This window comes from Microcebus murinus, chromosome 21, assembly GCF_040939455.1.
Source record: "Microcebus murinus isolate Inina chromosome 21, M.murinus_Inina_mat1.0, whole genome shotgun sequence".
NCBI lineage: Eukaryota > Metazoa > Chordata > Mammalia > Primates > Cheirogaleidae > Microcebus > Microcebus murinus.
This window is the reverse complement of record NC_134124.1, coordinates 3389491-3458715: the sequence shown is the minus strand read 5'-3', so window position 1 is coordinate 3458715 and position 69225 is coordinate 3389491. Positions and strand designations below refer to the sequence as shown.

Genomic DNA, 69225 nt, shown 5'->3' with positions numbered 1-69225 from the left:
TTAAGAACCACCGATTTTAAATGTGCTCTTAAGAGAACTGTTTTATACAACCTCCCAGTGCTAAATTTGACTGGCTTAAAAAAAAGAAAAGAGAAAGACTTGTTCTTAGTAAAGTACTTCTTATATTCTTTCAGACAACATGTCTTGCAAATTACAGTTGTCCCTCAGTATCCATGGGGGATTGGTTTCAGGACTGCCTCCACCCCCCTGGTGGTGAATACCAAAATCCAGGTATGCTCAAGTCCCTTATATAAAATGCAAATAATATTTGCATATCTCCTGTGTACATCCTTTCATACTTTAAATCATTTCTAGGTTACTTATGTAAATGGTATGTAAATAGTTGTCATACTGTATTAGAGAATAATGAAAAAAGTCTACATGTTTGGTACAGATGCAGCCATCTTTTTTTTTTTTTTTCCCATTCCTTGGTTGAACCTATGGATGCAGAACCTGTGGATACAGAAGGCCAACTGTACTTTTTTGAGAGATAGCCTCATTGGTGTATTATAATGGAAGTAGGAAATAATGGTAACTTTGTTTTGGTTTTTTTAGATTTGGGAATGGATGATGAAGGAGATGATGACCCAGTTCCTCTACCAAATGTTAATGCAGCAATATTAAAAAAGGTAAGGTCTTTAGGGTTTCCTTTTTAAGAGTGGGGACACTTAGACTTCTTAATGATCTTAGCTTTTAAGTTTTTATATACTTTTGTTGTTCCTCCGTGTAGATGAGCAGGTTCTGAATCTAGCATGTGACATTTCCAATCGTGATGAAATAGGAAAATGTAAATAACGTTTTTAAGACCAGAAATTCTTTTTTTGTTTGTTTATTAAGACTAGAAATTCTTTTTTTTTTTTTTTTTTTTTTGAGACAGAGTCTCTGTTGCCAGGGCTAGAGTGCTGTGGCATCAGCATAGCTCACAGCAACCTCAAACTCCTGGACTCAAGCAATCTTTCTGCCTCAGCCTTCCAAGTAGCTGGGACTATAGGCATGTGCCCTATGCCTGACTAATTTTTTCTACATGTTTTTAGTTGTCCAGCTGATTTCTTTCTATTTTTAGTAGAGACAAAGTCTCGCTGTTGCTCAGGCTAGTGTCAAACTCCTGAGCTCAAACAATCCTCCTGCCTTGGCCTCCCAGAGTGCTAGGATTACAGGCATGAGTCACCATGCCTGGCCAAGACCAGAAATTCTTGAAAGTAGATTCAGACCACATTTGAACTTACTCTGGTATAAATGTTATTTGGGTATATATACTAGTATTTCAACTGATATCATGTAAGTACATTTTGCTTCAAGTATAATAACAATGGTTGATACAAGTAATTCAGTAGTTTATATTTTATTAGAACTTACTGCTTAAAATTACTTTAAAATTTTAATGTTTTTAAATACTTGAATGATACCTAAATGTTCTTAAACAATATAGTAATGCTGGGTGTGGTGGCTCACACCTGTAATCCCAGCACTTTGGGACACTATAGCATGAGGATTGCTTGAGGCCAGGTGTGTGAGCTGGGCCAACATAAGTGAGACTGTTTTTTTTTTTTTTTTTTTAAGACAGAGTCTTGCTTTGTTGCCCAGGCTAGAGTGAGTGCTGTGGCGTCAGCCTAGCTCACAGCAACCTCAAACTCCTGGGCTCAAGCAATCCTGCTGCCTAACCCCCCAAGTAGCTGGGACTACAGGCATGCACCACCATGCCTGGCTAATTTTTTCTATATATATATTAGTTGGCCAATTAATTTCTTTCTAATTTTATAGTAGAGACAGGGTCTCGCTCTTGCTCAGGCTGGTTTCGAACTCCTGACCTTGAGCAATCCTCCTGCCTCGGCCTCCCAGAGTTGCTAGGATTACAGGCATGAGCCACCGCCCCAGCCCATAGTGAGACTTTGTCTCTACAAAAAATTAAGGCAGGTGTGGTGGCACATGTCTATAGTCCCAGATACTTGGGAGGCTAAGGTGGGAGGATTGCTTGAGCTCAGGACTGAGGTCAGGGTTGCAGTGAGCTATGATGACACACTATATCTAGCCTGGCTGACAGAGCAAGGCCTTGTCTCTGAAAAAAAGAAAAAAGAAACCAAACAAAAAATCCCATAATAATACAGTAGTATACAGAAAAAAGTTCTGTCTGCTCTCTTGCCACAGTTGACCATTGTCATTTATTTGGTCTCTACACTTGGTATACCTATGCAAGTAATTCTCTGGGATATATGATCTAGATGTAGATTATCTGGATCACAGGATGGCTTATACACCTACATTTTGATAGATATTGCTAAATAGCTTTCCATAAAGACACCACTTTTCAGAGCTTGGCGGAAATGAATCATGACTACCTTTGTTAGATTTATATTTTTGAAATGGCTAAAGTCAAGATAAAGGAATATAACACTTTGTTCCCATTTCTGTCCCCATCTACTGTGATCCCCCTGTGTCAGGTAACATTTGTCCTTTCAGTATTTTGTAATGTGGATGTTAACAAATAAGTTCCCTCCCCATTCTTTTTTTTTTTTTTTTTTTTCCCCCATTCTTACTATACACCTGTATGTTTTCTTTTTTCTTCTTTATTTTTTCGTGTAAGAAAATGGTGATCATTCCATGTTAATACATAGCATCCTCTTTTTTTAAACTCTGTGGTATGCTTATGACTCTGTAAATATTTGTTGTAGTTTCTTGAACCAGGCCCTGTGAATATTTTAATTGTCTAGTCTTTTGCATTAGTACATTTAAGTTACTGAAATACAATAATAGATGCTTAGTAAAAAGGAAAGTTTTTGTATTTGTCCTCTGAATCAGTGTGCCCCGAGGGGAGCTTGAGAATAAGAGAGGTTTCTGTGGTTTTTTTGTTTTGTTTTGTTTTGTTTTTTAGTTGATCACCTTACCTTGTGTCTAAACAAACAGTTCCCACATTAAATAGGATTTTAGTGTTTTGGGGCACATGCTCCTTAACACAGTGAGCTATTCAATTGGATGTTCATTCTAAAGAAACAGCAACTTTTTTCCACACTGGGGTAAAAACTGGCTAGACTTAGAGATGAGGATGTTCAGCTCTGGTTGGCTTCTTCCTGTGAGATTTTTAAAAGGTCACTGACAATATGCAGTTTCATTTTACACTTTCTCTTGAGATCTTGACTCCTGCATGGGATGCAGCTTCACTGCATATTTTTCCATACTCTAACCACATTGGCTATTATCAGTCTTTTTAAATCTCCCTAAACTGTGTAAAAAGTGAATCTAAGACCAAACTTTTTATGTGCATGACTGGCCATTTATATTTTCCACATTATCTGTTTTTCATTTCCTCATTTTTCTAATGGGCTTAAGAAAATAGTGGTGAAATGTGTGTACATATTATAAAACTTATTTTAACTTTTGTTAAGTGTATCTTTTCAGTGACATTTAGTACATTCATAGCAACCATCACCACTAACCATCTTCAGAACTTTTTCATCATCTCACACTAAAACTCTTTGCCCATGAAATGATAAATCCCCATTCCCACACCCTTCCTCCGCAGCAGCCCCTGGTAACCACTATTCTACTTTCTGTCTCTATGAATTTGGCTATTCTGGGTATATCATACATGGAATTGTATAATATTTGTCCTTTGTGCAAATATTATTGTGCTTATTTCACTTTGCATAAGATTTTCAAGGTTCATCCATGTAGTCTAAAGGGCCTTTTAAAAAAACTTGTGGTAAAATACACATAACATAAAATTTGTCATCTTCATCATTTTTAAGTGTACAGTTCAGTTTCAGTGGTATTGTCTAATAGGCTTTTTATAAGAGTTGCTTAGACCAGGCATGGTGGCTCACGCCTGTAATCCTAGCACTTTGGGAGGCCGAGGTGGGAGGTTTGCTTGAGGTTGGGAGTTTGAGACCAGCCTGAACAAGAGAGAGACCCCATCTTTACTAAAAATAGAAAAATTAGTCAGGTGGTGGTGCACGCCTGTAGTCCCAGCTACTTGGGAGGCTGAAGCAGGAGGATTGCTGGAGCCCAGGAGTTTGAGGTTGCTATGAGCTAGGCTGACGCCACAGCAACAGAGCAAGACTGTCTCAGGGGAAAAAAAAGTGTTGTTTAAAGTTTTTACCAGTTTGCTTATATTATGTCAGTTTATGTTATGATTTAGAAGTTTATTTTATCTGGTTAGATGTCATTCTTTCTGACTTCTGAGTATTGTCTTGCAATTAATATTCTCTTTTATACTAATGTGAAATGTTTTTAAAAGGACTTTTGCTTACATTCATTCAAAGCCAGGTACTTTATAGGTGCTGGGGTTATATCTGCCCTTATGGAGTTTACATTGTAAAGAGTTAGGGAAACACAGCATAAGAAAGATGTCAAATGGAAAAGCTGTGGAGAATAAAGAAGGGAACAGAGAATATAAGGGGATTGGTAGGTGGAGAGTTAGCTATTTTTAAAATAAACGTGATCAGGAGATTCCTTACTGAGAAGATGTTCTTTAAACAAAGACATATGGAGTAAAAGAATTCTGGGATTTAGGAGCAAGTGCAGTGACCCTAAGAGAAGAGCATGCCCTGCCTTTTGAGGAAAGGCAGGGAGGAGGTTAATGTGGGAGCTACAGCAAGTGACCATGCAAGAAGGGAGTAGAAAGGTCGGAGTTAATGTGCTGGGTGATGCAGGGCCACTTCCAAGAATAAGGCTTTTTTAAATCCTATTTTGCATCAAATATATATCATATTCTGCATAATAATCACATGATCCCCAAACTATGAAAGTATATAGTATAATTTCCCATCCTTGTCTCTCATCTGAGCGGAAACTGCCCCTGCCACCAAGTAATAATTGGAGTTAGTTTTTTACATATCCTTTTTAGAGTTTTAAAAATGCCTTTATAGTAAAATACTACTAATTGCTGTTTCTTTTCTTTTGTAATTGGAATACTTTTATTTTCAGACAGAGTTTTGCTCTGTCTCCTGGGCTAGGGTACAGTGGCATCATCATAGCTCACCACAACCTCAAACTCCTGGGCTCAAGCAATCCTCCTGCCTCAGCCTCCCAAGTACAAGTGTGCGCCACCACACCTGGCTAATTTTTCTATTTCATTTGTAAAGACAAGGTTTTGCTCTTGTTCAGGTTGGTCTCAAACTCCTGGCCTCAAGCAATCCTCCCACCTTGGCTTCCCAAAGTGCTAGGATTATAGGCATGAGCCACTGCGCCCAGCCTGAAATACTTTTTAAAAAGCTCTTTTATTAAAACTCCTTTTGCTTGACTTTTCCTTCTTGAAATAGTTCTTTATGTGTTTTTGGTTTTTTTTTTTTTTTGAGACAGAGTCTCATTCTGTTATCTGGGCTAGAGTGCCATGGCATCAGCCTAGTTCACAGCAACCTCAAACTCCTGGGCTCAAGGGATTCTCCTGCCTCAGCCTCCAAATTAGCTGGGAGTATAGGCGAGAGCTACCACGCCTGGCTAATTTTTTCTATTTTTAGTAGAGGTCTCACTCTTTTTTTTTTTTTTATTTCGGCATATTATGGGGGTACAGATTTTAAGGTTTGAATAAATGCCCATTTCCCCCCCCTCCCCCCAAAAGTCTGAGTCTCCATCATGACCATCCCCCAGATGGTGCTGCACATCTCACTCATTATGTATGTATATACTCGCCCCCCTCCCGAGGTCTCACTCTTTAGGGGTCTCACTCTTGTTCAGGCTGGTCTCGAACTCTTGAGCTAGAGTGATTCTCCTGCCTTGACCTCCCATAGTGCTAGGATTACAGGTGTGAGGTTCTGTGTCCTGCCGTGCATCCTGGCAATATGATTTCTTGGCTTTTCTATTTTCTGTCAATATTGTTTATTCCCCCTGCATTTTACTATGAAAAAATTTTAAACTTTACAGAAAAATTGAAAGAATTGTGCACTTATGTGCTCACCATCTAGATTTTGCAACTTAACACTTTCAGTATTGACTTTGGTCTTTATGTTAATACATATAGTCAGTCAGCTTCCTGGAACTTTAACTATGATGTACATATTCATTTTCCTACTAAGGGAACTTTAAGGTTTTTCCTGCCTTGTTGCTATGCAGAATAGTCTTATGCAAGTGTCTAGGGTAGTTTTCACTTTTCACCCTCCTCTTCAGACTGATTTGATAACCCAGCTCGGAAGGGGAAACGGCTCTGGCAGACAAATCTTACGCTGGGGCATGGCCACCTGGGTTTTTCGAGGAGTTGCCAGCACCAGTGTTGAAAAAATCATTTCTTTGTGTTATTTCACCATTATTTCACCATCTTCAAAGACACCAGGCATGTCACCAGCATTTTTAGAGGAGTGGTTTCATGGGCTCATAGCCTGAGATGATTCTCGCAGAGATTTCTAGGTTGATGAAATTTCTTGGTTATAATATATGTACATATACAGCTTTACTAGGTAGTGCTAATATAGTTTTCAAAGTATTTATATACCAATTTACACTCTCCAGTAGAAGAGCTTGTGTTTCATTCCCACTATTGCCAACATTTAGTATTAACACATTCTTTTTTGTTTATTTTTTTGCAATCTAGAGTAGGATTTCGGACTATAGTGTTTTGCATCTAGTGACGTTGAGCATTTCTTCATGTTTATACAGCTTTCTTTTGTTAATTGTACATATTATTAACCCATTTCTCTGTAGCGAATTTTAAGATTTTATATCGTATAGACTAATCCATTGTTGTACATGTTGTAGGTATCTTCTAGTCATTGTCTTGTCTAACTTTGTGTTTGCACAGAAGCTTTTTATGTGATCAGATACAGTTCTCTGTGTTCATGGTTTGCTTTTATCTAATGAAATCTTCTGCCCTCTAGGGCTGTAGAGATTCTTTAAGCTTCACTTTTTTTTTTTTGGTCTAGTCAAATTTAGCAGTGAGGGGTTGAATATTAGCTTCACTTTTATTTTTCAAGTTTGGCTATTAACTTGCTCAAGTCAGTGTCTAGCTAGTTCTTATCCCAGTGTAGGAATAATGTTGCCCCAGTAGTGGAATGAGTACCTTGTGACAAAATGCCACAGAAGAGTGAACTTTTATTGTTGTAGGTCATTCAGTGGTGCACCCACCACAAGGATGATCCTCCTCCTCCTGAGGATGATGAGAACAAAGAAAAGCGAACAGATGATATCCCTGTTTGGGACCAAGAATTCCTGAAAGTTGACCAAGGAACACTTTTTGAACTTATTCTGGTATGTTTTTAATGTGTAAGTGGTTTTATTCCAATGCCTTTTGCACTTCCAATGCCTTTTGCACTTCTTGTAGAGTTAAATTTGCCAAATTCATTGATACTGAATTTTTAATACTCTGAACTCATATGTAATGCTATATGTTAATCCACATAGCAGTAATCATAATAAATGTAAATAGTCTAAACACCATAGTTAAAAGGCAAAGATTGTCAGATCATTTAAAAAAGACTCGGCTATGTTGTCTGTCAGAAACCTACTTTAAATATAAAGACACAACTAGGTTTAAAGGATGGAGGAAGATACACAATGCTAATGCTGATGAAAAGAAAGCTGAAGTGACTATGTTAAAGTAGATTTTGGAGCAAAGAATATTACCTGCGTTAAAGAGGGCTGTTTTATAATGATAAAGGGGTCAATTCATTAAGAAGACATAACAATCATAAATATTCATCTGTCTCAAAGCAGAACTTCCAAAAAGTGAAACAAAACCCAGTAGAATTCAAAGGGGAAAGAAATCCACAGATTCACAGTTATAGTTAGATTTCAACACCTGCCTCTCAATAATCAGTAGAAGAAGTAGTTAGAAAATCAGTAAGTATATAGAAGACTTGAATAACACTGTCAACCAGCTTGTCTAAATGGACATTATAGAACATTACATGTAATGACAGTGGAATACACATTCTTTTCACATGTCCTGGCCTGTAAAAACAAATCTCAAATTTAAAAGGATTCAAATTACACAAAGTGTGTTCTCTAACTGCAATGGAATTAAGTTAGAAATCACTAACAGAAATGTACCTGAAAAAAATCTGAAAATACTTGAAAACTAACACATTTCCAAATAACTTATGGATCAATGAAGAAATCAAAAAAAATTAGAAAAGTATTTTGAACTGAATAGAAATAAAACATATGAAAAGTCTGTGGGATACAGCTAAAGCAATACTTGGAGGGAAATTGATAGCACTAAACACCTATATTAGGAAAGAAGAAAAGTTTCAAACCAATAAATTTCCATCTTAAACTAGTGAAAGATGAAATTAAACTCAAAGTAAGCAGAAGAATGAGAATGTTAGAGCAGAAATCAATAAAATAGAAAATAACAGAGAAAATTAATGGAACCAAAGCTGCATTTTTGAGATTAATAACTGGTTATGTTTGAACTCTTTAAGCATGGATAAATATTTTTGCCAAGAACTGACATGTAGTGCTTGCATACACACACAAAAACAGCCCCTAGTAGAAGCTGTGTTAGATATTAGATATTAAGTTTAATTGGATATAGATTTAATTTAAAACATCAAGTATACTTTAATGAAAACAGCTGTCACTTTGCAGGCTGCAAACTACTTAGACATCAAAGGTTTGCTTGATGTTACGTGCAAGACTGTTGCTAATATGATCAAGGGGAAAACTCCTGAGGAGATTCGTAAGACCTTCAATATCAAAAATGACTTTACTGAAGAGGAGGAAGCCCAGGTATGTAAACACACAATTTGTTCCTTGATCACATGCTTCTTAAGAGACTGAAACCTATAACATGCCAGAAAAAGAGGTGCCTATATCAGTAAGTCTTGATACTTGAGGGATAATATCTGTGTCTCAGACATACTCTGATTGGCCTGTCTCTAAGTCTAAACACTTAGATGATTCTGCTTTTTTATAAGCATAAGAACAATTAATTTTCAACCAAAGGAACTCTTTTATATTAATTTATTAGTAGTTACTAGTTTTGGCACCTGGGACATTTTGTGTAGATCATAGCTATTTGACCTCAGAAACGCGGTTCTATGGAGAAGTGTATACTAGGATACGTCAGAGGAACTTAGTGAATGGGGAGGAAATGAACGAACAGATCAGAATGATTTTGTTGACATGGCTACAAACTGAAATCCTGTGAATGAACTAATTGAATTTGCTCTGCCAACTTTGGCAAATTGCTATTGCCTTTACTTTTTTTGGTCCTTTCAGCAGGGCAAAACAAAAATCTGGGAAGGGAAAGGAGGGAAATCAGGAAGTTTATTCTTGTTTTTCCAGTTTTCCTTCTGACCCACCTCACTGGCTATTGATGAATTGGTAGTATTGACAAGTCTTAAAGACTCAAGGTACTTCCTTATAGCTGTCTCTTCTTCTAGGTACGCAAAGAGAACCAGTGGTGTGAAGAGAAGTGAAATGTTGTGCCTGACACTGTAACACTGTAAGGATTGTTTCAAATACTAGTTGCACTGCTCTGTTTATAATTGTTAATATTAGACAAACAGTAGACAAATGCAGCAGCAAATCCATTGTATTAGCCAGAATATTGTCCTCATCGCATGTGTAGTTTGAGTACAGATTCCAAACCTATGGTTGACTTTCTTCTAGTATGATCGAAAGTTTCTTTTTGCTCTGAATAAAACTGAACTGTGGGTTCTCTATATAGAAAGTGGCATTTTGGGCTTTCCCTCTTTTTTTGTAAAGTGATTTCTGCCTAGTTTATTGTCCAGTTAACTTTAGTGACCTTTTAAAAGTTGGCATTGTACATAAAATAACTTGCAAAGAATTTTCTGAAATAGAATTAAGAAAATACTATCTTAATGCATGAATTGGAAACTGGAGTAAGGCTACTTGAAGGAAATGTTCTGAGTAGGGTTATTAGGATGCCTTCCAGCCTCCTAGAGTCAAGGAATACCACTGGTATTGATTAGCCTCCAAGTAGCAGGGCTTCTTTAATTGAATCTGAGGACTTGCTTTTTTTTATTTTTAATTCTCTTAGCTTTGAATATATTGCCTAGAGTCCTAGTTACCTACCCAGTTTGTGGTTTTCTTTTGGAGAAATGTAACTGGACAGTTTGTTAGCTTTTCAATTAAAAACGACACTTAACCCATGTGGTATGTCATCTTTTTATCATTGTTCCTATGTGGGGAAAACACACACTATTGCATGTAAAAAAGTAACCTTTAACATTAAAATATGTGGCAAAATTCAGAAAATATCCATCATGAATGCAAGATTCTTTCAATAAAAAGTAAGTTATATAGTAGGTAGTTAACAGTTTGCTTTTGTGGACTTAAATGTGTCTCTTCACTTAATAAATGGGTTAAATTTGCGTACATTTGTTTAGCTTGAAAAGTCTTTTAGGCAGTTCATATCCTGGTTCACTGGAGGCTGCTAGCATAACCAACTGATAGACTTCTGTCTCTTCTAATTGTTCATGTGGTTAACTGGAGCCAGTGCTTCAGTTCTTAACACAGAACTTCACCGTTATTGTTTGTTTCTAGCTTCCTCCCTGTAATAGAATGAAGTTTTTTCCCAGTGCTTAAGATGGCTCATACATTTTCTTTTTCCCTCCTTGTGCTCTTTTTTTTTCTCCTTCCTTTCTCAGTTAATGTCATCTGCATTCACATGTAATCTTACCTATATTCTCTTCACGTATGCTGTGAGCTGTTCACGCTCAGATTATCACTTGACAGTAGTTTGCCTTTACTTCCCCTCTCATTTGTCCCAAATTCACCTTATTTAATAAAGTCTCACACATCATTTCACATAATTCCCATTTGTTGTCTGTACCAGAGGTACTAAACTACAACATTTGTGTGAGTCTAGTCAGGCCTGTAGCATGTTTAAAAAAATGATTTTTACGTTTTAAAGGGTTGTTTTTTTTTTTTTTTTTTTTTTTTAAATAAGATGGAATCTTGCTGGTTGCCCAGGATGGATCTTGAACTCCTGGGCTTACTCCATCTTCCTACCTCAGCCTCCTGAGTAGCTGAGATTATAGGCATGTGCCGCTGCCTGGCTACATTAAAGGGTTGTTTAAAAAAAAATGTATATAGCAGAGACTGTATTTGATCCAAAAGCCTAAAATATTTACTATCTGACATTTTATAGAAAGAGTTTACCAACCCTTGTGACCACTTGTGGATCTTTGATTCCCTTTACTCTCAGGAAATAAGCTTGTTTTCCATTTGTCCTGGTTTTAGTTGAGGAAGATAACAGAGTCCAGTCTAGCTGAATGTCTCACCTACCAATTCCTGCTATAATTAATGATTAACTTCTGCAGAAAACTTGTCCATTTCAAGTAACCCTAGCAATATGATAAACACAAATTTTCACTGTAGGTCCAGGATCACTAGCATATGCCATGTTTAATTTGTAAAGGAAGTATCAGCTTCTAGGAAGCTGATACTTCTAGGAGCCTGTTATTATCTCTTGATCTGTATAACACTCAACAGTAGTTAGAATTATAGGAGTAAATAACATCACTACCCATATTTAAAGGATACTGTGATCTTTCAGAAAGATTGAATGGACAGACAATAGTAGTTTAAATTTTGTTCTCTTCTTGACTTTCTATAGACCCTAGTCTTTAAACAACAAAACAAACAAAGAATCCTGGTAATCTTAAACTCTAGTGGAGATCTGACAGCTCATCCATGAGAAAATAGTCCATTTGTGGCCATTGCGTACCCAAATAAATCGTAGGAATGGTGTTGAGCCCTTTTCAAGCCGGCTGCAACATTCTTTCCCCACCCTTCTTTTCCCTGTTCCCTATTACATGTCTACTATTTCTTTAGGAATCTCAAGAGTTTTCCAGGCTCTCATCTGTAGTGAGTGGTCATCTCTCATAATCCATAGCAGCCAAACCTTAATCTTCAGTGGTAAGTTCATTCCTGCCTGCCCTCTTCCTAGCTATTCTTCTAAACTAATATTGTGGCACGAAGTCGTACCTTGAGGTTGGAGTTTTAGTGCCTGCATGGCCTTGGGCAAGTTGGAAATAGTAGCTACCATGGTTTCACAGATCTAGTGCAGTCTGCTTTATAGCTGTGCCAAGACTTAGAGGCCACTTATGGCAGGACTTGTATTTAGCAGCACTGCTCCATAAATTTCTGCATAAGAAGCATGAGTGAAAGATTCTTGTGAAATGCAGGTACAAGGCATAATAAAAATAGGAGCCGTGGTTTTGTTTTGTTTTGGAGGCAGTCTTTGCTGTGTTGTCACCCTGGGTAGAGTGCAGTGGTGTCGTCATAGCTCACTGCAACCTCAAACTCCTGGGCTCAGTTGATCTTCCTGCCTCAGCCTCCTGAGTAGCTGGGACTACAGGTGCATGCCCCGGTGCCTGGCTAATGTTTCTATTTTTAGTAGAGATGGGGTCTTTCTCTTGTTCAGGCTGGTCTGGAGCTTCTGAGCCCCAGCAGTCTTCCCACCTCAGACTCCCAGAGTGCTAGGATTATAGGTGTTGAGCCACCGTACCTGGCCCAAGAAGAGTAGTTTTAATGCATGGGACGAGAGAAGTAGTGATACTCTTGGTTTGGAAAAGTGGTTACTCATGATGAATTACAAGACTTACTTTAATAACTATATATATAGGAGAGGGAAGGAAACCCTTCTTGATTAACCTCAGGGCTTAATTAGGAAATGCCCTTTATTTCACCAGGAAATGAGAGGAAGAAGGGATTAGGCAGATTTGGGAAGATTGCCAGCTAGAACTGAAGGACTTCTGTCAATTTCTTCTGTATGCATGGAAAATGCACAGCTGTTGCCTGCAGTGTGTTGCTTTTTAGTGACAAAGACTCCTGTGACAATCCTTTGGTTTCTCAGCTTTTCATTGGCTTGTTATCTAAAAGTAAACCAAACCCTTTCTGAATGTCAGCCTTTCTTCCTCCATCTCTCCCTTTTTTTTTTTTTTTTTTTTTTTTGAGATAGGGTCTTACTCTGTTGCCTGGGCTAGAGTGCCATGGCATCATTGTAGCTCACTGCAACTTCAAACTCCTGGGCTCTAGCAATCCACCTGGCTCAGCCTCCCAAGTAGCTGGGATTATAGGTGCATGCCACCATGCCTAGCTAACTTTTTTTTTTGTAGAGATGGAGGTCTTGCTTAAGCTGGTCTCAAACTCCCAGCTTCAAGCCAGTTCTCCCGCCTCGGCTCCCCAAAGTGCTAGGATTACAGGTGTGAGCCACTGCACCTGGCCAGCTTATTACTTTCTCCCTAATGTCCTTACGGGCTAAGGATGTTCCCCTCAAACAAATTCTGATTCTTACATTGTGGCAGCAAGTTATCTCTTTTGAAGTGCCTGTTTTATTTTATTAGCTCACCTTTATAAATCTCTTAATATGCAAAGTAGGTATTGCTTTGCAATTTTTATATTTTTCCAAGTATTCACAGAATCATCTCTTTAAGCTGCAGCTCCCTAAGTGGCGTTATAACTCTGATTTGTTTACAGCTGTCACAACACACTAGCTCCTGGAGTGAAGCAAGAACTATAATGTGACTTGGTGGATGGATAGATAACTGCAGTCTTGTAATATGTTGTCACTATAATGCTGAGCTTATGCTAGAACTAGCTAGAGAGGGAGGAGAGTAACAATGAGTCACCATGGGCATCTGACTTAGGGCAGGCAGATATTCCAAACCACATAATCTTTTAGTTTACTTAAAAATCGGCCAATCCTATGTTTTGTTTTCTGATCCCAATATAAATTTCTACAATTTATGTAAGTTGCCTAGGCTCTCAATAAGGCAGTTTGGGGATATGAAGTGGTTTCCACCAGGAAGGAGAAAGGATTGAGAGAGAAGCAAACCTCTTGTTCTGAGCATCCTTTACCTACCTAATCCATGGCTTTTGGAATCTTGTTCATCTTTGGAAGCTTAACTTTTGCATGCCACCATTTCCATTTGAAGATCTTTTTGATTTTTCTCTTTCTAAAGCTCAGTATAGCCAGGTATGGTGGGTCATACCTCTAATCCTGGCACTTTGGAAGTCTGAGTCTGGAGGATTTCTTGAGCCCAGGAGTTTGAGGTTGCAGTGAGCTATGATGACACCATTGCAATCTAGCCTGGGTGACAGAGCTAGACGCTGTGTCCAAAAAAAAAGAACAACCCCAACTCGATATGTATTCAGGTAGGAAAGAATCAACCAAATAAATATTCTCCCTACAAAGTTGTTTTGAGTGTTTAAAAAAATAATCTTCAGTTATGTGGATTTGTGTAACTGATTTCCAACAAAGAAAGTAGAGAAAAAGAAGATTTCAAGTAAAGGGAAAGCTTGTGAAATGGCTGAATCCCTAATGTATGGGCCTGGCTTCTCTTTGTAGGAAACAGAAGACATGGTTTTCCCTCTTTGTAGCTTTTGGTGTAGTTCAGGAGACAAGGCATAAATAATGCTGGGAAGGAGTGAATAATTTTAATAAAAATATTCCTAGACAGAGCAAGGTAAATGAGCAAATGGGGGTACCGGGCTGGAAGAGTCTAGGAAAGAGTCTGTGAAATGAAACTAATTTGGTTTCACAAGTTCAGCTGGATTTTGTTGAGGGTGGAGGGAATGCCAAGGTGAGGAGGAAAGGCGTGCTAGGTCTAGAACTAGCAGCAGAGAAGGCTGGGTATTGGTAGATTTCCCAGAGAATGTAGACTAGAAAGAGAAATTAGGGCCAGATCAGCAATAGTACTTTGACACTTTAGGAACTGGAGTATTTCGTTAGCATATTCATCAGACCCGCATCAGGAAGGGCAGTTTTTGAGCATTTGAACTAAACCTTTTTGGTGTTGAACTGATTTCTTCTGAATGTTGGGGATTTTAAAACTAGAGTCCTCACGACTTCTTCTTGTTTACCATTAAACGTCACTGCCTTCAATGGGTAAAGAGAATGAGTAAGAACTAGATGTGTGTAGTGGGATGAAGTATGGTGTAAGACGTAGTTTAGAACATGTCCCTTGGCCCAAGATTGAGCTGTTTGGTCATACAAGCAGGATTTGGTGAATGTTACCTTTCCTGCTGAGCTGTCAGTGGAGAAGAGCATTGTTGGTGGTGTAAAGTTGTTGAAGGGCCTCTTGCTTGATATATTTCCAATGTGGGATTTAGTTTGAGTGACAGTTGGTTAATTCACAGGTGACATACTTATTGCCTTGCAGGTACTATACACTGTTGGCCACCTCTGGTCTGTGCACCACTATTGAGAGGCATTTTGAGGGAGAAATGTAGTTGCTTTTGACAGTATCTGCTTCCACATCTGTACTTTTTGTGACCTCCTAACATCTCTCAGCTTTAAATTTTCAGTAAGTATGTACTGAACACGTAACTTGCTATCCTCTGGTTTTTTTTTTTTTTTTTTTTTTTTTTTTTTTGAGACAGAGTCTCGCTTTGTTGTCCAGGCTAGAGTGAGTGCCGTGGCGTCAGCCTAGCTCACAGCAACCTCAAACTCCTGGGCTCGAGTGATCCTTCTGCCTCAGCCTCCCGAGTAGCTGGGACTACAGGCATGCGCCACTATGCCCGGCTAATTTTATATATATATATCAGTTGGCCAATTAATTTCTTTCTATTTATAGTAGAGACGGGGTCTCGCTCTTGCTCAGGCTGGTTTTGAACTCCTGACCTTGAGCAATCCGCCCGCCTCGGCCTCCCAAGAGCTAGGATTACAGGCGTGAGCCACAGCGCCCGGCCTTATCCTCTGGTTTTGTACTGAGGGTCAGCTTATTTCATAAAAGTGCTTTCACTTTTAATACCTCCCACCCATTTGGTGAAAATTTATTTGTCCTTTCTGTCCTGAGTATGCCACTTCACAACCTCTAACCTGCTTTCATCACTTTGCAAATTTTTCTGTCCCAGGAAGCTTACTGAAAAGGGGTGGGAATGCAGAGGTTTCCCCGAGTGGCTTTTTTTTTTTAGGGGGGGGTGGGGGAGGTAGAACCTAGCTCTTCCTACTCCTTCCTATTCCCCACTCCACCCTGTGCATCCTGACATTGCCTGCACATGCTTGAAAGAAAAAGGCTTCAGATGAAAGAATGAGGGAACACCTCAATGAAAAAGGAAGATCTGGTCCAGAGCCTCTGTTGAATGTGATAGAAGTGTGGACCTAGACTAGCAGCTGTCTCCCATATGCACAGCCACTGTCTCATCTTCAGAAGTGAAACGTCTCTTACCTAGTATTGCTAGTGATCTGCTTCATGAAGACTGCTAGGGATAGGGTGGTTCCTACCCCCAGGACAGAGTTTGCCTTTTCCAGTTAACTCTGCGTCCAATCCGGTGCTATCTTTAACAGTTTGAAAATGCTCCCTTGACCTGAGCTAGGCTTTTATTTATGGGCCTGACTATGGGAACATCCCCACCACCTACGTTATTCTGTTTCAAAACTCCTTGGCATTTGAGTAAATTAAGTTAGGGCTTTTTTCAGATGCCCACTGCCAGTTGTGGACAAGTAGACCAGTAAAGTTCTGTTAGCTGCTCTGGACCATTAGAAAGCTCAAAAGCTTGAGTTTAAAAGAAAGAAAAAAAGCCTACAGGGTAATTTGAGATTTGGAACAAAAAGGTGATTGTAATAGTTGTGATTAGGGGAGTTAATAACAACCAGGGTCTGCTTGGGTGGGCAGCTGTTTCAGAGACCCTTGGTGAACTCTTAAAGCCCTAAAGAGCTTTAAGAAAGCTCTAAAGAGACCTGAAAAAGTCATTGCTAAAGCTGCCTTCCTAACTTCAAAGAAAAGCCAACTGAGCTTTTAATGTAATTAGTTTTGGGTCTTAAATTCTTCTACTTTGACATATAAGCCTGGCAAGTAGGAGTTTGACATGGCCTTGTTACCCTCGCCCCTTCTGTGTTTTCCTAGAAATGATGTAAACAACCAGAATGTAACATGGATGTAAACAATTGATGTAAAGAACCAGTCTGATTCCATCTACTTGTGGCCTTCCTAGCCAGGCTTCGTATACACTTCTGAGCCAGCTCAGGCCTCCACAGCCAAGAGGAACTTGATGTCATGGGAGCCATTCATAAGATAGTTTACCTGTCAGAAGAGAGCCTAGCCACAGGGCTCTTGTGAAAGGAAACACCTTCAGATTGAGACATGGGAAGGCCCAGCTGTCTTTCTGGACCGAACCCTCCCCACGTACATTGAGAACAGGAAGAGGAGCAGCATGGGTGGGTGGGGGAAGGGATCAAGATCCATATTTCAAGCAAATTGGGAATGTATAAGGGAGCCTGGGGTATCTTGTCCTGTGATGTCTCAGTAAACAGGGTTTGTTCTTGGCTGGCAGTGGGGGCCAGGGGGGAGGATTGGTGTAGTATTTGAAGTGGAACTTGAGGTTGCAATCTGGTCACCCTCTGGTCTCATAGGAATGTGCCAGTGTGATTTGGGAGGATTTGAATTTCCTTTTTGAAGTAGGTGTTTTTTGTTTTTTAAAGGCTGGTCTGATTTAAACAAAGTTGCCAAAGAACCCCTCTCTACTTTCACATACAGAGGGCATGTTGTTCTCGGACCTGGTGTACTCTAAAGGAGACACCAAATCAGATGCAGCAATCCAGTCTTGCATAAGCCCTGGTTAGAATGTAGTTTTTAAACCAGGCCAGCCAGAACAGAACTCTTTTAAATGGGCCAGATGTTGAGAATGGCTATCTCTGCCAGCACCCTCCCAGGAAGCAGCACATCTGGGTTGCCACCAGTGGTAGCCTACTTTAAATAGCGACTACTCTGCAAGGTGAATTTATAAGTATTTATAAACATAAAATACTTCGACATAGAAACTGCCATGTAAAAAGTAGGGTGTAGATTTCTCATTCAAACATCAGAGGTCTTGTGTGAAATTATTAAAAATACTTCATAAGACTGTTTTAGATAGTCTTTGGGGGGTAAGGGTGCTATTAAAATATACTTTATTTATATTGGGATCTGGATTTTAATGTTGAAAAAATATTCTTTAGGATTCTATGGTGATACCAGGCTATAAAAGACTCTCGATTTCCTTGAAATAAGACGTAACGTTTGTAGAATGTTTTGTCTTTTTTCTCTCTGCCCTCAGAGGATAATGGAGCCTTGTGGTCATGTGTACCTATTTCAGGGTGGATTGTCTTTTGAAGATTTATGGATGGCAGTTTCTAGTCATTTATTCTGGTGAGCACTGGGGAGCAGGTGGTCCTGCATCAGTTACAGGGTCAGACGACTGAGGTTAAGAGCAAGGCTTGAATGGGAGGATGGCCGCAAACCCCTTTAGCAGAGGTGACAAAGGTCATCTCTGGCTTCTGCAAGTTGGAAGTTTGGGGACATGTGTCCCATAAGGACACATAGGGAATAAACTCTTAAGTGTTGTGACTGCAGAAAAGGAAAGTGTGTCATGCTCTGTTGCTGAAACAGCTTACTCCTCAGGGTCAAGCTTTGAAAAACAAACCCAGTAAAAAGTATCTTTATTCTCTCATGTTTAAAAAAGTTTTCTATGATGATGTATTAACAATACAAAAATATCTTAAACACTACAATGGTCCTTGTTTCTCAATACTTCTTGTAACGTTACACTAGAGTATGTGGTCTTTGGATTCTGAGAAACCAGTGGCTACAGTAGGAACTGAAGGCTTTTCTTGAGGGATGTGTGTCAGTACACCGACCGCCCTTTTTCTTTGGATTCAGGCTATGTACAGTGAAGAGATGGCAAAAACCAAAGTTCACTTAAACTTGTTTTCAAGGCTCAGGGTTGAAGCTTGGCTCAAAAATAGGTTAAAGTAGGCTGTGGTGAAAACCTGTTCACCACCACTAGGAGTTTTCTGGGCTCCTTACTTTAGTTGCAATGGTCCTCCTTCCTATAGTCTCCCAGGGAAACGGAAGCTGGTCTGAATGTTGGAAGACAGGCTGTAGCCTGGGTTTAGGGTTTGCCCTTGCTTGCAGCTGCCCCAGAGCTGGCTAGGCTGCCATGGATGAGCTGGAAATGGAACTGTGAAAAAGGCTCGGGAAATGAGGGATGCACACTAGATTTGGGCTGTGACTATTTTCACCTGTTGACTGTAGCTGCTGCTAACAGGCCTGAGGCCTTAGTATCAGAGCTGCTTATGCTGATGACTTTCTCGGGAAACATTTCCAAGTAATTTGAACTAGAGCCAGATACCCCCCTCCACCCACACTTGCCTCCCAGGGTAGTGTCAGGTGATTGCTGTTGCCGAGGTTCACGGGCCTAAACTTAACCTATTGCATTCCCTACGCCAGCGTCTTACAAGCGCCTGAGAACACAGTAAGAGGCTTAGGAATAGCAGCTGGTTTTCTGTAAACAGCTTCTCCATTCCCTTAGGAGAGAAGTGCTGTCATCTTGAGCTTTGTGGCTGTGACCATGCTCACCTATTTGACAAACCAGCTTATTCTTGGTCTATGAAGTGTCTGGTGTGGGGAGGTGTGGCAGTGGGGGCATGGAAGGCAAGGGTGGAGAAGGTAGCTGGGCTTAGTCCAGCCCATCTATGACCTATAGCAGAAAAGCAAGGAGGCAGAGGCTTCTGGCCAGTAAGACAGATGGTAAAAAGAATAGATGCAGGCTGCTGTAGGTACAAGAGTTGCCCTTAATGAGATGACACATCAACACAGATCTGATTCCCACCACTCAGAGGATTTTGAATTGATGACCTCAGGTTCAGGCAGAAGTTGCGTGGCCTCTGAAATCTTCAGGGTCTGGACACTGAGATGGAGTTAACAGGACCCCTAGCTGGTTTCCACGTGATTTGGACCTCTGCTGCTTCCTCCTGGGTGGGTGGGCACCTGGAGGAAGCCAGGCGTCCTGTGCCTGCTAGGCCGCCTGTCTTTGAGATTCCTGCTGCGGTACCTGTGTACTCTGTAGAGCGCTGCAGGGCACCTGTGGGGACACTGGGGCTGGGAGGCTGAGACCTGGGGACGTAGGTGCCACTTCTGCAGGGCTAGCAAACAGTTCTGTGGGCACTCGGGGCAGCAGAAGGTATGGGGGCAAGTCCTGGGGAGCTGGGGACCCAAGGCAGCCTAGAGCACTGTCATCGGAAGGAATGGGGCTGGGGCAGCGGCCTTCTCCGGGTAAGTACCGAATGCATTTCTTTTTCCTCCTAGGAATAGTGAAGAGAGTTATCTGTAAACAGAGGGTGAATTCATAGTCATACACCACAACCAAAAACTTCTGTCTTTGCACAGGCCGGCTGATCTCTTGTCCCCTCTCTCCCCGTGACTTGGGTGGTAACATGTCGATGCCCTCTGACCTGAATCAGCATTGCTCAGACTACAGTTGGCCTGGCCCAGAACTAGTACGAGTGCAGTTCCCAGAACAGCCACAGGATGGCGCAGGGGCCTTTTGTGTAGCAGGGCATGCCTCCTGTTCTCCACAGCAGCCATCTCCTAGTCCTGGCCTTTGAGCTGCTTCAGGCGAGTTTGTGAGGCTCACGTCTGCATTAAGGCAGTGGGCTGCAGGGCCTGTGGCTTCTGTGCTGAGCAACCCTAGTCCTTAGAGCGGGTTGGGGGAAGAAGTGAATGGTGTACTTTTCTCAACCATTACCAGAATTCTCTGGGCCACAATTTGTCTCTGAGTAGCACAGAAGGAGGGAACGGGACCTCCTCTGAGGACAGGGTTGTTTCCCACTGTGCACACATGTGGGCACCCCACCTGGCCCCCGGCAGTATTCCTCTTTGCCCTCGGACAGGGAATGGTGGGATCCATTGAGGGGCTGGACAAGCGTTCCTTGAGCAAGTGACCTAACTGCCTGGAGTACCCTTGGTCTTGTCTCTGCCAGACCTGGCTTAAACCTAAATGAGGCAATTCGAACCACTTGGTGAGTAAATCTTTTCATACCCACAAGTATTTCTCTGTTGTATGATGAAACACACAGGCTCAGTGATGCCACAGGGCCCTTTGCCTAAGACAGCCCAGTGGTACCCCTGCTCCTCTCCAGCCCTCTGGTCTCAGTAGGTGCAAGACAGCGAGTCACAAGGCTACCTGGCAACCAGATTATTGAGGTAGTTTGTACTGTTGTCATTTTGTTTTTCTCAGATTTAGGGCTCAGAATATTACAGCGAGGGATCCTAACTTGAAGAAGGAAGGTGGCTGGTGAGAGTAGTGAGAGAGTTGTCTGTTGAGGACCAGCTAGGCCTGGCTAGCACTAGAGCCACCTCCTCGAGCCTGCCTTTTAGAACATTCTCTCTGTTTTCTTCCACTACTCCTCCCACTTAGACCAAAGTGATCTCCACAATATGTGTTCGGTGTTTACTCCCATTCTTAGTGGGTACAGGTTCCTCAATCTGCTGGGTATGCTAGGGGGCTGAGGGGCCAAAGGAGTGGGCTGCAGGCCCAGCAGAACATGTACAGAGTCAGGGAAGCAGCTTGAAGCAAAAGGAGGATGATGGTGGGGACAAACCCACCTGCACGGACCACACCAATCCGTCTGCTGGTTGAGGCCAAAGCGAGCACGGCATTTCTTAGGCGAGCCAGGGTCTGTGCACAGGCATGCCAGAGGGGCATGAGCAGGGCAGAGGGCGAGCAGGCAGGCAGCAGAGCAGAGCAGGGCCCAGAAAGAAGAGGTAACATCAATGTTAGCCAGTTACAGACACCCCGCAGACCCTGTAGGCAGAGTGGACCTCTCCATGGCACAGCCAGCCCAAGAGCCCAGAGCAAGGTATCAGCAAAGGTGGGTACCCAGCTGGGCAGTGGGAAGAATGGGGGGATAGGAAGGGAGAGCCTCTCAGGCTAGCTCCTCTCTGTGGCTTGTGGGGCTCTTTACAGCATGTAGAGACGATAGGGGAAAGGGCCCAGGGAAGCCCATGAGGATCCAGCCTCTTCTGCCTTAAGGGGCGTGCCCATTCCCCTCTCCAACTCCCTACCCATTTATCCAGCTTTTCTTCTTTCTTGGCAATGCCCAATCTGGCCTGGCCCATATTCCCCCAAAGGATAAGGCTAAGGCCATAGCTTATGCCTGTCCTACACATTTCCAGATGGAAAGAAGGGCCCATTCCTCACCTCAGAGAATGGACTGCGGACTCTGCCCTGGCCTGTCCCAGTCCTATCCTCTAACTTCCCTGTGTTGGGGCAGCACAACTGAATGGATATGGACTCTGAGTTTATCAGAGTTGGCAGGAGTTCACCCACAGGAAGAAGGCCTGCACCAGCGTATGAGACCTTCTCTACACAGAGCACTTTGCATGGCTATGAAAAATGGGCATGGGGGAGGGTGACAAATTGCCAGGCTTTAGCCAGCAGGCTGTGTGACTGCTGGGCCTAGGCATGGGGCCTGACTCAGCCTGTAACTGGACAGCCTGTTCTCGATCCCAGCAGAACCAGCCAGGATGCATTGAACTATACAGGCTAGCTTCTCTGGTAGAGGCCTTCAGCAGGGCTGGGGGTGGGCACAGGGCAGGGGACCATACCACCTGCCACATGAATTGGCTTCTGCTGGTCTTCCCTGGGACTTAGCATAGCTGTTTCTTGCATGGGGATTTGGCCTTTCCCTCTGGGCCAGAGCAGGGCTGCTCTTGAATGAGGGCATGGAGAAGAATCTCCACTGCTGAAGGAAGGCCTCACCTGTGGTGGATTCTTGGTGCTTTTCCCTCGACCGCCTTTTCTTCTTCCCCTGCAAGGGAACAAAAGAAGGGATGCTCACATATGGGAGATGGACACTAGGATGTCTGTAGCCTGCTTCCCAGCCTGGCTGCCCCCCAGAGTCTGGGCTACAGACCCCTCCTACTGTCAGGCCCTGGTGTTCCTTGATTGTAGTTCTTGCTCGGCTGCTGTGGAGTGCATTTTAGGGGCTCCCTCTCCCACTCTGGTCTCCAATTTGAATGAAGGGGAGGTGAATCCCAAGCCCCTTCCGAGGCCCTTCTGCCCATGTAGCCCAATCAAATAGTGGGTGACAGCCCCCGATGCGTGAGCGCATTCTGGAATGGAGAACAGGATGTGAGCTTGCCGTTAGAGGGCAGCTCCTTAGGCTTGGCCTTTCCTGAGCAAGCCATGGACCCTCCTCTTCTGTGCCTTCAAGACAGTTCTGCCTTCCCCGTTGAGGCTATGCCCTGGCACATGTTATCTCAAAGGTTCCCCTGACCGCCCCTGCTGTGTGTCACTGGCCACTCACGTAGTTGTCCCGTGCCGACCAGCCTGGGTACAGCTGCATGTGCAGCTGCCTTTCCTTGCGGGCCAGCTCATAGTACTTGGCCTGCTCTTCTCGAGACAGCGCGTGCCACTGCAGTAGGGAAGGAGAGGAGAGGGGGTGCGGCAGGGAGTCAGCAGGTTGCACCAGGGTGAAGGTCAGGGGCCATCCACGCCAGCCTACTTGCCCGTGGCCTTACCCGGCGGCCCAGGATCTGATTGATGGCGGCACTCTCCTTCAGTGTACACTCTGCAATGACCTTGGCTCTCATCTCCTTCATGTACAGCATGAAGGCATTGAGGGGCTTCTTGATGGTTGGCTTCTTGGCCTCCTTCTCCGCCTTGGACTCTGCCTGTGTCTTCCTGAGGGGCACATATTCAGATAGCTGAGGAGTGCCGCCTCCCCCAGTGCCCACCTAAGGGCACCGCCCTCTAGTGTGGGTCCAGTGTGTGCCTAGGTATGTGACACTAGGGTTTGGTAAATGGAGTCTTTTTTAGCTGCCCCAAAATGGGTGAGCAGAGAGCCAAGTAACTGTTCCTTTTGGGCATACCATAGCCAAGTGGGAAAAACATGTGTTAAGGACTTCTCAGCCCCTCCCTTCTTGGCTCAAACAAAATCCCTGTTCCCTAAGCACCTCATTCTGAGGATCAAAGCACAGCAGTCAGTAGCCAGAGCTACAAGACAGCTTGGCCAGGGGCCTCCTGGCAGTCCTTGGGCCTGGTGGGAGGCCTGTATATCTGCTCACCTGCCCGTCCCACCCGTCCTTGCTCCCTTGCCCTGAGCGTTTGCCTTCTCACTCACAGGCTGCGGTCATAGGGCTGCAGCTCCTGCTTCCCTGAGGGGGGCACGATGGCCGGGTGGGGGATGGCTGCGGGGTGACCAGGTACACTGGAACCGAGCATCAAGGACGGGTGAGTGAACCTAAAGGCAAGAAAAGAGTTAACACTGAGCCAGGAATTGCAGGCCAAACCTTTGGGCACACACAGACCCCTGCAGAGTACACGAGGACACAGGTGTACGGATACCCCACCCCCATTGGCCCGGACTACACGGATAAATACAAATACCTGCTTCCAACACACTGCACAGACACACTGCAGAAATCTACATGAATGCCATTTAGGTAGTTGCTAATTAAGTCCCAAGTAGCTATTGTTAAATCAGCTTAACAATAACCCACAACCCTCGGACCAACTCCAAGTAGCTTTTGAATCTGTCCCCTTCTCACATCCTGCACCCTCACTGACCCAGCCTCGGGACTGTGGCTGCCTTGTGGGCCTCCTCACACTCCTGCCTGACCCCTCCAGGCCTCCACACGATAGCCAGAGTGACTTTTTAAACACACCTAAATGCTCCTGGCCTGCTCTTGCTGAAATTCCCCTACTGCCCGCAGAATAAGAACCATGCTCCTCCCTGGGACCTGCACAGCCTGTGTAGGCATCCCTGCTGGCAAGTCTAGCCCCAGCCTTTCCCCTCTGCTTCCCGTCAATGCCCACTCCCAGGCAGCCTCAGTCACTGCAGCGCCCTTGGTCCTCTCTCAAAACATACTACCCTCTTCCTGACCCATCGGACCTGGCTGGGGTCACCCAGCTGGCCCGTTCAGCTGCTGCTGCGTCTATACCTCCTACCCTCAGCTGAATCCCTTGCCGCTGCCTGCCTGGTGCTAGGTCTGTCAGTGAGGGAGCTGAGGGAAAGCACACATGCATACCCACTTCCCACATCACTGTCTTGCTGCTCTGCTGAGACCACTCTGCGCCATATAGCTTACACAGGTGTGGTGCCCCTGAGGGGACCGCCCCTTAGGGCCTGAGGTTGGGAATGCTAATGTAAAAGATGCTGCCTCAGCTGGGGCAGAACTCAGGGGATACCTGGGACGGTCCTGAGCCACTCCTCCCCAGCAGGGCTGCAGAGCAGGTGGACGCACACCTCTGCACACAGGCCGTGCCGTGCGTGCACACAGTGCTCTGCTGCACAGTGTGGCCTGGGCTGAAGCCTCTTGCGTTCCCACTAGCTTTGCTCTCAGGCATAGGGCAACAGGGGGCTACAGAATGGCAGACAGACAGATGGACAAAAGACTAACACAGGGCAAGCACTGGCCTGGGCATGGCCTTGTGTGGGCACTGAAGCCTGGGCAACAGGAAGCAGGAGCCTGGCTGCAGGGCTGGGGACTCACCTGGGGTAGGGGGCGCCAGGGGCTGCAGTGGGGGCAGGGAAGTGCTGTCTATATCCGCAGGAAGGGGACAGGGGGTAGAGAGGAGGGCTGGGCCTGTGGTTGGGAGAGACAGGTGTTAGCAGTCTGGCTGCCGGCCATACGTGGGGAAGGACTTCTCCCACTGGGCTTGACCTGACGCACAGTGAGACAGATGGGTCTCTGCTGGGACCACTCCTGTGTGTGTTCTGAGGATCTGCCACCACCAGGGGGTAACTTGTGGCTGTACCTGTTTCCTTCTACAGGGTTGTGTTGGAGCTTAGGGGGTAGAAAGGGCAGCTTTCTCCCAGGACCTAGCTTAGCCGGCCTCCTAAGTTTCCTTGACAAAACAAGGCTGACACCTGTCCTAGGGCCTGTGCACCCACTGTTCCCCTCCCTTCTCTCTCAGCTGCTTGAGTCAGAAAGTGCGCCCACTGTTGACACTGGATTGTTCTTCTGCTCCACTCTGCCTGCTTCAACTTCTGTTCATCCTTCAGGTCTTGCTTGGCTAAGTGACCCTTCCTCCTGAAAGCCCTGAGATCCCCAAGCTGAATAAGGTGCCTCTCTGGGCTCCTACAGTCCCCAACCAAAGCATTGCTAACAGTGCCCTGTAACTGTCTGGCTTCTTGCCTGAGTCGCCCACAAGGTGGGCTGAGTTTTGAGAGGGCAGGGAACGAAGCGTCAGTCAGCTTCAGCAGTGCTTCCCCCGTGCCCAGAACCCTGCCTGCCACACAGCTGGGCTCAGTGCAGAGAGGGGCTAGAATAAGCCCCCTTTCTTCTCCCAGCCAGGTGCTACCTAGTGGGAGCGGACAGCACAGGGTTCCTGAAGTCCCCTCATTAGAGCCTTAGTAGGTAAATGTTTGCTCTAGTCTCAGGTCTTTTGGTCTTCAGAGCTTCTGGGGTATGGAACGCTTTTAACAGGCCAGCAGAGATGTGTGTCTACAGCACGCTGATCTTAGCCCACTCAGGCTGGGCTCTGAGCACTGTCTCCCCACTTTGATCCTGGGGGAACAAAGAGAATCTGAAAATAGAGGAGTGTGCTGAACAAATGGAAAGGGGCAGGTGGGCCTCAGCTTGGGCCTTTGGCTTGCCCTATCTCCATGGGAAGCCAGGTTTTCTTGCTGTTGGGTGACTGTCCCAGCCCAGAGAAGCTAGAGACCTGTGCAGGTCACACTGCGGTTGACTAAAGGGCCAAGTAGCCTGCCGAGGCCCAGCTCCAGCTGAGGACAGGCCCTTCGACCCACAGTCAAGCCTGCTGACTTGAGGGTCCAGGCTGCCTTTTCCTGGCCCAGCTCCAGCTGAGGACAGGCCCTTTGACCCACAGTCAAGCCTGCTGACTTGAGGGTCCAGGCTGCCTTTTCCTGGCCCAGCCTTAGTAGGCTCTCCAAGCAAGCTGGTCAGGGGCCTGGGTTCAAGCAGGCACCACAGAGAACTCCTCAAGCAACTCAGCAAAGAAAGGACCAGCGAGCAGCAGGCACTAGGCCAGGGCAAGTACTCCCTGCCTGCCAGGCAGCTGAGAAGCAGCAGCCGCTCTGGTGGCCACTCACGCTGTTACCTCACTGCTGAGGCCCACCTCTTCTTCCTCACATACTTGCGGCCCTGGAGGTCCCTAAGCAGCCCAGAGTTCTCCCATCCAAGGGGGCCAGGAGACCAAGTCTTTTGGCCACTGAGGAGAGTTCAGGTGTGGCAGGGCTGGGACCAGGAGCCAGCTCTCCTACCTCCACAAAGGGAGTGTGTCAAGCTAGCTGGGGAATGCCCCCATGCCAGGAGGCCGTGAGGACCCCTAGCCCAGAGCCAGGCTGGCACAGAGCTGCTGGTCAGGCCCTGGTATCTGTGCAGAGCTGGCAGGAGAGTGCTCGGTACAGCAGGATGGAGGAGGAAGACGTAAGGGCAGGTACGACTACTGCGCGGTGTCCATTTCCCGCTGGGCCCACACTCACCAGCTGACAGTGTGGGGCAGTTGTCCCATGCTGCCTGAGGTCAGAGAGTAGAAGCCAGAGAGATCAGGGGTCTGCAGAGGTCTGTGAACTCCTGCAGGGGAGAGAGGCCAAGTAAGTGGGTAGCCTGACCTGGCGAGCCACTTCATCACTTCCTGCATCCTAGAGCCTCCTATAGGGACCTTAAGAGCCTACTTCGTGTTCCAAGAGAAGCAGACATAAACTGGTTTATTCAACACTATCTCAGTATGATAACAGTACCCCTTTGACAGGGCAGAGGGGTTGGGTGCGTTGCCTAAGGACACAGGCTGGCCAGTAGGCAGAGCTGAAGTCACTCAGGAAAGGCCTTGCCACTTATGGTCCACTGCGAGTCCATAATCGGGGCCTCTCTGCTGGGGGCGCAGCCTGGCCTGGGGAGCCAGGGTTCCGCCTGCCCCCCAGAGGTGAAGTCAGCAGGTTTCCCACAGCTGACAGCGGCGGATTTCAGAATGACTTTGCCTGAGACTGAGGTGAATCAGCCATCACAACCACCACTTTCCATTTTCTCACCGGGGGAGGGAAAGGCTGCAGTTTACAGTTACCCTGCACGGCTGCCGGGCTCCTACCTCAACCTGAAGCTTCCAGTTTTGACCAGGCACCACTTCCCCTGGTCCTCAGTACCCTCACAGCCCCCAGTCCATCTTTCTGGTATTTTCTTTGGGCCCTGGGTTTGCATAGCCCCAGGCTCTCTGGCTATAAAATGGACCCTGCTACCTGGTCTCTGAAGCCAGGGACTTGGCCCCTCCCTGTCCCAGGCTTGTACCTTGCTTCTGGCTGATGTCCGCAGGTGCAGGTGTGGGGTGTGGGCTGCTGAAATGTTCGTAGAGAGGAGAGAGTTGGGGGACACCATGGGGGGACTGACTGGCCTTGTTGTGCTGAAAAATGAGAAGGAGGGTGGGTGAACGTGGGGAGTCTTGAAGAGGGGTGGGGTATGCAAATAGCGGAGTCCCAGTGCGCTGTGTATGGGCAGCCCAGCTGCCAAAAAGCAGTGGTGGTCAAACCCACAGGCCGCAGGGAAGGGGGTACCCCTCAGGCCACCCTGTGTCCAGTGGCCCTGTCCTTCTGCCCACTAGCCCCCGTCTCTGCCCAAGTAGCCCCACCTCCTAGAGTGCCTCTTGGTCTTTCTGGGCCAAGTTCTGGGAAGTGCATCGCCCCTGTCCAGCACCCCCTTCCTGGCCTCCCCTTGTTTCTCTGAGAACTGACAGGCTGGCTGGGGGGTGGGTGTTGCTGATAGCCTCCAATCCTGGTCCCAGCGCATAGTCTGAGGGTCTGGCTCACTGTGGGGCAGCCTGGAACTCTCTCCTCCTCAGGACCCCAGATGGGGTACTGAGTCTGACCCTCTGTCCCATCTCAGGCCTCAGGAGGTGCTGGCACAGGGAAGGGCTCCCTGAGTCCCACAGGCAGGGGAGGTGGGGCCAAGTGGGGCCTGGCTCGCTCCAGGGCCAACCTGCCTAGCCCCCACACTTCCTGTTTCCTCAGCACCACAGGACTCTTACTTTTCACTTTTCACACCAGTCGCCTGGCTCTGTCATGAGATGACTCAGTCACAGGCTAGGAAGGGGGCTCCCCACGCAGCCGGCCCCGGGGAGACCTGGCCGCAGGGAGTCACTGCCAGGGCCAAGGCCCAGCTCCCCAGTATTCTCAGCACACACGCGCGCAGGCCAGAGCCCTGAAGACACTACACACAGCCCAGGCTCGGCTTCCCACTCCAGCAGCCCAGGGAGGGAGCGCTGCCGGCCGGGGACATCCTTGGGGCAAGACAGTAATGAAAGGTTGTGGCCTAGGCTCCTCCTCGCTCTAGTGACATTCCCCACTGGGTGAATTTAGCCAGACTTATTAAGATCTTCTGGTAATGCATGGGGTTCACGGTCCCTTCACCTCCAGGCTGGGGAAGGTCAGGGTAGCTCGTGGTGAGGACTCCTGGCACAGGTCCCTTGGCACTTGGCCATTAGGCGTCCCTGGTGAGGCTAAAGGGAAGGTGGGGCATGAGTCCCACTGTAGCCAAGGCACGAAGCTTCCACCTGGGCACAGGCTCCTACCTCCCAGCAACAGCCCTGGCCTGCCATCCATCGTCCCCCGTCCCCGCTGCCTCCTGCCAGGCCCTGTTCACCTGTCTGCCCAGCAGGAGGAGCCTCACAGACAGGGCTGCCCAGGCTTCCTTCTGACCTCAGGCAGACAGGAGGCGAGTGGCTGGCAAGGGTGAACTCTCCGGGGCAGGGCAGCTGCAGGGTGTGTGGGCACATGCGATGCCCTTCAGGTACTGAGGACCTGCCCCATGCTGTGCCGAGCCCTTTACCAGCCCAGTCTCTTTCTCATCAGAGGATGAGATCTGTCATCCTCTGATGACAGCCACGCACAGGCTGTCATCTGCAAACGCTTCCCCAGCTACCAGCTCACGTCTTGCTCCTTTTCACAGAGCTGCCTCTAGTTCTCAGCTCTCATTCTCTCTCCAGCCTAGCCAGCCAGTCTCTTGTTCTGTCCCTCTACTGGAGGACTCTGGCCAAGGTCCCCAGGGACTTCCACAATCCTGAACTCATCGGTCAACTCTCAGTCATTTTACCCAGCCTCTCCACAGGGCAGACAATTGATTTCTCCCTCCTCAAAACAGTTTCTCCACTTGGCTTCTAGAGCACACACACTTGCCTGCTTTTTCTCCAACCTCACAGGCCCTCCTTTTTGGCTTTGTTTCTGGCCCGCATCCTCTCCCTCTCATCCAGACTCCCAGCTTTAAACATCTTCATCTGAGGACTCCACATTTCTGTCCCACTTCTCCTAGGAGCTCCACTTTCCCAAAGCCTGTTCAACTCTGCTTAGGAGTCTGAAATTTCCCACCCCCTCCCTGCAGTCTATCCAGATCAGAACTTCTGACCTGCCCCAAAGCTTCCTCTCCACCTTCCTCAGTGAATGGCAACTCCATCTTTCTAGCTGTTCAGAACAAAAACCTGGGGGTCATCCTAGACTCTTCTCTTTCTCACACACCCCATGTCCAATTTGTCAGCAAAATCCTAATGTCCTACCTTCAAAATATATGTAGAATCCCACCATTTTTCCTTCTTCTTTGTCCTCAACTCAGTCCAAGCCACCATCACTTTTCACCTAGGCAACTACAGCTGCCTCCTCCCTGGACTCCTGCTTCTCTCTTGCCCCCTCAGCTGGTCCTCCGTCCAGCAGCCGTAGGAATCAGCCTGTCTTCCACTGCGTCTCCTGACCGGGGCCTCCAGAGCCCTCTGTGATCTGGCCGCAGCTTCCTCTCCCAACCCCAGCATCTTCTTTCCTTGCTTGCAACAACCAGGACTGCCCGTGGATGCCGCATCCTCCAGTCTCCTTTTCCATTTACTCCAGTGATGAGTTTTTAAGTGTGCCATGATGGGAAGTAGACTGGCAAGACCAGCTCTAGGCTTACTGACCTTTTTACTAGAGGATCCTGAGCCAATCTCTTCCCTAAGCCTGCAGTTTCTCCGCTTGTAAAATGGAGATGAGAATCCCAGTCCTACCCAGCTCATTGATCACAGATGCAAAAGTCCTGCTTTGTCCTAGGCTTTTGGGGAGCACGAGCCCAGGGTCTATTAAGGTAGGAAGTTTCCCATAAACTCCTCATGCCGTTTTATCCTGATAGGTTCCCAGGACAGTGCTGGCCAGACAGCATCAGCCCTGAGCAGGCCTCACGGCAGCAGAGGGCAGGGAAACTATGCTTCAGGGCCCACTCTTTCAGGAACGTGGGACCCTGGCAGGAAGTACTGCACCACTCACCACCTAAGGGCACATGTGCCTAGAGGCCCAGCCCAACAGCAGGAATGACACCCTCCACAGGTCCCTCCAGCACCAGAGGGCTTTGAGTCTCAGCTCCTGCTTCAGAGAAGGCCCAGTCAGCCTGGGCTCTGGCTTTTCAACCCTTGGGACTGACTGGGGGCCTGGCGAGTGGAGTGGGCAGCTCTGACTCTGAGAAGCCTTAGGAGCCAAGCCCAGGGTCCAAGGTGCCAGCGCTAGGAAGATGGTCCTGGAGTCTCGTCTCTGCCCAGAATTGGGGGCTGGAGGTGGGGTCTGCTCTAAGGCAGGCAGAGGGTGGCTCTATGGCAGGTTTCTCAGGAAAGGACTCTTCCCTGGGCTGGGGGTGGGGGTACAGTTTGGGCCAGGAAGCCATGGACTTGCCCTCCTGCCTAGGGGAGGGCCAGAGCTGACCCTCTTTGGCCACGCTGGCCCTGGTTCCAGTCCAGCTTTGCTGCCTGAGCCCCAGGTTGCAGCATAGCTCAGGCTGAGCCTCAGAAACCTCAGAATCTCGCTCAGCCTGTAGCCGCTGGCCTGGCATGTTTACATGTGACAGGCAGTGTTAAGGGGCTTGCCTGGTGGGCAGTGGGCTCGTCCTGCCCACCAGCCTCCCCTGGGAACTGAGGAGAAGCCTCATGGAACAGGAGTCCGCCACCAAGCCATGGTGCTGGCTGGGCAGGGGCGCAGCAGAGAACCCACCAGCAGCTGCAGGCCTTGTGGTGGTGGGGGCTTCAGGGCAGGGCGTTAAGGGGCCGGCCAGACCGTCCCACATTCGCGCAGCTGCCTCTTAGCTCTTAGTCCTCAGCTCCCTCTGTGCCTGATGGTGGTAGCCAGGGGAAACCACGTGGCACAGGGCCCGGTGCCCCATGCCCCCCGCAGCCAGCAGAACGTCCCGCTCCAGGGCCTCTGCACAAGGCTTTCCCAGGGCCAGCCTGCCCAGACAGTAGGTTGGGGTCGCCTGGGGCCTGGGGTGTGTACTGGAGCTCCCCCTCTTCCTCCCCCTGAGAGTGAGTGCCCAGCCTCTAAGGGAAGGAGGCAGGCCTGTGTAGACCATCCCCACCAGCCCCTGAGCACCTCAACAGCACAGCCTCATCTCTTCTCCGAGGACAGAGCACCAGACACAGCGCTGGGCCTGTGGTAGGCGTCAGAGCACGGTGTGATGTGCACATGCGCCAATGACAGGATGAGCGGAAATCCACGCTCCCTGATCAGGACAACCCAGACCCTGTTCTATCCCTTTGTCCGAGCCCTGTCTGCCTCCCCCAGCAGCCTGTGGCACCCCAGGAAGGCCCAGGACTCAGACACCCTCGGGCTACTCCAAGTCACTCCTCCTCTCCTGCCAGTGCTGGTCCAGCCTCTAGATGGATGCCCCGTGACGGGGCTCACTCCCAGCAGAGGGGGTCCTTCCTGCCACTGCACTGCCCTCACTGCACAGAGACTCCAATCCACTGTCCCAGAGGTAGCCCTTGTCCCTTTGGGGTATCGTCCTTAGCCCATGGCTAGAGATTCCTCACCCTGGCACCCCAGCATGCCAGGAATGGAGCCAGGCCAGGGCCAGGCTGGAGTGGAAACGGGGGACTCCTGAGTAAGTCTCCTCTGCTCTGAAGTCAAGCTTGGGCCTGGCTGGGCTGCCCTCCCCACCCCACCCCCGGCCCAGCCCCCCCACTTCCTGCAGGCGCAGGTGAAAAATAAACACAGTCGGCATTTTCCCTGCAGACCGCAGCGGTCTGCGCGCAGGCAGGCCGTGTGCACGCCGAGAGCCCCGCAGAGAAACTCCCTCGCCTCCGACGGTTGACTCTGAAAACCCCCAAACGCTCAGGCCCACAACACTTTCCCAGCGAAGAAAGTTGAAAGTTTCCTCTGGCCTCAAGCATGAGGGGTGCGGCGGGGAGTGCTTGAGGCCCGCCCAGGCCTTCCCAAGAACGCGCCACCACCCCCCCATCCCCCCCACAGACCAGTTCGATTCCCAGTTGGTCGCCATCGGCACACATGTTCAATCAGGGTGTATTCACTGAGCGCCCACTAAGTGCTAGGCTAAAGAATGGTTCAGGCCAAGAGGACAAAATCTGCTATTGAGAGCTTAGTGTTTGCTATGTGCTAGGCGGTTCTGAGCACCTTGCAGAGTTTAACTCAGATACTCCTACAACAACTCTATGATACAGGTACAGTCACTAACCCCATGTGACAGATGAGGAAACTGAGGCACCAGATCAACAGTAAGTGGCAGAGCTGGGATGGGACCCACTCTACTATGGTTACTAAGGTCCTATGGTTATTGTGGACAGAACGAGGGGGGGACGGAGAAGGCTGGCCCAGTCGTAAGCCCAGTCTGTCCTTTCCCCAGCCCAGCTGGTCAGGGCTACCTGAGCTGGTGTTTCTGTGGAAATGCTTCAGCAGGCTCTGGGACACCTGGCATAGGGGTTCTGGCCACACCTGCCTGCCCACCAGGGCCACTGGGTGATGGTGGCCACTGGCCACTGATGGTGACAGTTGGGCATGGCCCCAGCCACAGCCCAGTCACCCCATCCTGCTCCTCTCCCACCAGGGGCCCAGCTCTTCTGTGCCTCAGCACCTTTGCCCGCCCCTCCCTCCCCTACAACTTTCCACACTTCCTCCGGCTCCTGGCCAGGCTGGCTCCTTCTCATCCCGACCTCCTCCATGTGGGGGTGGCCTCTGAGGAAAGGCCTGTGGCCGGGGGTGGGGACAGCTGGGGATTCCAGAGGGCAGAGGTTTTGGTGAGTCACCTGTCTCTCTCCAGCTCTGCAGCCAGCACACTTGCTAAATGACGGCCTGCACAATCTGGTGCCCCCACAGCCCCGCACGCCCCGCTTGCCCGTGGCAAATGGCCATTCCGGACGCTTGCTCCGGAGCTGGGCAGAGGCCGCCTGGACAGCAGGGCCGGCCATCGCTACGGCTACTGTTCCGTTCACCGAGTGCACAGAGGGGAAACTGAGTGACGCACATGCCACAGGGTGACAACCCATTCTAGGGAGGCATCATCCACTCTTCCCATTCCACACAGGTGGGAAGCCAGAGAGTTGCCTGTAGCCACACACCCCTTTGCCAGGTCAGCACGGGGGTCCTTTTGTGGGTGTTTGGGGTCTTGAACAATGCCGGACCCAATCTTCGCCTCTCCCCGCCTCTCTGTGCTTTGAGGGCTGTGCTGCCCCCTCTGCCCGCAGCGCTTGCTCCCCGCCGGCCAGTTCCTGTCTCCTTTCAGGCTTCATATAGATGGGCTTCCTCCTGGGAGCCCACCCGCCTACCTGTCAGGGAAGGGTCCTGCCCCCAGCACCGACCCTGCTGTGCTGCTGCCTGTTGATTCGTCTGTCCTGCCCTTCCTGCGGTCTGGACAGTGCCTGAGCTGTTATGCTGAATGGACTGAAGCCGGGCCCTCAGAGCTGGGTCTGCAGCCGCGTGGGTGGGGTGGGGGCCCTTGGGAGCCCATGTTCAGGGAGAGCGTGGCTGCGCTGGACAGGACACCTGGCTGGGTGGGGCAGCATCACACGAGTCAGGAGGCTGGAAGAAGCTGCAGCCACTGCTTGGAGTTGGGGGACATCCCACCTGGCTCCTGAAACCCTTGGCCTCCTCCCAAGCCATCCTCTGCTGCCTGCAATGCTCTGGGCGTCAACATCTGGGCTGCCATCAGTGCCCATGGTGCATCCATGCTGATTAGGGACAGCGCTCCTCCTCCTGGATAGACACCGGGCCATGCCAGGGCACCGGCTTGGGGAGCACAGGGCAGGCTGCTCTCAGCCCCTCGGTCCGGCTCCCCTGCACAGCCCCAGTGGCGGCCCTACTTGAAAGGCCCCCCCGGCTCTCACTGTCTTTCCTCATACTGCCGGGAGCCAGGGCCTGGCCTGAGCATCCACGCTGGCCCTGATCAATTCCTAGGGTCCCCTCTCCTTTCCCCAGGGCTCCCCTAGGCCTATGTGTTTGGAGCTGGGGCTCCACTGTCCAATACCAACAGTGCTAAGTGCCAAGCAGGTTGGCCAGTTGCTGAGTGGGATGTTCCCCAAGGCCTGGGACCATGAGAACAAGCTTTCCAGGAGGAGGCAGGCCCACCCCTACGACCTTCCATAGGGGCTTGCCTTCACATGGGCGGGGCCTCGATCCGTAGGCTCCCGCAGACCCACCTGTGCTGGTGTACCCAACGAGGCCAAGAGCACGGAGGAGCCCCGAGCATGCCCGTCTACCCCCAGCCCCCACTCCGGCCCCACCGCCCAGGACAGCATGCTCTCCAGAGGATGGCCCGCAAGCTCCCCGCCCACAGTGTGCCGGACACCTTGTGCCAGACACCCACCACAAAGCACAGAGCGTGGCCGCGTGGCCAGCTGGGCTGGAAGGGCTGGGGGATGGCGAGGCCACACCTTCCTGGACCGGGAGGCTTCAGTCCTGCGTGCTGGCACAGGGCTGTCACCACGGTCGCACAGAGCCCTGCTAGGTGCGTGTGGCCAGTCCATCAGCTGCCTGGCCTGACATCAGATAACGGCCTGCCACAGCGCGCTGAAGACTGGAGCCCTGCATGCAACCCGAGCAAACCACAGGCCTGCTTAGGCCCAGCTGGCCCCAAGGCACCTTCAGAGCTAGACGAGCCCCACTGAGCTGGGTGGCCTGGCCACGGCCTCTCGTGGTTTCTATGCATGCGTTTACTTGCGCTTTCCTTCCTCCTCTTTGAGGTGAACGCCCCTTAGGACAGGATGTTTTTAGAGGAAAATATAAGCTTCCGGGAGCTGCTGCAGCCGAGCTGCTAGTTGATGCTGCTACCAACACAGTCTGGGGACGCGACAGCAGCCCTGGGGCTGGGCACCCTCCCAGCACAGGCAGAAACTCACGCAGCCCCTCCTGGGTGCCTGGCCCTCCAGGAGCCCCCCGGGGACCCAGGCAGGTCACAGCTGCAGGGCTCAGCCTGTCTTTGGCAGTAGGAAAGGAAAGTAGGAAAGGAAAGCACGGCTCTGGGGAGGGAAGCACTGCAGGAGTTCGGAGGTTTCACTTTCCTGGGGGCTTTGCAGAAAAGGCAGGAAGAAAGCCAGAGGCGCCGATTTAGAGACGGCAGCCCCCACAGGAGCAGCCCACCGCGCGCCCAGCAGCCCGCAGAGTCCCACTCCCTGCCAGAATCCTGCCAGCCTCCCCACCACCGCGTGCTGTGTGCACGGATTCTGCAGATGAGGGAAGTAAAGCACAGAGAGGTTGAACACCTTGTCCAAGGTCTCACAGCAGCAGTGACAGACCTGGATCTGCATGTAGCCCTCAGGGGTTCCTGGCCAGAGATATTTACCATTCAGCGACAGGCCTGACAGGCAGCTCTTTTGCTGACAACACCCTGCCAAGAATCTTTCTTGAAACAAAATCGCCCAGCTGGCAGTGTGGCTCGGGCTGCGCTCCACGGGAAAGGACCCTGTCCGAGTAGATGATTTTGGTTCTTAGTTGGAAATGACTAAAAGAAATGCGGGAGGTCATCTCTCCCACGGGGTCTGGCCTGTGCTCTCCCCACTCCAACAGGACAGGCACTGGGAGCTGGGGTGGCTCCTGCCAGGGCTGGGCTACAAGGGCAAGCCTGTGGTCTGGGAATGAGAGCTTGGGGAGCCCAGGCAGGCTCAGAGAGGCAGGGCCCAGGAGGCTGATGGCCCACAACAGCTCGAGGCTGGGAGGAAGAGGAGACTCAGAAATCTCCTCCCTAGGCTCAAGTGCATTCCCGCCGGCCTCTGAGGGCCTCTGAGGAGCGAAGAGGAAAACAGCAATCTGTTGATCACCTGGTCTGCTCAGCTGCCTGTCCCAGCCTCAGAAGGACAATTCTGCCCTGAGGCCACGGCCAGGAAGCTCACTGGGTCTAACCCCCGCAGCTGCTGCAGCTAAGGCCCTAGGGTCTGTCTGGATTCCGTCTAGTGGTTCATCCAGAGGGAAACAAGCCAAGGCGTGGACAGGCGGCACTGGCGGCTCCGGGGCGCAGGGCGCTCCCACCCAAGCCCCGTACCCAGACGGCTTCTCTCTGGACGCGGAGCCCCTCGTGAGACTGAGCTGGGGAGGGTCCCACAAAACCACCCCAAACAGCTTTCACAGATGCACACCTGGGTGTCGCAGTAACACAGGGTAGACATCGAGACACCAAACTCCTGGCTGGGAAGGCATGGCTGGGCGGGGGGCCCCAGTTGTGGCTGGGACGCAGGACACTTTCCCAGGAGCAGTGGGGGCAGCGCAGCACGGGGAGAGGGCAGGGCATGCAGAGCCGGATGTCTGGGTTCTGGTACCTGCTCCAGCACCCACTAGGTGCGGCCTCTCTATGCCTGGGGTGCCCCATCTGTGCACGTCAACGTCTCGTGGGGTTGGGGTGAGGATTAAATGAGTTAATATTTGTGTTTGCCAATATTCTTAAGAACAAAAGAAGGCCGGGCGCAGTGGCTCACGCCTATAATCCCAGCACTCTGGGAGGCCAAGGCCGGAGGATCACTTGAGGTCAGGAGTTCGACACCAGCCTGAGCAAGAGTGAGACAGACCCTGGGTCTCCACTAATGACAGAAAAAACTAGCCGGGCATGGTGGTGCACACCTGTGGTCCCACCTACCCAGGAGGCTGAGGCAGTAGGACTGCTTGAGCCCAGGAGTTTGAGGCTGCAGTAAATATGGCGACGCCACTGTACTCTACCTGAGGAGACAGGGCGAGACTCTTTCTCCAAAAAAAAGAGAACGAACTAAATGAAAGGGAAAAAAAGACAAAAGCAAGCATGTCTTGAGACACAGAGCTTTTCAGGAAAGCCGGCTCCGTGCCAAGTCAGGGCCGCTGGCCCTTGAGTTCCTCTGCACGGCTGCCCGATTCTTATCAGGCCGGACTGCTGAGCTCCTGCCTGGCCTGCGGCGACCACGGTGAGGGTGGGAGGTGAGGGCGGTGCGAGAAGAAAATCTGCCCTCACAGTGCCCCAGTGGGGCTGGCAGGTGGCTCTGGCTCCCACGCAGCTTTCCCCTGGGCGAACGGGGTGGGGGCATCCATGCCCCGGGACTCCCTCCAGCCTCCTTGGTCCAGCCACTCGCAGTGACTCAGGGCCTAGGAATCCCTCGGGCCCGATCCTGGGCCACACAGAGGGCACCCAGCCCAGAGAGGCCTGACAGCGGGCTCTCAGCTGCATCAGGACCAAAGCTGGAAAGAGGAAAGAATCCTCTAAACACTTCTTAACCATCCTTCCATCGTGCACCAACCCTGAATCGACCCTAAGTGTCATTCCGGACACTTTTCCAGGTAACATTTCTTCCGGAAGAAGAAAGACTGGGCTCCTGCCTCCCAGTCAAGAAATGCAACACTTTCGGCCCTGGGAGCCCCCACCTTGCCCGGTGTCCTAGGAGGAAAGGGACCAGCCCCGACCGAGCCCCCCAGAAGAGGCAGGGCGAGGCCAAGTCTTCCCTCGGGGACTGAGGGATCCAGCCGGGTCCACCTCGTGAACCCAGCAGAGCCTGGGGGTGACAGCTGGCTTCTCGGCCTGCAGTGCCCCCATCCCTCCACGTTCTAGAGCAGACGGGCCGGAGCAGCAAAGAGCATGGGCATTGGGGTGAAACAGGCCTGAGTCCAAACACTGACCCTGCCAGGTACTGGCACATTCTTACCCTCTCTGAGCCTCGGTTTCCTCATCTGCAAAAATGGGACAATAACAATACCTACGTTCTCAGCTTATAAGGACCTTGACACTGTGAAGGAAAGCCTCTGGCCTAGGCCTGGCGTTTGGGAAATCTTCAATACGTGAGCTATTGCTGTCATTCTTCAAACAGCTACTGACTGAGCACCCGTGATGCGCCAGGCCCGTGTGGCACTGACAATCCAGTGGTGACAGGACAGATGTGACCTGGGCCCTACAGATCCTCTCCAACCCTGTTTGGTCCAAACAGCCATCTCTGAGACCCCCCAACACAGCCACCAATCCTGTGGCCTCGGCTCTCCTTGGTCCGTCTGTCTCCACATCCTGCCCATGCTGTCACCCACCACGGGGGGGTGGGGGGTACCCCTGGGCCGCACACTGCTTCAAAGGCTGCCAGTGCGCCCACACACTCATCGGCCTGCCCAAGGACCCTGGCCACGCCCGGCAGAGACCTCACTGCTGCTGCCGCCGCAGAGCTCTCCACGGGCCGCCTCTTGCGTCCCGGAGGGCCCACCCACCCTCGCCCGCCCGGCCCGGGCCGGCCACAGAGCCATCTGATTTGAATGAAACTTCAAACTTAATGACTCTCATGCTGGTTATTTAAAACGCAATGTAATTTTCTTAAACACCCTATTATTTCCTTTGATAGCTACAAAGCTTCCCCCAATCCCATAAGATGTTTATTTTTAGGGGAAAGAGTGGCTTGCAGTCGGCCACGGAGCCCGCGGGGAGAGGAACCCGCAGAGAGCAGGGCAGAGCCGGCCGGCGGCAGGGAAGCCACGCCGCTCTCCCGCCGGGGCTCGGGCGGGCCCTGCCCTTCGCTGACGGTGCGTCGGTCGGTGGCCAAGTCGACATCAGGCTGGTCCCCTGCCCGTGCCCCCCGTGGGCGTCCGCGTCCCCTTCCATAAGACGGTCCCTGGCTTCCCAGTGAGCTAGCGCCGGGCACTCCAGGTGGGGACAGTCTGGGGAAGGGTCCCGAGTCCGCTGCCGCGCCCCCGTGCCCCCCTGGCCTTTCCAGACGCAAGTTCTGCCCAGGGAGAGGCCTCCAGGCCTGGAGCTCTGAGTGGCCGGGTGGGACCTGTGCCCGGAGAAACCGGCCCCCGGCGGCGGCCCACACTGGGAGGCGAGCGGGTGTGGCCCTGCCGGCGGGGCTCCCTGGCGGGGGAGGCGGGCTGGCGGAGGCTGTGCGTGCAGAGGTCAGCTGAGCCCCACCAGCGCGGGGCGTCCTCTGGGAGCAGCTATTTTTAGGTGCTGGGCTTTCATGTGGCGGAGGGACGTGGAGTTTACAGAGCATCAGTAATGCGTTTCAGATGGCAGCCGGCAGGCCGGGCCCGCTGCCACCACGGCCAGGTCAGGCTTAGTCAGAAGCCCTCAGCCTGGACGCCGTCACCTAGGCCTCCCTCCTGCCTGCCGGGAGGCTGGCCCCGGAGCAGCCCCGCACCGCGCCGCCCGGCAAAGCCCGCCCGCGGGCCCCTCCAGCCCACACTTATCTGAACCTCACAATCCTCCCTGGCCAGGGACTGCCACCCCATTTTTGAGAAGAAACTGAGACCTGCAGAGGCTGACAGATTGGCATGAAGTCACACGGGGCGGGAGGGGGCGATTCACCACCCTGGCACGCACGCCGGCTCAGACGTGGCGGGGTGAAGGCACCCCCAAAGTGCATGCCCACAGTTCCCTGGGGCCCTGTGCCACCCACCCATGCCTGGGGCCCTTGCCACACGTCATCTGGGAGCAGACGGCGTAAGGCCCAGACAGCCCTCCGGCCCTTGGGGAGCGCTGGCTGCTGTAGAAAGAGGGGGTAGGAGGAAGGCCGTTTGGCCGAGTGTCTGCTCCCTCATCTGCAGGCAGCTCTGGTGGGGGCTCGGGGCCCGCAGTGACGGCTGCGTGTCACCAGGCCTGCTCGAGGCTGGAGCGCAGAGTCTGTTCTGGCGCAGCGCTGCCTCCTCACAGGGCCCGGCCAGACCCACCCGTGCCGGCTCCTCCCCAGGCCGCCCAGCCCAGAGGACCCGCGGACCAGCGGGAGGGGAGGGGAGGGGCGGGGCAGGGCCCACCCTCTGCCAGGACAGAGCCACCCGGGCTGCGGCTGTGGCTGCTGCACGCCGCAGTGCACGCCGGCCACACCTCGCCAGGGAGGGCGGCGGTTTCCCAGGTCCAAACCCCGAGCGTGACGGGTCTGTGAGCAGAGGCAGGAAGCTGAAGGAAGGAGCCGACCTGTCCCTCCCAGACCCTGAGGACCTCAGAGCCCTGCTGGGGACAATGCCGGTCAGAGGTGCTCTCCACACCCTGGCTGATCCCCACTGGGCCCTGAGCAGGCTGCTGACTTCTGAGGTGCAGTCCCCCCATAATCAGGGGGCCGAGACTCGGACTTACAGCAGGAGAGCCAAGTGAAACGACAGGGACGTGGGGACTTCCCACCTCTGAGGCACTCTTGCCTTGCACTTGCCAGCACCCCGGGGTCTCCCGGCCTGGAGCCCGCCCCTCCCCTGGCCCTGCGCACTCTCCTCCAGCCACCGCTCCCCCGGCCGCCGCTCCCGCAGCCACCCCCCAGACACCAGGAGGAGGGCTGCCGGGCACAGGCCCTTCTCCAGCCCACCTCACAGACCCTGGGCTTCCGCCCACCCTTCCCGTGGCCGGGCACGTACCCATTTCTGCCCTTCTCCTCCACTCAACGGGGTCCCACCGGAGCGTCCCCCCCTCCCCCCCACGTGGCTCCTCTCTCAGGAAGCCTCCCCGGTGGCCCCCACCGGCCTCTCTCCCTCCTCTGTGTCCCTCGTCCAACGTGAGCAGAGCCTCAGAGCCGACTCAGAGCCCCCCACAAGAGTCTCTGTCTTGCCCGGCCTGAGCCGGGCCACGTCCGCGCTGCAGGGCTCTGGACCCGAGACTCGCAGGCGTGCGCTGTGGACCGGACGGGGCCAAGGGCTGGGGGAGCTGGACGGAAAAGCCCAGGGGGAGCTGGCCGCTGAGCCGGGAGGGGGAGGCATGACACGGGCTCCAGTCCAGCCTGAGGTTTCCGAGCACCCGGACTTCCAGGGCGGAGGCCCTACGGGTGAGAACGCCCCCGCCAGCGGCAGCTGCCACTCGGGACGCACCTGCTCCATGCCGGGCACTTCACCACCTGTCCCACTCATCCTCAGTGGCCCAAGCAGGTGGGACCTCATGGTCCTCATCTTTACATGAGAAAACTGAGGCCCAAAGGGGCTACAGTAACACGCCCAGGGCCACCCAGCCCGGGAGTGGCAGACAGTGTCGGAAGGTGGCTCTCTGACACTGATGCTCTCCCGCCTTCCCCGCGCCTTGGACAAGCCCCTTCTCTGACCCGGCCTGGCCGTCCCACCCGCAGACGGAGGCTGCTCCCCGAGGGCCTGGCGAGGGCCGCTGTGGGTGGGGTGCCTGCCCTGTGACCTGATAAAACACCTGTTTCCTCCACGGAGCCTTGTTTGTACACAACAGCAGGAAGCATCGGTCACAAGGTGTGAGGGGGTGTGACTGTACGGCTTGGGGACTGCAGCAGCCTGGAGGCTCAAGGGGCTGCAGCTTGCCCTGCCCTCCAGGAGGCCCCGGGCCCAGCCCTGACCCAGCCGGACCTCGGCAGTTACGTGACTCCAAGCCAGTCCCCCTGGAGCCTGGCCTACAGCTCGGCTACGCCTCCCTCCCGGTGGGGCAGGGGTGGGGCAAGGTCTCAGGAGACCCACAGCGGGGGCCACCCTCTTGCCTCTGCCCTTCAACCCCACTCACACCCAAGTCTCGGGGCCCCTGGGGAAGTAGGTGCAGCTGGTATCAACAGCCCCACTTACTGGCTGTGGAAATTGGCCTGGTGGAACCCTAGCAGAGCTGGGGGAAGACCCCCGGTCCTAGCAACCCGTCCGGGGCTCTTGGGAACGCCCCCTCTAACCTGGGCTCCCCAGTCCCCGGGTGGGAAGTCACTCTGCCCCAGGGTCTCCAGGACGGGCTCCAGCCTGGGGCTTTCCCGGCCCTCGACGGCATCCAGGAGGTGGGGGCCACCCTCAAAGCGAAGTCCCACGGGAGCAGCCGAGGGGGGCTGCAGATTTTCCAAACACCACGGCCAATACGACCCAGCTTTCCGAGGAAAGAAATGCAATTCGAAATAACTTAAAGTCCCACTGCCCGCCACAAGCGTATTAAAACGAAGAGCAGCAGAGACGAAAGCTCACGGCGGCTGAGCACGGGAGGACTGGGGACGGCCTCGGGCTCAGGACCTCCAGTGACCTGGGGCAGCAGGGAAGCAAAACGCCTCGATCCTTCCTGCCTCTTGACCCCACGATTCTCTTTGAATATTACACTCCAAAAAAATAATCAAAATGGAAACTGAGGAGTGGTTTGCGCAGAACCTCATTCCCGCTCGTGAAGAAGGCAGCCTGCAAGCAAGGCAGAAGCCACGTGAGGGTGCCATGAACAGAGCTGCCGCGCGGGCCGTGGGAGGCCTGGGGACACGCACGCGCACCAGGAGGCGACGCGGCATGACGTGCGGGGTCCGTGCTCGGGAAGTCTGAGAATGGTGCCCAGGCTAATGGCCAGGAGGCGCTTTGCCTTACAAAACAGCTTACGGTCCTCCATGTCATACAAAGGGGACTCTCAGAGACAGGCTCGGGGTGTGGGGGAACCCGCAGGACGGGCGAGCAAGGCAGGACAGGGCTCTTCACCTGAGGCCCCGCCCCAGCCCCCCGACCCCTGTGGCTCAGAGTCCATGGGGGGTCTACTGCTGAGCCCCCAGGGGCCCTAGGACAGCAAGAGGGTTCAATCACACCGACTGCCGCCCCACCCGGGCACCTCCTGCTGGTCCTCGCCCCAGCCCGGGAGGGGCTGGCCACTCGCAGCGTGCAGACAGGGACACTACAGCCCGGACACGCTTTAGCGCTCCCTGGTCCAGGGCTGGTGGGTACATCCTGAACAGGGCCGCCCCTGGGCCTGCAGAGCTGCGGGGGGGGGGGGGGGGTAAAGGAGGCCCCGCTGGGATGGTCTGAAGAGGTGACATATGAATTAAGCGCTGAACGAGGAGTGCATGGGTGGCAGCTCTGTGAGGAGGTGGGGAAGAGAACTCCAAGCTAAGCGGACAAGCGCCAAGTCCTGCGGTGAGGAAAGAACTTGCTGGTTATAAGGCCCCGGGCAGGGAGGCGGCTGCTGTTAGGGATAGAGGAGGAGGATGGTGCAAACGGCAAGGGGCAGCTGGCAGGGGCCGGCCACCTAGGTTCTCACGCTGGGCGAGTGGTTTGGACGTTACTCCGAAAGCAATGAGAAGCCAATGCAGGGTTTAATCAGGTAAGAGATGTGACCCGATCTATGTTTTTGTTTGTTCCTTTTAAGACAGGCTCTCACTCTACTGCCCGGCTGGAGTGCAGAAGCGTCCTCACAGCTCACTACAGACTCAAACTCCTGGGCTCAAGTGAGCCTCCTTCCTCAGCCTCCCGAGTAGTCGGGACTACATGTGTACCACCGTGCCCAGCTAACTTTTCTACTTTTTGTAGAGATGGGTTCTTGCTGTGTTGCCCAGGCTGGTCTCGAACTCCTGGCCTCAAGCAATTCTCCCACCTTGGCCTCCCAAAGTGCTAGGATTACAGGAGTGAGCCACCATGCCCAGCCTGATTTATGTTTTTAAAGGCCCCCTTTGGCTGCTATCATGGGTCAGGGAGCCTGGATCATGAGTTAGGGTGGGGGCAGAGGGCCCCGGCAGGGGGCTACCGGTGCTGTCTGGGTGGGAGACAGCGACAGTTTGGGGTGCTGATGGAAGCGGAAAAGTGGGCAGATCTGGGGCGTGTCTGGAGGGAAGCCCAGGTGCCTCTTCCTCTGTTGGACAACCTACAGCCTTCAGGATGCTCCTCAGGGCCTCCGGTGGCAGCAGCTCTCCAGCCAGCGCCCGGCTCGGGTCTACCTGTCTGTGCCCTCCGCTCAGCCGGGCGCTCCCGGAGGCAGAGCCTCGTTCCGGTCGGGGTGCGGAGCCCGATGCCCAGCCTCCCTCACCGGCTCCACTCCAGCCAGGAGCGGTGCTCTCCCCAGCACGGACCCTCCCCAGCTGCCCGTGCTCTGGGGCCGCGGGGGCAGGGGTGCTCCTGCACACGCGCCTCTCCGCAGCTCCCTGCAGGCTGGCGTGCCGCGGCTGCACTTCCTTCCTCTGCTCGCCTCGCTCACACCCTCACCTCCTGCCCCCACCCGGCTCCTCGCAGGGCCCTCACCTGCCTGCCCAGTGGGACTCGGGGAAGGTGAGCCCGACGGCCAGGAGCCCGGGCACGCACCTGCTGCTCAGTGAGGCCCCACGGGGCGTGGGGCGGGCGTGGGTACCAGGACAGCCGTGAGGTCAGCGGCAGGGGAATGTGGCCCCAAGCCCCTGCACTGGCCAGAAGCCTCAGCTTTTTAAGTTCAGATGTAATTCGCAAACCATAAAATACAGCATTTTAAAGCACACAGTTTTAAAGTACACAAGTGGCTCTCCGTGTACGCATAAGGTCGCACGCCTGCTGCCACTACCTGATTCCAGAACACATTCATCTCGCCCAAAGGGAGGCCCGTGCCCGCGATCAGTCACTCCCACGCCCCTCTTCCCTCTGCCCCTGGCGAGCCCTGACCTACTTTCCGTCTCTCTGGATTCGTCTGCGCTGGAGGCTTCAGCTCAGCGGCAGAGGCTCAGCCTCCGTCGGCCGCAGCCTCTAAGGGGAGGCCGCAGCCTCTAAGGGGAGGCCGCAGAAGGGCCGCGGAGCAACGGCGCCTCAGTGGCCAGACCCACAGCCTCACGCTCCCAACCGCCTGACCCTGCCTAAGGGATGATGTCCTGCTCATCCCAGAATCCCCCCAAAGTCCAGCCAGGGACCGGCGCCCCGCCCCCGCCCCTCCCCACCCAGCCCAAGGTCTCAAAGCAGAGAAGAGAAAACAAAACAAAAACAAGCAACGGTTGTTACTCATCTAGGCCGGTAAGTGCCTGCATTAGATGCCTGACAAACATCACCTAATTTCCCCTTCCTCCAACAAAGCTTAAAAGAAGCCAAATACCAAAAACAAGCAAACTTCTTAGAAAAAAAAAAAATCTCTGTCCCTCGGCAGCTGGCTGGGAGGTGGCCATTTAGCCCATCGCTCCTGGCAAGGTCTGAGCCTGCCTGTCCTGAGGTCTCTGATGTGGCAGCCACATGGGCACCCACCCACACTCGGGCAGAGGGAGTCCCAAGTGAGCGTCCCCTGCTACCTGGGGGAAGGGTCCAGGGACTGGCCCTGGGCACCTCAGCACAACTGCTGACCACCTGGATGTCCTCAGAGAGGGCTGGGCAAAGGGCCTGGCGCTGGGGCCTGTGGCCGGGGCCGGGCGGCGGCTGTCTGTCCTCACAGATGGGCCCAGGGAAGGGACCGGCTTCGGGAAAAACCTCTACAGGCAGTTTCTGCTCGGGGCCCTTGATAAGGGGCTCCTTCCTGGTTCCAGACACATGAACCTGGACTCAGATAAATGTGCTCCCAAAACATGGGGTCAATCCCTTTTGCTTTGTAAATCCCGACCGTTTTTTCAAGGTCCACACAGCTCTTTAGGTCATGCACGCCGTCACTCCTACGTGCTGTGTGTTTAGAGCCACCAGGTTCGCTCAGTGGAGGCTCCTGCAGTCACATGCACCTTCCCTGCCCAGTGCCACTCCAGCTTAGGCCCCTGCCTCTGTTCTTGTCCCCAGCCGCAGAGAGACAGGGGCAGGGCACAGACAGTGCCAAAGCCTGTTCTCCCCCCGCTTTGCCCCCGGAAGCCACACAAAGGGGGAAGCCACGCAGAGGGGGCTGCGGCTGGGATTCTGCGAGTATGGCAAGGGAACTGGCACCTCCGGGACAGGGTGTGACGACACACAGAAATGCAGCTGCTGGGCTGGGCGCGGCGGCTCACACATGGGATCCCAACAACTTACAAGGCTAAGGCAGGAGGATTGCTTGAGGCTAGGTGTTCAAGACCAGCCTGGGCAACACAGTGAGACCCCCCCCATCTCTACCAAAAAAAAAAAAAATAGCCAGGTATGGTGGTGCAGGCCTACTGTCCCAGCTACTCAGGGGGCTGAGGAGCAAGGATCTCTTGAGCCCAGGAGTTGAAGGCTGTAGGGAGCTAGGCTCACACCACTATACTCTTACGCTCTAGCCTGGGCTACAGAATAAGACCCTGTCTCTTAAAAAAGAAAAGAAACGAAACGCATCTGCTGTAGCCTGAGAAGCACCTGAAGTTGAAAAATAAATGACACGGGCCGGATGAGTGGCGGTGTGCCTTCCTCCAAACTTCCCGACTGTCATCAGAGTGCACCATGTGCCTGCTCTGGCCTAGTGAGAGCCGAAGGACACCAAGTGGTCCCGTCACCCACGCCTTCCCAGCAGAGCCCGGCCCTGCTCTGGGCCCCCCCTAGCACTTGCCCACACTGTGAGATGAACTCCGGTCGGAAACGCCGCCTCCTCCCTGCGCTGGCGTGGAGCGCTGGCAGGCAGCAGCACGGAGCCGTGGGCCTGGACCTTGACCCCAGCCCCTGTCCGAGCAGCTCACCTGTGGGCTGCTATGTCAACCTGGTCCCAAATCTAAGGGCTTACACCTTGCCAGGGATGCACAAAGCACCTTTGCCGAGCGCCCGCCGGTGCAGGGCAGTTCTACGGGGACAGCTGCCACACCGGGTGGCAGGGCGGGGGCGAGCCTCCTCTCCAGACTTGCAAGGAAGTGAACCACCTCCTACACCAAGCCACCCTAGAGCAGGGAAGGTCAGACAACCCCCTGGCCAACAGGCTCATTTACAGATGAGAACGTGGAAGTCCAAAGGGCGAGAAGCTCATTTCTAGAGCCAGCCATCTACAAGGTCTTCCATCCTGGGTTTCTGAAGAGAAGCCTGCCTGTCTCCTTCCCTCCCGCCAGCTTCAGCAGGAAGCACTATCAGAACACCCTCCTGGCTCCTGAACAACCTACCTACCACTAGCCCGGCGAAGCCTCTAGTCTCCTGGCCCACCCGGCACTGGGCTGCCATTTGCACCTAACACCTGCCCACCAGGGTCCTCCAAACCTTCCACTGTACCCTCACCCGTTTGGCCCAATTGAGAACAACCTGAAACACTCGTAGGAGCTTTTTTTAAAGTGAGACCTTACCGCTCCAGAGCACTTAGAACGGGCTCTTCACATCTTACATCATCTGCACCAGTGGGCCAAAAAGGATAGTTTGTAATGACCATGAAAATCTTTTCTAAGATGTCTAAGTATCCAGAAATGCATCAGTCTTTTCTGCATACTTAAAAAGATTTAATTCACCAATTTATTAAACCGGCCCCTTCGTGCTACCACTGCCCTGCAGCACCTCTGCACACCCTTCCTGATGTGTCTGAGATCAAGCCCGCTTCCTAAGAATCCGCTTTCCACGCATGCTGTTCAGGGTCCTTCCCGGCAAGGGTGTGCTCGTGCCAATGAAGACACAGCCGAGCGGAGCGTGGAGCGTGTTTCTTCTGCACAACCAGGAGACCCGAACAGCTCAGCCTTTCCACCCATCCCCCAAGCAGGGGGCTCAGGGCTTCCTGGGAGGACGCTCACTGCAGAGGTCTGAGCTCAGAGCCCACGAAACACACCGCCCTCGGCAGCAGGGGTGGTCCCGCTCCACCGTGCTCTTAGAAGAGCCACCCCAGCACCAGCACAGCCCTGCACCTGCTTGAGCATGCTGGGAAGACAAAAGCCAACAGCCGGAGGGCTGGGGGGTGCCCCAGGGCGGCCCCTCCTTCCTCGTGCAAAGTTCTCCTTCTGGTTCAGATCCCACTGGGCGTGTATGGGGAAAAAGACCAGCACGGAATCCCCATCCATCCACTCTGTTTCGGGCAAACGTCTCTTCTGGCTCATGCCTCCTACCTGGCCTCCTACCTCACCACCTACCTGGCCGGGGCGGTAGCAGGCACAGGGGCCACTTACCAGCGGGGGCTGCGGCTGGGGGTGCTGCCCCGCTCCCGAGGGGGGCGGGTAGTGCATGAGCAGGTTGAAGGCGGAGTAGACGGTCTCTTTGTACATGCCGCCACCGGCGCACTCCGGGGCCTTCAGGCCTGGAAAAACCACAGCCGGGTCAGACACGCCAGCCCCGCGGCGGCTCGGGCTGCAGGCCGCCTGCTCGTGCGCCAAGAGCGAGCCGCCGACGGGCCCCTCGAGCTCCGGACTTGGGCAGGAGCGCGCCGGGAGCGCGCGCAGGGCCAGGTTTTGGGCGCGGGACGGCGAGTCCGGCCTCCCGCGGGCGGCCCCTGCTCGAGCCCCCAGCCCACCCGCGCTCGGCCCAGGACCCGACGCTTCTCCTGCAGACGGCACCAGCCAGGCACCTGGGCTGCAGGGGAGGCGGGGACGCCGGGGGTCTGTTTACTCCTATAAAGGTCAGGGCACCGGAAGTGACTCGGGCCGGCGGCGCCCGGGAAGCCCGCCCCCCACGCCCCCACCCCGGGCCGCGCCGCCTCCCCGGGCCGCGACGGGCGGGGCGCCCCCCCCCCCGACCCCGGCGCGCGCCCTGTGCCAGCCCGCGGGGCCCCGCGCGGGGCCGGGCGCACACTCACCGTCCTCCGGGGGCTCTGGAAGTTTGTCCGGGAAGAGCCTCTGCGAAGCGTGCTCCCGCCCGAGCGCCTGCGGAGGGAAGCGGAGGGCCGTGAGGGCGGCGGGGCGGCCCCGAGGGCCGGCGGCACAGCCGGCGGGGGCGCGCGGGGAGCGGGGGAGCCGGCGGGCGGCCGGGCGGGCGGGCGCTCACCTCGGGCCCGGCCTCCGCCTCGCCGCGGGCCCCTGCGCCGGGCCCCGGGACCCCCGCGCCGCCCGCCGCGCCCTCGGACTCGTTCACGAGCGACGACTTGAGCTCGGCCAGGTCGCGCTCGGGGCCCGCGGCGCTGTCGCGGCTCTTGTCGTCCTGCTCCTCGCCCTCATCCTGGAAGGCCAGCAGCTCGTCGGGCGCGCCCAGGTCGTCGCTGCCGCCCGCGCCGCCCCCGCCGGAGTCCAGCTGCGGCATGGTGCCGGGCGCGGGCCGCCGGGGCGCGGGGACTGCGGGGCGCGGGGCCGGCCCGGGGGCGGCGAGCCCGGAGTCCCGACCTCCGAGCCCGGAGCGCGGCGGACTCCGCCTGGGCGGGCGGCGGGCGCGGGGCGAGGGCGCGGGCAGAGCGGCTCCCGGAGCCGGCGGGTCCGAACATCAAAGGCGCCGCCGGCGGAGTGCCGGGGGCGGGGCGGGCGCGCGGGGCGGGCCCCGACCGATGGGCGGCGCCGGGAGTCCGGTCCCCGCCCCCTCCTTTCCCGGGAGGCCGGGACGCGCCCACCGGGCACGGTCTTAAAGGGCTCGCTCCCCGGAGCGAACTCCCCGCGAGACGTCGGATGAGCCTCAAAATCCTCATCCTTCTCCTGAAATGCAGGGACTCTGAAGGAAACCCGACCCCACATCCTCACCTGCGACTAGATATCCCTGCCGCGCGCCCAGGTTTCCCTCCGGCTGCGGGGGGCGCGGGTCCCGGCCCGTGGGGCGTGGGCGTGGCTCAGAGGAGCCGCGGTGAGCTGTGCGCGGTCCAGGCCCTGCCCCGGTGCTTGAGGCCGCTCGAGGCTGTGTGCGGACCCCCGGGAACCAGCAGGGTTAGGACTCCCCAAAGCACAGTTCTCTGCCCCATCCTCCATCCCCGGCCAACCTGGGCCCTCCTTGCAGGCCGCCCGCACACGGAGCAAACAGGAGCGTGCGCCCCTCGCTCGTTTACGCAGCGTGTTGCACGCAGAGCTCGTAAATCATACATCTGTGACCGGCCCCTCTGCCGTGCGACGGCTCCGAGCAGCAAACGCAGCCACGGGGACGTGGAGGAAGGACCTCCGCCTTCCTGGCCGATCCTCCAGCCACACCCCTCTACGCTCTCCCAACTCAGTTCTGTGCCTGGAACCTTCGGCCAGGGAACTCGCGGCTTTGGGCGGCCACGTGGGCCGCAGGACTGGACCTGGGAAGTAGCTTTCAGGGAGCTCATTGACCTTGCCCTAGCCTGGCGCAGCAGCCCCTCGCGAGATCCGGGCTGAAGGGTCCGGGTCTCTGCGCGCGAGAGCCTGCTCCGCCTCCGGTCGCATCTACACGGCCCCCGGGGCGGTATCCACGCGGGCATGCACCGCATGCTCAGCCACTTGGTCTGCAAAAGACACCAGCCCTTGGGATCGTGGTGCAGCAAACCGCAGCCCGCCCCGCCAGCAGGTTTCTGTGCTGGATTCAGTGTAGACGCCCCCGCCTCTTCTGAGAGCAATTGGGACAGGGTATGGGGGCAGGGCTGGGTACCGGACGCCTCGCCCGCCCAGGGCCCCGCAGGACCCCTGGCAGCCGCGAGGCCAGGCCGGAAGACAGCCGCACCGCCCTCCGGTCCGGGCCCAGCCTGGCTGGCCGCGGATCAAAGAGCTAAGGCCGAGCTTCTCTGTGTTCAGATCCTATCTGCGCCCGCCCAGCGGGGCGCCTCGGACCGCCCTCCCCCCACCTCCGGGCTAGGGCGCCCACTTTCTCCCTTCCCGAGGGTGGGGCGGGCACTCGTGCTCAGCTTGGCAACGGAGATGCGGGGAAGACCCTGCCCATTAGTCCCTCCCGCCTCCTTCCCCCGGCGTGAGCGCAGGCTCCATCCAGGTCGGGGGAGGCTCCAGCCAAGCGCGGCCCTGCCGGAGGGGGAGAGGCGCGGGGACGGGCCAGGGCCTCCCCCACCGGGCGCGGCCCTGAGGCTGCAGGGTCTGGCTTTGGGATGAGCCTCCTCTGGGAACGCTCATGGGGAACACAGGTCTGCCTAACTCCTTCAGGTCTTCCCGTGTTTGTGGGTGACCCCAGTTTAGCAGGAGCCTCCTCCAGAATGGGGTCCCCAGGCCCGTGAGGCCCCATGGACACAAGTCAGTAGGGATTGGAGTTTTTTCCAGTCCGTGGAGAAAGGAGAGAAGTTGGAGCAACAATGAGGTGGTTTGTTTTGTGTTTGTTTTTGTTTTCTCAATAAGGTTAAATTTTTTCAGCTTGGTATTAGCCTTTAATCAAAAATTATGGCCTTACTGCTCTATTGGTCTGAAAATGGTCTTTTTTCTTTTCTTTTTTTGCTTTATTGGTGTGAAAATGGCCCTTTTTTTTTTTAACTGAAATGATGGTAAAAATAGATTTTTTTAATGGCCTTATTCAGCAAGAGAAAATACAGACATTTTTCCTCATCTGTCCACTCTCTGATCCTCAGATTTCTTTGGGCATTTTATAAGGCTGTGAAATCCCAAAGCCTGGGAACCACTGCCCTGTGGGGTCATGACTCCAACTCCTCACCCTGCTGGGAGTGTGTGGGTGAGTATGGAGAGCAGGGGTGAGGACAGAGAAGGGGGGGGAGGAGGGCTGAGGCACAGGCATGCACAGCCTGCTGAAATGCATCTGAGGGCTTGCTGAGGGATCAGCTACCTTGTGCCTAGCCCGGTGCCAGGCTGTGCAGAGGGGAAGGGTAGAGGCGTCCTGCCCTGGGAGCCATAGGCTGCTTTGAGAAGCTGAGCAATTATTAGAGCCGAGTTAGGTGTTGGATGAGTCTATACCAGGAATCCTCAAACTACGGCCTGCAGGTCACGTGCGGGTGTTTTTTGCGCGTTTGTTTTTTTACTTCAAAATAAGATATGTGCCGTGTGCATAGGAATTTGTTCGTCACACCCAGGTCGCCTGGCTCCTGAGCCCACATCCTAAGTACCACGCTGTCATGTTCCATTCTGTCCCCTGCAATTCCAAAAGGAGTCCTTATCTGCTTGGTGGTCTTGACAAGCAAATGCTGATGGATACACTGTCACTAATGTAGAGTCCTGAATTTCTGGGTGGCTCAGGTTGCATGGGGGAGGCGGGACCACTCCATGGTCTGTATAGGGTGACCAGACCCCTTTGCTGGAGAAGAGGGCCTAGAACTTCTCCCTTGAGCCATGCAGATCTCCATGTGCACCCTCTGTCTCCTACGCCCCCCAGGCCTCCTGTTCTAGATGTTGACTCGGAGCCCATACAGAGACCGGCCCTGGAGTTCTTCTGCAAGGTGACAAGTGGGGTCTGCTGTGGCTGCCTCCCTGGAGGTTACCATGGAGTTTCAGGACCAGGACCTGCAGCAGAGAAGCCCCAGAATCTTCTGGACTTCTCCAGACCCGGTCAGAGCTGGTGATTTAACAAGGCTTCAGTTTTGCGCAGGTGAACCAGGTGAACTTGCGTTGTTCTCAGATGCTGGATGCAGGACCCAGTCAGGACCCTCAAGGCTCGAGGGCAGAGCAAGAGAGCTCTGGCTTTAGACTTGGGCGGCCTCCAGTTTCCATCCCTGCTCTGCCATTTACTAGCTGTGGGACCCCACACAAATGACTGACCCTCTCTGAGCCTCAGTTTCCTCGTGGGTGAAATGGGTATCCCCCCAGGCCTGCCTGGCTCTGTGGGACGGAGTGCTGCTGAGATGACTCACCGTGTCCTAGGAAAGAACTTAGCACAGCGCCGGCACATTCCTAGGGCCCTAATAAATGGGTGCTCTTGAGCTAGATATTTTTCGGAAGTTGTTAGGCTAATTGGCTTTTCATGTAACGTCATGTAAATCATCTGAATGTTCCCATGGGCTGAGCCCACTTAATCATAGCTAAAGCTGAAAATATACATTTCCTTTCCTTTTCTTTCAAGTTCCTTCAACATGAAAGGCCTGCATGAACTCTCTGACCTTTCTCTAACACGGAGACCCTTGAAATGTGGCATTTCCAGAGAGCAGCTCAAAGGAGCCCCAGATGGATTTAGTAAATTGCAGCAGGGGAGGTTCTGAGCGAGCGCGTCTCTTCCTGCCGCCTGCCCGCCTGGCGTCCTGTCCGGGCTTGCCCAGAGCCGCCTGGAGGCCGGGCTGCCAGCTTTGGGCAGGAGCACTTCCCAGCGAGCACCCTCTCTCAGGGCAAAGCTGGGGCACAGGTCCTAGGGGTGGAGTGTGGTTTGTTGCTAGAAACACAGCTCGCTCTCTGGAAACTCTGCAGTTTCACTGTGTGTTCAAGCGTGTGTGCCGTGTGCGTGCGTGTGGGTGCTTGTGACCTGCAGAGGAACAGAGACACAACTGCCGTGGTGCAGCTGCTCTGCCTTCCAGTGAGCTTCGGCTAGAGCGGCACCTCTTCACGTCCGTCCCAGTTCCTGCAGTCCCCAGCACCCGCCACCTGGGACCATTCCTCCCAAGTGCCCCCTCCCCGGGTCACCGGCTCTCCCTGTCTGCCCCCTCGGTAGGACAGACCACCTCCCCCCGTGCGTTGCACTGGGGTTCCAGGTTTTCCTAGTCCAGAGCCCCGTGGGAAGAGCACCCTCTTATGTCCAGCTTCACCCCTCCTCCAGCCAGGGGTGGCTGGGGTGGTGGGGGAAGGAGAACAGGACATGGTGGGCAGGGAGGATTTGAAGAGGACCGGCACCAGACCCTGTTGTCACTGGAGTCCCCATGCTCACGGCCAGCAAAGGCTCTGAGGAGTCCTGGACCACAGAAATCCCGTCCACCACCTTTAGCCAGTGTCTCCCAAACTGATTTGACGGTGTATTTTTTCCATGTACGATTTTCAGAAACACATGGATCTTCTGGGAGTCTGCTGGGGGGTGCTAGTGCCCCTGGTTTCAGGGAGCACAGAGGAGCACTCCTCATCCAAAACACGCAGGGGCGCTGGGGGAGGTATTCCCAATTTGTGCCCCCAATACGGAGGAAATGAGGCTAAAACTGTGCACCACAGCTCTGACCAGGCCTCACTCCTGCCCTGCTTGATTCGCAGCTTCTTTGGATCACGGAGCCTTCAGTTTTGCCCTTGCTGAGTTCTAACATGGACCAAGCATGCTGTGGTGCCTAATATTTGCTTCCCAGAGGATAGAGCTGTTGTATGAGGATATTACGTATGGAATGTCCGATTTCCTTAAGTACTAAGTTTGACAGTTGGTATCTCTGACATCTCACTGTGCCACTTGTTTTACTTTTGTTGTGGAGGTACATCCTTATTCTTTCAGACACGTTTGGCTTGTGATTATCTTCCATTTTTTAGAGAAATTTTTGTGAAACCTTGGATAAGTAAAAAATTTGTGTTATTTTTTAATATGAGTTCCATGATGGAACCAATGTAGCACAGACAGCTCAAAATATCAACAAGTGTTTGGGAAGGATGTGGCTAATGAACACAGAGTACATCGATGGTTTGAGAAGTTCCATTCTGGTGATTTTAACCTTGAAAATGAGCCACGTGGGTGACCTTGAGACCAAAGTGGATAATGATGATCTGAAAACTAGTGGAAGTGAATCCATCTCAACCTATGCGTGAATTAGCAGCAAGGTTTGATGTCACTATTCCAACAATATTGGATCATTTGAAACAAGTGGGCAAGGTAAAGAAGCTGGATAGATGGGTTCCACATGAATTAAATGAGCATCGGAAGAGAAATCGTCTCGGAGCTTGCCTTGGAGCTTGCTGTCACGACATAAAGGCAAACCATTTCTGCACTGTATTGGTACACGTGATGAAAAATGGATTCTTCTTGACAATCTGAAGTATTCAACACAATGGTTGGATAAAGATGAAGTGCCGAAACACAGTCCAAAACTGAATATTCTTCAAAAAAAGCTAATGGTGGCTGTTTGGTGGTCCAGCGCTGGTATTATCTGCTACAGCGTCATGAAACCTGGTCCATCCATTACAGCAAGTTACTCTACTGCAACCAATTGGATGGAGTGATGAGGATGCTTGTGATTAAGCATCCAGACTGGTCAATAGAGACAGTCCAATCCTCTTGCAAGACAAAACTCGACTACATGTTGCGCAAACAACGCTGCTCAAACTACAGCAGCTGGACTTGGAAACTCTCTGCCATCCACCGTATTCGCCAGACCTTGCACCAGCTGACCACCACTTCTGCCAGGCTTTGGACCACTTCTTGCAAGGAAAAATATTCCATTCTCAACAAGCTGTGGAAAATGCCTTTCGTGATTTTAAGATGGCAAAACTGTGTCGATAGCTTAGGTGCATACTTTGATTAATTGCACTGCTTCTTGTTCATGATATCATAGGTGACACTTTCGATTTGAAATCGGACATTTCGTGTTTAATGACCTGATACAAAGCTCCAGTGGGGTTCCTCAGGCTCCCAGGGAGAGGGTGGGGGAGGTCTCCATTCGTTAGCTGGAAATTCTGCAGTGCCGGAGACGCCTTTGTGTTTGTAAGGCTCACCTCTGGTCTCTCCCTATTCCAGGAAGCCTCGCACCTTCCCGGGGCCGCAGAGATCCTCTCTCCCTTCCGCACTCGACGCATCCTGAGCTGTGGGTCTCTGCTTCCTGCGAGTGAGTCTCCTATCCTGTGGCTGGCCTGTCTTTGCCTCCAGGTGGTCGAGAGCTGAGTTGGAACCAGCCTGTGACACTCGGCTTCTCCACCTGCTCACCGTGGGCGAGACCTTGGCCAAGTCTCCTCCCCCTTGAGCCTGCCTTTTCTCATCTGTTAAGGGGTCTGGGGAGTAATAATACTGTGCTTCCCCGAAAACAAGACCTACCCATAAAATAAGCCCTAGCAGGATTTCTAAGCACGTGCGCAACAGGAGCCCCACCCCGAAAATCAGCCCTAGTGCTGGGCGTGGCTACGCAGCGCATCTGCACAACCGTGCATTGCGTTGTGGAGCGGGAAAGATGGCGAGCAGCCCTTCTCACCTGCCCCGGGAGAGCTCTAGTGCTCGACAGGAGAGATCGGGGCTGATGGTTCTAAAGGAAATAGAATCGCAAGACATTCAGAATGGAATTCGGGGTTTGGAGGGTTATGATGATGTTCCAGAAGAAGGCGACTTAACTACATTTGAATAAATGCAGATGGTTGCACCGTACTTAAAAAAAATAACACATCCCCTGAAAATAAGCTCTAGGGTGTCTTCTTGAGGAAAAATAAATACAAGACCCTGTCTTATTTCCGGGGAAACACGGTAATACTTGTGTCACGGAGCTGGCAAGATGTGATGGGTTCGTGCTGGTGAAGTGCTTGGCGCAGTAGCTAGTGCAGGGCAAGCACTTGCTGAGTGGTGGCCATTGTGACTTGTGACTGCTGCTCCCAGCCGGCAGGGCTGAGCTGAGGGCCAGGCGCTGGCTGAGCGAGCAGCTGCCTCTGCAGCCCCGCCGTCCTGCTGGCCGTGGGTGGAGAGTGGGGACCGGGGCGGGGAGGGCGCCGTGGACCTGCCTTCTGGGGCCAGAGCGTTCAGCACCAGCGGAGACTCTTCCTGCCGAAAGATGGCCATCTGCAGATGTCTGGGGCTGGACAGCCGGCGGCCCTGCGGGGCCTGAGGGCAGAGACAGGACTAATGGGAGGAAATTACACAGAGAGATTTCATCTCAGCTGGAGGAAGCACGTCTACCAGTCAGAGCTGGCCGAGCGTGGCCTGCCCAGGCTGCGACAGAGGCAGTGAGCTCCCTGTCACCAGAGGTGTGCGGGCAGAGGCCGAGGGCTCCCTAGGGAGGGAAGCTGCTGGGTGGGGGGTGCCCGCCCTCCAGGCTCCTCTGAGGCTGTGGCAGTCCCTCCGCTTCCTGTGTGGCCCCGGGAACCCGACCAGCTGCAGAATCCAAGGTGAGTGTGAGGGCCGGAGTGTGGACACCTCTGGCTCCAGACTGGGGCTAGAGGCTCGATTCGAGGGGGCGTCTCTGCGAGAGGCTGATCTCAAGGGGGATTAAGACCCACACCGTCACCTCTTCTGGAGCGGCAGCGTAACCTGCCTGGAGGGGCAGGTGCAACGTGTGCTCAGGCACCTCCCCTGCCGTCTGGGCGGGCAGGGCAGAGATGTGGGGGAGGATTGCTCCCCAGTCAGTGCCCCTCCCTTGCGTCACCTTTCTCTAAACGCAGGGACTGGCAGGAGAAAGATGGGCAGAAGCAGGAGGGGAGAGAGTCCGGGTCCCCACCTAGGTTCTGCCACCTGGCAGCTCTGGGACTTTGGGACTTTGGACAAGTCATGTAACTTCTTTGGGCTTTGGTTTTCTCATCTGTAAGACGGAGTGAGGATCAAACAAGTCATTGATTGTGACGTACTTGGAATAGTTTGTGGTCCTGTCTGTATTTGCTAAATAGATAAAAATTAGTTGCACGCCTCACCTATGCCTCGTACCATGCAAGGGGCTTTATTTACGTTCCTCACCTTGTCTGGTCTTCACAACACACTAATGAGGGTGGAATTACTATTATTAGGGAAAGGGAATCCAAGAAGGTCAAGTTTCTTGCCCAAGGTCACGCAGCTGGCGAAGGGCAGAGCTAAGGTTGAAACTCGCTGTGGTGCAGGACCTAAGCTCTCTGCCACTCGGCTTGGCCGATTCAGGGGCTAGCAGCCTCTCTAAGGAGGTACAGTGGCCGGGCGCGGTGGCTCACGCCTATAATCCTAGCACTCTGGGAGGCTGAGGCGGGCAGATCGCTCAAGGTCAGGAGTTCGAAACCAGCCAGAGCAAGAGAGAGACCCCCGTCTCTACTAAAAAATAGAAAGTAATTAATTGGCCAACTAAAAATATATATAGAAAAAATTAGCTGGGCATGGTGGCACATGCCTGTAGTCCCAGCTACTTGGGAGACTGAGGCAGGAGAATCGCTTGAGCCCAGGAGTCTGAGGTTGCCGTGAGCTATGCTGACGCCACGGCATTCTAGCCCGGGCAACAGAGTGAGACTCTGTCTCAAAAAAAAAAGGAGATGCAGTGCCCACCAGAGCGTGGTGGCAACCGAGCAGCCGGCAGGGGGTCAGAGAAGGGTCCCCTCCCTGCTCAGGGCAGAGAGGTTCCTCTGACTAATCTGTGGAAACGTTGCCAGGGACTTTGATTACAGATCGCCGTCCTGCTTCCCCCAGCCGAGGAGCCTCCACCGTGGGGCCCTGGAAGGAGAGAGGGTCTGGGCTGAGCAGCTCCTGGGGCTGCGTGGGGGGCTGGCTGGGCGGGGCTGGGCGGGGAAGCTGAGCGGCGTCCAGGCCACCCCAGGCAGCCTGCAGGGAAAATGCACAGGAGCCGGGAGACGCGAGTCCCTGCACGGTCTGTCCGGGTGTGGGCAGGGGCTGTGGCCTGGGGTGTCCTGCTCACTCCCATTTTCTGTCTTGTCCCAGCAGGACTGCTCCCTGTTGTTCCTGGCTATGTCGTCCGGGCAGAGCCAAGGCCTGGCAGAGAGCAGACGCCCAGCGTGTATTTTTTGGGCCCAAGAATGACTGCGAATACTCGCACGGCTCTTCACTGTTCACAAGGTGCCTCCTGTCTGTTGCCTTGTCTGACCCTCTCAGCAGCCTGGGAGGTAGGTCTTTTTTATTCTTTGAGACAGAGTCTCACTCTGTTGCCCGGGCTACAGTGCGATGGCGTCAGCCCAGCTCACAGCAACCTCCAACTCCTGGGCTCAAGCGATCCTCCTGCCTCAGCCTCCCGAGTAGCTGGGACTACAGGCATGCGCCACTATGCCCGGCTAATTTTTTCTATATATATTTTTAGTTGGCCAATTACTTTCTTTCTATTTTTTAGTAGAGACAGGGGTCTCGATCTTGCTCTGGCTGGTTTCGAACTCCTGACCTTGAGCGATCCGCCCGCCTCGGCCTCCCAGAGTGCTAGGATTACAGGCGTGAGCCACCGCCCCGGCCAGCCGGGAGGTAGGTCTTTAACCCCATTTTACATATGAGGAAACTGTGGTTCAAAGAGAGGAAGTGACTGGCCCGAGGTCACGCAACTGGAACCCCGTCTTTGGGCTCCAGCCTGACCCTGACTCTGCAGCCCGGCGGTCCTGCCGCCTTCCTGTGTGAGGAGTGCCGGGGGCATCGGGAGCCCCCAGTTGGTGAAGGCCCCTCGTGGCCTCCTTTAACACAGAAGAGCTTCTCGGAGGGGGTCTGGGAGATGGTGTCACGGCTGCCGGGGGACGGGGCCACAGCGCCGGTGCTCCTGGTGGAGGGGCCTGTCAGGGCTGCAGGTTCACTCGCACGTTGCACGGCGCATCTTCCCCGGCCAGACGGGCCCCTGCTCTCGCAGCTCCCTGCGGGGGAGGGGGTGGGTGGGTGCAAGTCACGGTCTCAGAGCTGGGGGCGTTAGGGTCACGCCTCATTTGGCGGGGAACAGCATGCCGTTTCCTGGAGACGGTGCCAAGGAACTGCTCGGGGCCCCTCGCCCCTGTGCCTCCAGCCTCGGGATCCGTCCGGGGTCAGGGGCGGTGGGCTGGGTCCCCCGAGCTGGCGTCCCTTCCGAGTGGTGAAAGTACATCTTTTCACCGTGGCTCGCTGCTGGCAACTGTGGTTTTCCTTGTCAGCTTTGCTGTTTTGAGTCTTTGTTCACTGCTCTGTAATTACTGACATTTTAAAGGGTTTCCCCCTTCTGGTCAAGCTTTGTCTTTTGCTTTTATGATTTCAGAACTTCTCTCCTCTACCTTCTTCTCTCCTCTTTCCCCTCCCAGCCCGTGGTTTTGGAAGAAGCCGATGCAGGAGGTAGGTGGGGGCTGGTTTGGAAGCAATCTCTCCCTACGTCCCTCTTCCCATCGTCCCTGCCCCCAGCGCGGACCCAGGTCTGAGGGCAGCATGGGGGAGAGGGCACCCCTCTAAGCTGGGACTCTTTTTCCTGCTCTAAGTGGAGCTTTGGTGCCTCCAGCCTTGCATCTGCACACGTGAGCCCCCTTTGCGGAGTTACCTATGCACCCCCTTCCCTCCGACACCCTCCCCTTCTCAGGGCTGCCCCCCTGCCTGAGGACGCTCCCAGCACCCCTGGGCCCGCTGACTGTGAGTAAGTCGCCTCACTGCTCAGGGCCCACGGCAGAGACAAGAGGAGGGCTGGGAAAGGGTTTCTGGGCCCCTCTGCCCATCCCCGATTCATTGTGGGGCTGAGTCTGGGGCCAGGAGCGCCCTTCTGAAACGCACAGCCCCTGGCTCGGCCGGGGTTTTCTCGGTGGCAGCAGACTGGGCCGCGGTGACTCGCCTAGCCCGGCCGTGGTGGGTGTGGGGACCGGCCTGGCCAGGGCGCAGCTGGGAGGGCCCCTCCATCCTGAGGGCCTCCTGCGGCCAGTGCTCGGTGTTTGGCTTCCGGGCCGCAGTGAGCGAGGAGCTGAGGCCCGCCAGGGGCGCAGACTTGAACCTGGATCCCACCTCTGCCTCGGAGCCAGAGACTCGAGCGCTCCCTGCCTCTTGCTCCGCCCTGCCCTAGGCCCCCAACGTGGGGACGGACGACATCCCATGGCTTTTTGCCCCGGCCCCTTCCCCTACAAGATACTGAGGTGGGGTCCGCCTTGGGCCTGGACTCTGTGCCCGTGCCGCAGAGCCGGGGACACTCCGGTTTGCGCCTGAGACTCAAACCCGCAGGGGAAGCACTTCAACCCCTCTGACCGCTGGGACTCATGCTGCGACAGACTCACCGTGTGGCCGCGTTTCCACGTGAGGAGCGCTGTCCGGGCCTCTCCTTGGCACCCACAGAGCGTCCCGGAGGCGCCAGGCACTGGCTCGGCCGCTGGGAGCGAAGCTGCGAGGCCGGAAGGGAGCAGCAGGCCTGTCTGGTGCCGGGGCCGCCCGGGAGCGGCGCGAGTCGGTGGGAGGCTGGGGAACAAGGCTGCGTGGACGGGGCATGGGGCCATTAGGGGCCCCGTAGTAGCCGGGAGGCCTGCGGAGGGCGGGAAGACAGCGGGACTGCAGTGGGCGCGAGGGTCTCTGAGGACGGCAGAGCCTCGGGCTGCAAGTGAGAGGGAGGCGGCAAGTGTGGGGGCCTTGGCAGCGGAGATGGGGGGTGCTCCCATCTTACCTGCCCCAGTCCAGCCCTCAGCACGGAAGAGAGAGGCCACTAGAACTCAGGGAAACTTGGGAGAGTGCCAGGGCCTCCAGAATGCACTCAGGGGAAACCGAGGCATGGGGGGCTTCCTCTGCCCGTAACCCAAACTCAGGAAATCTTGAAACATGAAGCAAAGGAAAACAAATCCAGAGCACCCGTCGTGTGTATTGACCATGAGTTGTTTTCGTAATAAAAAATAGACCGTTCAGTGTTACTCCCAGAAATTCAGATTGGAGTGACTCTGGGGCGTGGGGCAGGGTGGGGCTGGGGAGCAGGCCCCATTCACCAAGCAGGTGCCGTCCACTCGCTGGCTGGCTGGTCCAGGGTGACCTGGGGGCTCGGGGAGGCCGTGAGCTCAGGGAGCAGCGGGGGCTGCTCACGGGCGCCCCCTGGTGGCTGCCTCCGGAACAGGCTGTCTCTGAACTGCAGGAGCCAGGAGTAACCCGGGCATGTCTGCACCCCTGGGCTCCCAAAAGAGCACCCGTCCTCCCTGCCTCCCCCACAGCTGCCACAGCCTCACATCCGGGGCCGGCCACTGGGCCCCATTCCAGTCCCCAGGGACCTGTGGCGGCGTTTTCGCCTTGGCTGTGAAGCTGGCCGTGGCCTGCCTGTCGGTCCCACTGTCCCTCAGAAGGGGGTGTCTTGCAGGGGAGTGTCTGACAGTGGGCCTACCGAGGCCGACACCCTGCGCCCCGAGACTCCCGCCGGGACCCACCTCCAGGGTGGCAGCTGTGACGTACAGCTGGGGAGGGGAGGTGCACAGTGTCCCTGAGGGCGACCCGACTGCTGGGACAATGCCCACAACGAGGGCGGTGGCAGACACCGGCTCACAGTTACTGAACAGCTCCCGTGCTCCGCCGGGGAAGCCAAGCAGCAGCTCCCAGGCAGGGAGCTTTTATTTTTAATAGAAAAAGATCAAACAGAGGCAGAGAGAACATGAACCCACCTGTATCCCATTCTCCCGGGGCAGCGATTATCAAGCCTCTGCCGCACTTATTCCACCTGCTCCTTCCTTCCTTGTTTCCTTCCGTCTTTGCTTCCTTCCTTCCCCTCTTTCTTTATGATTAAATTTTTTAAATTTAAAATTAAAGATTGCTAATCTTCTCTGTGTCGTTCCAATTTTAGTGTATGGGCTGCTGGAGCGAGCACTTTAATTAAAAAAGTTTTTTGAGACAGGGTCTCAGTCTGTTGTCCAGGCTAGAGTGCGGTGGCATCAGCCTAGCTCACAGCAACCTCAAACTCCAGGGCTCAAGCGATCCTCCTGCCTCAGCCTCCTGAGTAGCTGGGACTACAGGCATGCGCCACCATGCCCGGCTAATTTTTTCTATATATTTTCAGTTGACCAGTTAATTTCTATTTTTAGTAGAGACGGGGGTCTTGCTCTTGCTCAGGCTGGTTTCAAATTCCTTACCTTTAGCAATCCGCCTGCCTCGGCCTCCCAGGGTGCTAAGATTATAGGCGTGAGCCACCACGCCCGGCCAATTAAATATTTTAAAGCGATTCCCAAACATCATGTCATTTCACCCTTACAGGCTTTGGCACATGTTTCTTAAAATATGGATATTTTCTTACAGAACCACAAAGCCATGACCATAGCTCCCCAAATTAATAATTTCTTGGCCTCATCTTATTCCCAGCCTGTGAGCCGGGTACTCTTACTGCCCCCATTTTATAGGTGAGGAAACTGAGGCTTTGAGAGGACAGGTAACTTGGCCCAAGATCACACAGCTTGTAAGTGATGGGGCTGGAATTGGAGCCCAGGAAGTCTGCTGTGGGAGCCCATGCTTTAAAGCACTCTCTCTGAGCCTTAGTTTCCCTCTCTGTACAGTGGGGACTGGCAGTGGGTGCTTTGCTGCTCCACAGGACAAACGCGAGAGTGCATTGTGTTATTCTTGTTTCTAACAATAACAATGAAAATGATAATGAAACAAAGAAATCAAAAGATAGAATTAATAGAAAATAGGTATAGGCCAGGCGTGGTGGCTCATGCCTGTAATCCTAGCACTCTGGGAGGCCAAGGTTTGAGCTCAGGGGTTCACAACTAGCCTGAGCAAGAGCGAGACCCCGACTCTACAAAAAACTAGAAAGAAATTAATTGGCCAACTAAAAATATATAGAAAAAATTAGCTGGGCATGGTGGTGCATGCCTGTCGTCCCAGCTACTCAGAGGGCTGAGGCAGGAGGATTGCTTAAGCCCAGGAGTTTGAGGTTGCTGTGAGCTAGGCTGACGCCATGGCACTCTAGCTGGGGCAACAAGAGTGAGACTCTGTCTCCAAAAAAAAAAGAAAAAGAAAATTGGTATAATTGCAAAGAAATTGGCCAGGCGTGGTGGCTCACACCTGCAATCCCAGCGCTTTGGGAGGATCGCTTGGACCTGGAAGTTTGAGGCTACAGCGAGTGATGATGACGCCACTGCACTGCAGCCTGGATGACAGAGTGAGACCCTGTCTCTAAAACAAAAAAGAAATATGACAATTGAAGGACATTAACATTTGCTGAGCCCCATTCATATGTCAGACTTTTATTTCATTTACTCTTTACTCCAATCCTGTCTCGTAATAGCATAGGAGGAAGTTGCCCACGGTCAGGCCCCTGGAAGTTGACCGGAGCAGGATTTGAAGCCAGCTGGTCTCTTGAGGGTGGCAGAAAATCCTCGGGTGTGTGGCTGAAGGTGACCTTTGCCAAAGGCTCTGGGACATTCTGCCATCAATGAGGAACGTGTCTGCTGGGGTTACTGCTTGCAAGCAACAGAACCTGCCCTGGTGGTCTGGGCAGTGCAGGAGTCTGCTGGACGCGTACGGGCTGACTCACAGAAGGGATTAGGAAGAGGCGGCCAGGCGGAGAAGAACGTGAGCCTGGAGCCCAGCGGGCTGGGCCCTGCCCCTGGGACGAATCTGCTTCTGCCTGTTGCTCTGCCTGGAGGTACTGTCTGAGCCCTAGAGCCCGAGAGTCTAGGGCTCGGTGCGGATGGCACAGCCCCGCCCACCGTGGGTGGGTGGCACTGCACTTTCTCGGAGGGTTCTAGAGTGCGGGCCGTGGCTTTTCACAGGGGTGAGACAGAGGGAGCCGGAGGGGATTCCCTGAAGGAGACGCAGCGGCTCTGGTTTTCACACTGTAATTTTGCTTCGGGTCCTCGGTGTGAGTCACACGTGAAAGTACCTTGTTTTGCTGGGCTGTGTCTGCTGCCGCCACCCTCTTTGTGGCAGCTGCCAGCTCTAGGCGGGAGGCCCCGGGCTGGGTGCCAGCCTGCAGGGAGCCCGGACGGAGATTGTGGGCAGGCCCTCTGTCCGCAGCTGGCCGCTGCAGGGACGGGAGCGGGGTATCAGGGACTACGGTCTTGGGGCCAAGTGTTGGGGGGATTTTCCATCCTTTGCATTGCAGGCAAATGTATGCAAATGTATGCAGCTGAGAGGGTGCCCTTTCAGCCTGGTGGCTGGGAAAAACTCGAAAGGGGACACAGCTCTGGCTGGTTTGTGCCTTCTCCTCCCTGAAAACGTTCAACTCAGCTTGCTCCCAGGCCGAGCCCTGGCCGATGCTGGGGTCTGGACCCCTGGGCTCCTAGCACTCCCTGAGGGGCCTCAACAACTTGCAGAAGTGGGTGGGCATGAAGTTGAGATTAACAAATAAGAAGCACCTGCTGCTTCTGTTCTCTCCACCTGTGCCTAGCACAGGGCCGGCCACACAGGGCTGGACCCACGCCGGGCAGCCCAGGGGCCAGGCCACACCAGTGAGGCCTGGGGGACGTGGGACGGCCCCGCCTACCCAGCCTCAATCCTGGACAGTGGATTCAGGGGAGACAAAGAAGGCGGTTGGGAAGGACGGCCCCAGGGAGGGGATGCAGAGGCTGTCGGGCATTTGTCAGAGCCTCTGGAGACTCCGGATACCATCCCTGCCCACCCCCGGCTGGCCAGGCAAGGAGCGTGACCCAGAGGAGGAAGTGGAACAGAGGGGGTGATCAGGACCCGTGGGCCCTGCATCCTCCTGCATCCCCGAAGGGCACCTTGAGAAGCAGGGGGCTTTGGGGGAAGGCAAAGGGCCGGTCCCACGGAGGGGCGATTCTATGGTGACCAGGGCAGCCCTCCAAGCCAGACCAGCCAGGTCCGATGGCCCAAATCTCAGTCCCCAGAGCCCCACTTTAGGAGGCTGTGCTCGACCTGAAGCTCCCCAGGCTCTGAGCTGCTGAGTGTCAGCGAGCCCTGAGCCCCGTCTCTCCTGCCTGGTCTGTCCACTCCTCTCTCCTCTTCCTTCCCTCCCGTCTTCTCTCCCCACCACGTGCAGCCCCGCCCAGCGCTCCTTCAGGCTTGGAGCCGGGAGTCCGGCCCGCTCGGCCCATGCTCCGAGTAGACTGCTGGCCTCCAGACACCAGGCTGGGCTTGGCACAGCCCAGCTGGGTTGCTTTCCTGCCCCTTGTGGACGAGAGCTTGGCCCCTTTGCCCTTCGCTCCCTCCCCAGGGGCTCAGTCCCTCCAGAAGAGCCCCCAGGGCTGAGGGAGGGTGGGAGCTGTGCTGACCCTGCTCACCGTGACCTTCACCCCCTCCCTGCGCAGGCTGCAGACGGGGTGGAAGCCTCAGGGGCCTGTGGCCAGGGTCCTGTGTTGTGGAGATGGGGCCAGGGGTCGGGCCACACAGGATCCCAGCGCCTGGCTAGGAGGGAGAGAGGGCAGCTGTGGCAGAGCCCAGCAGAGGACCGGTCTGAAAGGAAGGAGTCCTTGTGTGCCTGCAAAGCTAGACTGGTATGGAGGAAGCACCTTTCCCCTCTAGTTTTGAGAGACTTCCTCTTGGCTTTCAAGAGGAGGGATTCCCTGACGTTGACATGTAGCCACCTTGGCACAAACGCCTTGCGGTATGGAAAAACGAATTGGTTTTTATGTCCTATTCTCCCTCTCTGCCTTCAGCATGGTCTTAAATCCCTTAGCCCAGACTCCTCTTGGGGCCTGACCGCGATCGTTGCTTGCCAGTGTGTCGGGTAATCCGGACTTGGCCGGTGGCACCCCTCAAAGGAGCAGCAGTTCCATTCGTAGACTGTGGATCTTCAGATGAATTCTGCCATTTTCATTTCGTTTCCTGAAAGTCAGGGTCGGCTCGTGAAAAGTTGTTAAACAACGTGCTAAATGTGAAACATCAACCCTCACTCTAAGCTTTCTCTGTTCGTAGCATCAGGGGAAGGCTCCGTTGGGTCTTATGGTGGCTCTCTGATTTGGGTAGACCGTGGAAGAAGGGAGCTTGAAACTCGTTGTGTGCTGTTGACGGTTGTCTGCCCACGTCCTGCCTGAAATACCATGATTGTTTATGAAAAGTATCTTTAATAAAGCGGGATACAGTTTGGCTTGGAAAAGAAAAAAAAGAGAGAGAGGAGTCCTGGTGTTGGCGAGGCTTGTGGGCCCCGGTGGGAGGCCTCGGGCAGCCTGAACCGAAGTCGCCGGTAAAGTTAGAGGACGGTTCCTTCTACGTCCGTCCATCTGTGGGCCGCATTCCAGGAAAATGCACCCTGCGCTCCCCCCTCCCCCAGGCCCAGAGGCCCCTGCCCCCGCTGGGGTGGGTGTGCAGGGCTGTGGGGACCAGGCACCCTCGGCCCCTGGAAGCCCCTGCAGGGTCCCTCGTGTCCGTGCCCAGCTGCAACAGACAGCACGGCCTCCCCAGCTCTTCATCGGAAGGTTTATTTAAAAGAGTTTTGTGTTGTGGCTGTTCTGGGTGAAGTTCTTGAGGATCTTATTTGAAAAGCCTTTTTTTCCCCTTCCCTGGATCCTCCGGAGTTGCCATAGCGACAAGTCAGAGGCAAACAGAGCTAATGAGCTTGGTTGGGTCTTTTGTGTTCCTGAATGTTTTCCATTCTGAGCCCTTAACATGTAATTACAGAGATTATTTAGCATGGACTCTTTCTTTTATTGTAAATTAATTTCAAAAGCAAGCGCTGAGGTTAAATAATGACTGTGTTTGCTAATCAATCCAACCTGGGTCTCCTTCCAGAAGGAAACAGGATGCCATTGTCAAAACGCCGGGAACAGGATGTTTGAGACTTTGGGGGTTTCACTGCTTGCGGGATGAGAGGGGTCCTGACAGTCGGCGCCAACATGTGCTGATGTCTTTTTATCAGACAGGCATGTGCTTTGGGGGAGGGGACTCGGGAGATGCCAGGGCCCTGGAAAACCAAGCTTCCCGATGGGGGGCTGCAAGCCCCTTGGCTGGGCCTCAGTTTACCTGCTAAAGAGCCCACACGTGTGTGTCCAAAGGTGACGGGTGGGAAGGGGCTGCCACTCCAGCCCCGCTAAATCAACTCACTGCGCCCCATGTCTCTGTTAGGGCAGGTTCTCATGTTTCTCTCTGTTTCTCAATCTTGGCACTATTGGCATTTTGGGCCAGATGATTCTTGGTTTTGGGGGGCCTTCCTGAGTACCGGAGGAGGTTTAGCAATGTCCCTGTCCCTGGCCTCTGCCCACCAGCTGCCAGTAGCACACGTGAACCTCACCATGCCCCAATGTGCGTGTCCCTGGACATTGCCAAATGTCCCCTTGCAGGCAAAATTGCCCACAGTTGAGAGCCACAGAATTAAAACACAATACGTGTATGTTGTAGAAAATACAAAACAGCATAGAAAATAAGATAAAAATAACCTGGGATTCCAGTAACCAGAGTTAAACCTCCTTAAGCTTTTGATGCACTTCTTTCCAGACTTTCTTTTCCATGCATATGCGTCATTTTGCTTTTCTATAGAACGGAGGCCACACCAGGTGTGCGGAATGTGGTGTGTTGGCACCTGCCCAGCCCGGACTGCGCAGCGGGTGGCGCTCCCCTCCCCGCCAGGTCTGCTCTGCCGCGCCTGTCTCCCAGCTGCCGTGGAAACCCGTCCTCGGGGAGGGAGGGCTTGCTGGGGGGCCCCGGGGCACGGCGGGAAGCTCACCAGGATCTCTTCTGGACGTCTAAGGGCAGGGGAGAGTCCAGTCCTTCCCCCAGAGGGGAGCTCGCCGTGGGGTTGCTCATGCTCACGCCAGTGCCCGGCTCACACTCAAGTCACCACACACGCGCGTGCGCCGGCCCGCAGCCGGGGCTGGACTCCCCATGGCCTTTGTCGGGGGTGTGGGCAGGCCTGGCGGAGAGCCCGCCTTGCAAGGGGGTGCAGGGGGAGCCGGGGCAGAGGCTCCCCGGTGCCGAGTGCGAGGTGGGGAGAGTCTAAGCTTGTGACGGGGTGGAGGGCCCGCCTGAGGCTCCCATGAAGGCAGGAGCCTGTCCCCAGCTCTGCGTCCCGCTGTGTGGACCCGGGGCAGCAGCTTCTGAATGCAGGGATTTTCCCAGGGACGTTTCCCTCACTTTCAGGAATGTTTGCCAAGGCCCAGGAACGGCTCTGACCCCGGCCCTTCCCCACTGAACGGGGCAGTGGCGCCAGGCCTGGGGCACGGATGGCTGGCTGGGCGCAGGGTCTGGGGGACCGGGACAGGATCTGAGCTACTCCAGTGACAGCACGGATCAAAGCTGGCATGTGCGCCAGCCCACGCGTGTCATGTGCTCTTGTTCGTCTGATTCCAGGGTGAGAAGGGCGCCGTTACCATAAGCGAGTTGCCGATTTACCAAGCTGGCAACAGGCCAAGGCTTGTGAAAGGTCACACAGCCCAGGGGGCCCCTCCCTTCCCTCCTCCAGGGCCGCTCACCCTGGAGCTAGGAGGCCGGTGCCCTGGGCCAGGGAGCCGCAGTCCATGTCTGTGGAGCAAGGCTGGGTTCGCCCGAGCTGCGTGGGACCGGAGTGCATTCTGTGAGGCTGTGCTGGGGCCCTTGGCCCTGGGGCTGCCTCCCATTCTCACTGAGGGAGCCAGAATGCTTCTGGCCTTGCCTCCTTCCCCTGCAGGTGGGCAGCCCCCGCCCACCCCAGCCAGTCCCTGCGGTCTGTGCAGGGCACCCTGGGAGGACTGAGCCTGCGCTCCCCTGGGCTGGCTCCATGTCACCTGCAGGGATCTTATGGGACCAGAGAGACGCACAAGCCATCGGGGGAATTATGAGAGGGTGAA

The 69225-nt window shown here is 53.9% G+C and overlaps 2 protein-coding genes across 4 annotated transcripts in view; one reads left to right on the top strand and one right to left on the bottom strand.

The window, feature by feature from the left end:
* The window catches only part of SKP1 (S-phase kinase associated protein 1), an 18578-nt gene extending 8535 nt beyond the window's left edge, over positions 1 to 10043 (top strand). The window contains exons 3-6 of the mRNA XM_012762173.3: positions 556 to 629; positions 7030 to 7173; positions 8515 to 8655; positions 9312 to 10043. Coding sequence (XP_012617627.1) covers positions 556 to 629; positions 7030 to 7173; positions 8515 to 8655; positions 9312 to 9347 — 395 coding nt within the window. The 3' untranslated portion in view covers positions 9348 to 10043. The remainder of the gene's footprint in view (positions 1 to 555; positions 630 to 7029; positions 7174 to 8514; positions 8656 to 9311) is intronic.
* A 9634-nt stretch (positions 10044 to 19677) lies between these two features.
* Positions 19678 to 49503, bottom strand: TCF7 (transcription factor 7). 3 transcript variants are annotated; one of them, XM_075996049.1, is made up of 11 exons: positions 49241 to 49503; positions 49053 to 49119; positions 48430 to 48557; positions 27912 to 28023; positions 27113 to 27203; positions 25158 to 25250; positions 23786 to 23905; positions 23184 to 23346; positions 22970 to 23077; positions 22423 to 22471; positions 19678 to 19986 (listed from the first exon to the last, which is right to left on the bottom strand). In XM_075996049.1, exons 1-11 carry the CDS (start codon positions 49490 to 49492, stop codon positions 19964 to 19966), a joined length of 1206 nt encoding a protein of 401 aa, XP_075852164.1. In that variant the 5' UTR covers positions 49493 to 49503; the 3' UTR covers positions 19678 to 19963. The 3 variants fall into 3 exon arrangements, with proteins under 3 accessions (XP_075852164.1, XP_020137713.2, XP_075852163.1); XM_020282124.2 differs by having other exon boundaries at positions 19678 to 19963; XM_075996048.1 differs by lacking the exon at positions 25158 to 25250 and having other exon boundaries at positions 19678 to 19963.
* Positions 49504 to 69225: the final 19722 nt, after the last annotated feature.

What these genes read in the sequence shown, in the direction of transcription:
- TCF7 (XM_020282124.2), bottom strand. Translation starts at nt 49,492, where the DNA reads ATGCCGCAGCTGGACTCCGGCGGGGGCGGCGCGGGCGGCAGCGACGAC. An exon ending in TCCAGAGCCCCCGGAGGACG is followed by an intron (nt 48,558 to 49,052) that starts GTGAGTGTGCGC and finishes TGGTTTTTCCAG; the next exon opens with GCCTGAAGGCCCCGGAGTGC. An exon ending in GCACCAAGAATCCACCACAG is followed by an intron (nt 19,964 to 22,422) that starts GTGAGGCCTTCC and finishes CACTATTCCTAG; the next exon opens with GAGGAAAAAGAAATGCATTC.